Here is a 72,089-nt window from a genome sequence, read left to right on the forward strand (position 1 = left end):
AGCCATGGAAGAAGGGCTAGATTTACCTAAGCCCAAAAGGTCGTGCTTGATGCATTTTGGACAAACTACCCAAATTATTGTCCATATCACCCGACTTGTGGGACACACTATTGAAGATTGTCGGAATTTTCAAGAATCGCTACAAAAGCAAGTTTCCCTGGGAATTTTGAAGTTAACTGATGATTATTTTCAAGTGAGAGGTGTTTGTTGTGCCACAACATGTCCGGAAGGTTCTGATGATGAGTTGAATTTTTTCCAGATGAAGAGGATGAAGTATCCCGCCACGCACATCAAATGCAACTTAGAACCGCAAGTTACTCCAATCAAGACAAGCTTCTACCTTCAATGATAAAAAAATAAAGAGAAGATGATAGAGGAGGAAAAATGTCTTACCAAAGAAACCATTGAAGAAACCAGATTATAATATCCCGGCACACCTAAAGAAAGTCCCGCTCTACTTAGCATGTATGATGCAATCGATGATGTCAACGAGTCGTGGAATCTTTAATACATGCTCTACAAAACCCCGAGGAGTATCAGCTTTATTTTTGTCGAAAATTAATATGATGAAGCTATGCTATGCAACACATACACTTTCAGTATCATTCACCGATGAAGACTTACTACTTGGAACTGCAGAGCATAATAGACCATTGTATGTGACAGGGTCTTGTGACGGCATAAAGATCAATCAAATTCTTGTTGATCCGTGGTCTTCCTTAAACCTAATGACCCTCAATACTCTTTCGGCATTAGCTCGGAAATATGTCATTTATCTCCGTAAAGGATCATTATTCAAGGCTTTAATCAAAGATAGTCGAAAAGCATTGGGATCTATCACTCTCCCGCTCAAGTTTGGAAAGATCATATCCGATGTGAAGTTCCATGTAATTGATGCTCGATGCCTCATACAAAGCTTTGTTGGGTAGGCCATGGATCCATGAAAACCGGATGGTCCCTTCAACCCTTCATCAATGTCATGAAATATATGGTGGATGGAGAAGAACACGTAATTGATGGTGAAATTCAACCTTTTGGCATCCATGAAATACATTATGAGGATGCCAAATACTACCTTGGTATCTCCAAAGGGGGCAAAACACCGAACTTGATGGAAAAAGACTTTGGCAAAAACCATCTAATGCTATGTCAATATCCAAAAAGAAAGAATCAAGCATTGCCTCACTATGGCAGCTGATACTCGAATCTTCAGGAGATGAAAAATGACACAAGTCAAAACCAGAGGGTCCACCTCAAGAAAGTACACATTGCATATCACAAGGGTTCCAGATGGCCTCTGTAAATCCCTAGATGATTTGAAGGTTGACACAGTTGAGCAATTGGAGACATTCTATGTGCCAGCTTGAAATAAGGATGGAAGAGGCATTCTCTTCTACAGAGTTAAAAATAACAAAATTTCAAATGATGACATTATACACATTGAACAAGAAGAGGATAGTGAAATCCAACCTATAAACTTTCCAAGCCCAGCATCCCTAATATAACTCGGGAGGATAGTTGAAGAGTTTGGGGGCAAAAATAAACTAGTCAAAGAAATCATATCAAAAATTTTTCATCAATTATGGAACCATTCCCATCCTGACAAGAGAGGGGTAGGTTATTCGAACCTTCCAGATATTCGTGTTACATGATGGAGTCTCACGAAGAAGAAGATGTTAAGATGAAAAGTGCACCACCCGAATTAGAGGATGGTGGTCAAGCAACAATTGATGAGTTAATTGAAATCAACTTGGGAAGTGATGAAGACCCAAGACCAACTTTCTTAAGTGCACAATCGATAAAAGAACAAAAAAAGAATCCTTCAAAGGCTCTTTTGAAAGAATATATTGACTGTTTTGCCTGGAATTATAATGAGATGCTAGGGTTGGAGAATGAAGTAGTCGTTTCACTGATTAGCTATTGATCCCAATGTTACTCCAAATCAAGCAGCCCCCAAGAAAGATGAAATTTGATTTAGAAGAAAAAGTGATAGAAGAAACAAAAAAAGTTGATAGAAGCAAATTTTTATCGGGGAAGAAAAAAATACCCGATTAGGGTTGCCGAGATAGTACCGTGAAGAAAAAAAGAATGGCCGATAAGGATATGCGTTGATTTCGTAGATTTGAACAAAGCATGTCCCAAAGATGATTTTTCCTTTACCGATCATGGAGATCATGATCGACAACACTTCGAGTATGAAATGTTCTCCTTTATGGATGGATACTGTGGTATAATCAAATCAAGATGCACCCGGATGATGAGAAACATACGCCTTTTTGAACACCCTATGGGCATATATTGTTACTGTGGTAATGCCATTTGGCTTGAAAAAAATGCGGGGCAACATGTCAAAGAGCTATGACCAAAATATTTGACGATTTGATTCATAAGGTCATCGATTGCTTTGTAGATGATCTAGTAGTAAAAATAAATTCAAAAGACAAACATCTTGATGATCTGAGGACAGTTTTCATACGCCTCAAAGAATATAAATTGAAAATGAACCCAATGAAATGCGCCTTTGGAGCCCCTATCGAGAAAGTTTCGGGTTTTTATTGTGAGACATCGAGGATAGAGATAGATCCTTCTAAGATCAAGGCAATCATGGAAATGCCACCTCCACAAACATTGAAGCAATTATGCTCTTTTCAAGGGCGTTTGGCATATATCGGAAGATTCATTTCCAACTTATCGAGAAGATGCAAGCCTTTTTTCTAAGTCTGGGTCAAGAAAAAAATACACCTTTTAATTGGGATTCTGAATGTCAAAAAGCTTTTGAAGATATAAAGCAATATTTGTTGAATCCACCAGTATTAGCGGCCCCACTTGGGAAACCACTAATCCTATATGCTCGCTGCCTTAGAAGGATCATTGGGAGCCATGCTAGCTCAAAAACCATGAAGATGGCAAGGAAAAATGCATTATATTACCTCTGCAGAATGTTGATAGGAGCTCGAGAGTAAATATACACCCATTGAGAAGCATTGTTTAGCCTTGGTGTTTGCAAAAGTGAAGAAATTGAGGCACTACTTGTCGGCACACAAAAATTATCCTCATATCCAAAATTGATCCTCTCAAATATCTTATGACAAGGCCATTACTCACGTGAAGACTTGCAAAAATGGGCACTCGATCTTAATGGAGTTTGATATAACATACACTCCGCAAAAAGCTATTAAGGGGCAAGCACTAGCAGATTTTTTGGCGGCACATCCTCTCCCTGATGATTCACCCCTTAATTATGATCTCCCTGATGAAGAGACGCTTACAGAGAAGAAGCGGAATGGCGATCGTGATTTTGATGGAGCGTCGTCCATAAAAGCCACAGATCGAGGTATGAGCTTCCACAAATTAAAAGCCGGGATAGGACTTGTGTTTGTCACACCTGAAGGAGGAATCCTCAGATATGCATTTTCCCTTACAGAGTCATGCACAAACAATGAAGCGGAATATGAAGCTCTCATAGCTGGTTTGGAATTGGCAATCAAAATGGAAATTCAATGTATCCATATATTTGGAGACTCACAACTCATTATCAAACAAGTCGAAGGAAAATACAAAGTATACAAAGCTGAACTTCTTAAATACTATAAGAAGGTCAAAATGTTAATGAAGAAAATTCCCCAAGTGCAGTTGAGCAGGGTTTCAAGATCAGAAAATGGAGAAGCTGATTCTTTGGCAAGAATAGCGAAAGAGCTTGCAAATCCAGATCATGATGAAGTTCAAATCACTATAAGAAATAGAAGACCCATAAGTACAATTCTCAGTGATGTTGAAGAAGAAAATATTGAAGAAAAGATGGAAGCCTTCACCCTCGAGATACCAGAGGAAGATTGGAGACAACCATTCATGGAATATTTGAAATATGATAAATTGCCAGGGGACAAATCAGAAAGCCTTCAAATAAAGCGAAGAGCTCTAAGACTCACCCTCATTAATGACATGTTGTACCACAGATCATATGATCAGCTACTTCTGCGATGTCTTTCATATGAAGAAGCAAAAGAATTCATGCATGATGTACACTCTGGGATATGTGGTGCACACCAGTCCGGACCCAAGATGCGACTTAAGATTAAGCGCATGGGATATTATTGGCCAACCATGGTCAGAGATTGCATTGAATATGCCAAAAAATGCCATCTTTGTCAAATTCATGGGGATTTTATTCATCAACATCCGAATCCCTTACATCCCACAGTTTCTTCCTGGCCTTTCGAGATATGGGGAACATATGTGATTGGTCCTATTGAGCCTCCATCGTCGTCCGGGCATCGATTCATATTGGCTGCAACAGACTATTTCTCCAGATGGGCAGAGGCTATTCCTTTAAGAGAAGTAAAGACTGAGAACATCATAAAATTCTTCAGAGAAAATATTCTATACTGATTTGGAACCCTGAGAAGAATTATGTCAGATAATGGCCCCACTTTCAGAAGCTTTAAAATTGGGAGATTTGCACAACATCACAAACTAGACTGGAGGTATACATCCATCTATAATACAAGAGCAAATGGGTTAGCGGAAGCATTTAACAAAACTCTCTCAAAATTACTAAAGAAGGCTGTGTCTAAAAATAAAAAAGATTGGCATGGAAGACTTCCTGAGATGCTATGGGCCTATCGTACCACATATAGGACCCCAACATAGTGCGTACCATAATCTTTAGTATTTGGAACTGAAGCAGTCCTACCACTTGAAATTCAAATTCCTTCATTAAGGATGGCGTTGCAGAATGAAATATCAAATGAAGATAATGTTCGACTTCGCCTAGATGAGTTAGACTCTCTTGATGAAAAAAGGGTAGAAGTACAACAGAATCTTGAAGTTTACAAAGCAAAAATGTCTCAAGCTTATAATAAGCTGGCCAGATTTCGTACATTTACAAAAGGAGAAATGGTTCTTGTCCTCAGAAGACCTATCATCACCAACAAGCGGGCTTGGGGCAAATTCAAAAAAAATTGGGAAGGTCCGTATGTCGTGGAGATTGTCTACGAAGGAGGCGCATATCAACTCATTGATGACAAAGGAGAGAGACCCATGCCACCTATTAATGGTCGTTTCCTAAAGAAGTACTATGTATAATGTAGAATGTTTGTCTATGACGGAACGTCTGGTCCCTTAACACCAAAAAAAAAAAAGGTAGACCGGTCATGTACGATTATGCGTACTTCCTGAGGCAAACATTAACTTTTATGTACTTCTGTCTATAATGAAATACATGCCATGTAATTTTAAAGTTTCATTTTCATGAAAAAAAAAAAACATGTTCGGGCATGACATATAAAAGGTTTTGAAGCTCCTACTTCTCTCACTCAATTTCACTAAAATTTCTTCGTGAGAGAAGTATGAAGGGGGCATTTGTTTATATATATAAAAAATAAAAAAATAAAAATAATAATAATAATAATAATAATAATAATAATAATAATAATAATAATAATAATAAATTAAATGTATTTCCTAATTAAAACAAAATTTTCAAAATATTCAAATCTCAAGGCCGGCCGAGAGCACCGATCTCGAGGCAATCTAAAATACTCAAATCTCAGGATCAGCCGAGAGCATTGATTTCGAGGCGATCCAAAATATCCAAAATACACAAATTTCAGAACTAGTCGAGAGCACCGATCTCAAGACGGTCTAAAACACTCAAATTTCAGGATCAGCTGAGAGCACCGATCTCGAGGCGATTCAAAATATTCAAAATGCAAAAAAAAAATCTCAAGATCAGCAGAGAGCAGCGATCTCGAGGCGATCCAAAATATCCAAAACACTCAAATCTCATGATCAGCCGAGAGCACCGATCTCGAGGCAGTCTAAATTACTCAAATCTCAGGATCAGCCGAGAGCACTGATCTCGAGGCTATAAAAAATATCAAAAATATCCAAAATACCCAAATTTCAGGACTAGTCGAGAGCACCGATCTCAAGACGGTCTAAAACACTCAAATCTCAGGATCAGCTGAGAGCACCGATCTCGAGGCGATTCAAAATATTCAAAATGCAAAAAAAAAAAATCTCAAGATCAACCGAGAGCAGCGATCTCGAGTCGATCCAAAATATCCAAAACACTCAAATCTCAGGATCATCCGAGAGCACCGATCTCGAGATAATCCAAAATATCCAAAATGCACAAATCTCAAGATCAGCCGAGAGCACCGATCTCGAGGCGATCCAAAATATCCAAAATACACAAATTTCAGGATCAGCCAAGAGCATTGATCTCGTGGCGATCCAAAATATTCAAAATCTCGACATTACCCATGAATGCAAATCACGAGGCAAAAACAATAATAAAATCGGATAAAAAAATTAATAATACTCGATAAAATAAATAATAATAATAATAATAATTAAAAAAAAAAATATATATAAATATAATAATCAATCAAATCCGATCAAATATATATATAAATATAATAAAATAAAATAAAATAAATCAAATCAAATATAACAATACTAAAAGAAACAAAATTAAATCAAATCAAATAAAATAACATATATATATATATATATATTAAATTAATTCTTTAAAAAATAAAAAATAAATAGAAATAAATAAATAAATATAATAAAATAAATAAAAATTGATAAATAATAAATATAAAAAATATAAAAAAATATAAAAAAATAATAATATATATAAATATAATAAACCAATTAAAACTAAAATAAAATAATATCAAATCAAATAAAAAAATAAATAAGTATATAATAATAAAATCAAATCAGATAAAAAAATATATATCATAAAATTAATATATATATATATATATATATAATAAAATAAAAAAAATCAAACCAAAGTAAGATAAGATAATATATACGTATATATATATATATATAATAAAAAGGAAGAAGAAACAAATAATAATAAAACAAATAAATATATTAAATAAATATATATATATATATATATTAAATAATCAAATAAAAAAATTTAATTAATTAAAAAATAATAAATAAATAAATAAATAAGCATATAACAATAGAACAATACATATATAAAAAAAATAGATAAAAAAATAAAAATAATTATTATTATTATAAAAGAATAATGGAGAAAGTGGGACATGGCGTTTGTCGTGAGTTACCCATTATCAACCGCCCATAAAAAAATAAATAAATAAAAAAATAAATGAGGGGCGATTTTAATGGAGTGACCACGTAACAAACCGATATGGTCGAGGATAAGATACGTGACGTCTAATTTTCCAAGCGCCTCATTTTACAAATAAACATACATGGTTTCATGAGTCAATTGATTAGTTGAGTTGGGACATATGGCAATTGAATTCGATATTATTGATGAAACGGTTTCGCATGACACAACCCACGATTAAGATTACCATTTTCCACGATCAAAGCAACTGCTCTCGGCCACCACGCCCAACTAACTACGACGTGGGAAAAGTTTTTTAAAAAGGCAGAGAATGGAAGATCGGAGGAGGACGGGGAAAAAGAAGAGGCGAGATCGAAAAAGGAAGAGGGAAGGAGAAAGACGATAAAAAGCGTAAGAAGGTTCTCATTCTCCTCCAAACCTATATGCATATATATATACACATGTTAAAAAAGTTGCCGCTTGTCGCCGATTGCCGCTCGCCGTTGTCGCCATTGTTGTGTCCGCCGTTGTTGATTGCTGCCGTCATTGCCATGTTTCATCATCATCACTGAAGGAATACATATATGTATATTGAAGCTGCTTTCTTTGATGAGGAGCCTGTGAAGACAAAGGACTCTAAAAAAAAAAGCTTGATGAGGGGGAAGAACAAGTAGAAGAGCGAAGATCGAAGGAGAAGAAGCTTCAGAGGAAGAAGCTCAAGACTAGGAATCCCTCGTCCAAGGATGTCGCTCAAGAATGGAAGAGCCGAGAAGCTCAAGAAACAATCAAGATGGAGGATTTGTTGCTCGTCATCATCATTGAAGCCGCTGTCGCCGCCTTTATCATAATCGCTCTACTATCACCGATGCCGCCATTATCGCCGCTTCGTTATCGCCACTCACCGCCGCCGCCGCCACTATTGTCACTGCTATCTCCTTACGAGAAGGAAGAGGAAGTCTAAGAGCAGTCATATTCTGTCGCGAGAGTTTGAGAGCATCAATCGAATGGTTCAGGCCGGCGTTTGCTCCACCTTTGTGAAGATCCTCGTCGCTCCTATAAAACCCGTATCCTCGTGACGAGGTGCTAGTGAGATGGTTTCGCTATGGATGGGATAGCTTCCAGGATCCTTTGTTGCGAGAAAGTTGATGGCCAGAGATGGAGCTATGTGCCAAACGTTGAATTGTCGAGGAGCTTCAGACTAGTCATCCGCAAGGCTGCATGCGACTCGTAACCTTGTGTCTCCTATTGACGAACATGCCTCTTTCGTGAGGTCTCACGTAGTACTTGAGGACTTTCCATGATTCGTAGCTCCGACACTATTAGGTGCTCACAAGTTATCACAAAATTCCCATATGTCCTAAACCAAGGAGAGACGCTCACCAAGATTGAAGTCACTGCAAGTTGAGAGAAGAAATTGAGGCTTGAGAGTATCTATGGTGACAAGTACCCCATCGGGACTTTCGGATCCATGACCTAAAGACCAAGACTCTCAAAGACATGGACATCATGCTTGTCATGAAGAAGAAGTTGATGGTTGTCGCTGCGACGTAACATTTGCGGTGTTCGTGGAGACTAGGGTTTACGTTGGTGATAAGGAGCATAAGCCCCGAGAGTTTCTGCACCCGCTTTTGGAGGTGAGGAGGCAAGCTGAGGCTCTTGAACTGTACTCGGAGTAGAGGGGATTGCCTTTGCCAAGAGGAGACGTGATTGGGAAAAGTTTTTGCTTCCAAACTCGCATGCGTGTATGCATATAAGATGGCTAGTGAGCCGTAGATCATTTCTTTTGATGATGGGAGTGATTTTTAAGCCGTAACCCAAGAGTAAAATTTTTAAGTTGGATAAAAAGATGCATTTCATGGAGATTAATCCGTAGGGATGGATTTTTATGGAAAGCTTCATTTTTTTATTCTTAACACTCGCACTCGCAGGGGGAGTTCCCTTTGGATTTAATCAATGGAAGTGATGTAACTGCGAAGGCCACCACACGTAATAACCAAAGAAAGAAGAATCTCATAAAAAAACTCGAGCCAAGTGAGGCCAACATCAGTTAAAAGCTTTGTAATGGTTCATGATTCCTCATGTTATAATGCTAAGATTGAGAATTTTGTATGGAGGATGCATGACTTGTTTTCTCTCATCAATATTTATAGTAAAACTAGTGTCTAATAACCAAACAATAAAATGAGTTCCTGCCTAACAAATGGTGAAGATGAGGTTCTGAAAGCACAAATAAACTTAATGAAGACAATACTTGTTTCCCTGTGTGTTGTTCATTTTAAATAGAGAAGATAAAAAGCATGTCACATCTATTATGCATGCAAAGATGTGCATGTCCATGTGTACTTGAAATTAAATTTCTTTGCATCAAATATATACCCAATCGAATGAGTAGATCATGGAGGTTGTAATGGTACCTTATAGTGATTTGGAAATCACCTGCTCTTAATTCGGTATTGATGTGAAAAAAAATGAAAATTAAAGGAAATTAACTAGTTTCACTATGGTGGAGATCACTGATCGCTAGAAACACGTGTCATCATCCTGGGAATCTATCACAATTGCAAAGACGAGATCAGTTCGCTTGATGCGTTACGTGTGATGAAGCTACAAGGCAGAGCCATATAACGCCACGTGTAGGGTGATAAGGAAAGGTACAATAATTTTCAATGTGATGTTTCATATCTACGTCCATGATGGAAGCAAGGATTTTAAGTTGGTTTCATCTTAAATGCATATGGAAAGAAAAGCCTACGTGAGAAGTTGAATACTTGAATGAAGTACCTCAAATAACCTGCATGAATGCTATTAGATTTTATATATATATATATACATATATATAAAAAGGATTACATGCATGCATGTATGTACCCAACCAATGTAAACATTTGAAAGGCTTTACGGACATACACACTACTCTCAAGCAACACGTTGTCCTTTTGGCGATGACTCTGGTGACTACACAAGACTTGGTTGCTAAGTTTGAAGTGCTGCATAAATCAAGATGTTTGTGTTGATCTAACAAGAACATGCATGGCATATGGAGGGACCCACCATTGTCCATTCATATATATATATAGAACTATGAAAAGCCCATGATTTCAATTATATATATATATATGAAAAAGAGATCAAATGAAATAAACTAAAGGAAAAAAAAGAAAGCATGTCATTTTGTGCATGCATACTTACGTGGATCTCTTATTTGAAGAAGGAAAAGCAACCCAATGTCATCATGTATAAGGGGGACCCACCACTAGCTAACCATGCATGGCATGTATGGCTTTAGATGGCTATTAATGCAAGCATTGTTTGAATGTTTGAAGCTGTGAATTATAAAATAAAATAAAAAAAAAAGAGGTTGCTTCAAAATGATCAAAGGAACGTGGGACCTGCCACTATTCATGCATGCATGGTTTTAGAATCAACTTTAATGTCAAATATATATATATAATATTGAAGAACATGCAGAGAACCATTGTTGGAGAATTGAGAAAGTGACGGCTTGGCTAAAAAATAAAAATAAATAATAAAAAAAAAAAATGGTGGTGAATTTTTTCTTAGCAAAGGATTTCTTGATTCATGCAACATGGTGTATGTTGTTTTCCCAGGAGGCCAAAAAGAGCCATGGCCAGCCCTTCTATTTCAAAACACTTCAATGTAATTGATCCCTTACGAATCAATAATAACCTTGGTCACCAACGTAAACTATATGGCTTAAATACTAATAATAAATGAATTAATAAGTAAGTTGCATGGAATGGACGTGAGCTGATTGCCTCGAACTTACTTCAATCGTATTTCCCGATGATCGAATCAGAACCATTCATCTTAGATTGCCTCGAATTTAAGCTATTTTCGCTTGATGATGATATCACAACCTTCCAATCATATAAACATCTATCTTATGGTGATCAAATCTGAGTCATCCATGTTGCCTCGAACTTAAGCTATTTTCGCTTGATGATGATATCACAACCTTCCAATCATATAAACATCTATCTTATGGTGATCAACTCGAGTCATTTAGATTTCCCTCAACTTAAGCAATTTTTTGCTTGATGATGAAATCACAACCTTCCAATCATACAAACATCTCGAATCACTCATGTTGCTCTCGAACTTAAACATTTCTTCTTGAAATCATAGCCCTCCAAATCATACCTCTTGATTATCAAATCGAACTCGTCCCATCTTACATATTGCCTCGAACATAGGCTATTTCTAATTGATGATGAAATTCTAGCTATCCAACCCTATGACCTTATGCTAAACATAATGATATAATCATGATGATGGTGATGCTATCATGAATGAAAATGATGAGAAGCATGAAATGAGAAGCATGTTATTGTGTGCTAACCATGATAATGATAATGCTATCAATGATGATCCTGATGCTAAACATGATGATATAATCATGATAACGATGATGCTATCATGCATACGTGAACTAAAGAGAAGAATCTAAAGGCGGGTTCCACCATTCAAAAGATGCCCATGGGATGAGCATGGATTAATATATTAAGATGCATGGACCGGACTACATTTAATGTTATATTGTTGCACATGTTTTGCAACTTCGAAGCTTACTAAGTATCAAACCGAGTGAAGATTGGAGTTATCTAGAATTGATGTATCAATCCAATGCAGTGAACTCATCCCAAAGCAATGGCAAGAAAGATTATCTCGAGGCAGCGATGATATCTAAAATAAATATATAAATTTCAAGGCAATAATAAGTTCTATATTTTAAGCAACGACGAGGCATGCAACGTGTCGACAAGGCACAGGCAGCAGCATTGATATAATATATATATATATATATATATACATATAAAAATTTATATGTTGTAGTGAATATATATATATATATATAATAAATAGAAAAATTTATAATTTGCAAATTTTCTCGCTTTTACTTGTACTCGAGCCCTTAATCGGAGGTTCCTAAATTCTCAGTCTGGGGTAATTAATAATGGAGGCTTGCCTCTATTAGGAATGGAAGAGCCTACAAAGATAAAAATAAATAAAATAAAATAACATTTGTGATTCGATATATCACCTGGTGTCTCTTCATCGACACGACGCTAGGGCGGGTATTTTCGATCCCACAAAATGCAACAAGCATAGTTAGTCTGAGCATGCACATGGGGCCAGTTTTGATCATTCAACTATGCACTTTAACATAGTGACACACTGTTTTGGATTGCAAGCCTATACTCAGATTGGGAACTATTCACCACCACATGGATCCAAGTAAATTTGAACTCCGGACACTTTAAAGTCATACATCACAACTTCCATAATGGGGTTAGTGCCACTAGGCTAAGAACTCTTTGGTGTTTAAACTTAAATTCAAGCACACCAATATTAAATCTATTTATTTATTTAATAATTAAAATCGAAGTCTTAATATTTGAGTTTCAAATATATATATAGATACAACAATAAAATAAATATCATTAATAATGTACCTATTATAAAGTTTAAGAACTAGCATATCCATTTTTACATAGGCTTATTTTAATTTTTAAAATGAAAATCAAATAAATAAAAAAAAGAATGGACAAGCCTATAAATGTTGACATATAATAGGATTTATTTTTTAGTGAATTCTTCCTAAATATTCTACTTGAATGGATCAGTTGTTAATACTATACCTATTAACATATCCTCTAAATAACAATTACAAATCAAAGCATTTAGTTTATTTTTTATAATAACCCACTTTAAAATATATTTATTAAAATATATCCACTTTACGTATTAAACCTATTAATAGGTATAATATTAGAACCTATCTACTAATAACATGAATTATCCAACTAATAAGATTAATAGGTATACATGTTAGTTTAAAAGTAATTTGTGTTAAAATTGTCCTTGTGATAATTTAAAATTAAGCAGATTTAAATAATTATAGTGATACATAACATTATCATTTGAATTATGTATTAATCCGAGTTAGTATTTTGGATAATGATCTACTCTAACATAGTATTTGGATCCAAAAATAGAATGAAAAATAATGTTATATTTGAATTGCCCGCTGAGGAGGGAAAGTAAAGGAAAGGGAGGATTATAGAAAGTCAAGGTTAGCCCTCTCCTTGTTTGAACAGATTTTTTAATTTAATGAAGGGAAAGGAAGAGTTAACTCTAACCCTCTGAAACCCTCCAAAACCTCACTTTTTCTGGCCCATTGATTTGGGATACCGGTGAAGGGAGAATGTCCTAAAAATTTTATAATTTTTAAAAGGACTTTAATACCCTCATTTTTTTAATTAGTTACATAACATCAATTTATAAAATTGATTTGATGATTATGGTTGATTTCACATAATTTTCAACTGTTAGAGCTGGAAACTCAAGTTGACATTATTTGACAAGCAAGAAGATGACTTGGGAAAACCATTAGTGACATGGCAAACAAGATGACATGGCAAAGTGAGTAAGCACATGATGATATGGCAAAACCATGTTGAAGCCTATCTTTGGAAGAGTTTATCTTTGGCAAGAAGCATCAAGGTGAAAGGATCTCTCTTGAAGAACAAGTCATGAGGAGTATATCTAAAGTTATGATTTAATCGATCTTTGGTAAGATCCAGGATGATAAAAACTAGCTTTGGTAAGATCCAGGATGATAAAATCTATCTTTGGTTACTTCATTTCTCATGAGAGATTTATTACTATGAGGTCAAGATTTGGAGATCTTTAGTCTGGTGTAAAGATTAATTAAAGGAATAAACTAAGAAAGGCAACATCAAGCTATGAAGATCTTAAGACCATAATTAACAATACAATTGAAGAAAAGATCCAAAGCTAATTATGGGCAAAGTTTCTTGAAGATACAAGGATATTATTAGAAGGAGATCTATGTGAAGACACAAACTATTCAAGGGCACAAGTTATCTTTGGCAGGTGCATAGATTTGGAAGAAGATTGATGACCCAAACTTGGATGAATTAAGATCAAGCTTGAAAGATAATGAAGAGCTAAACTTTGATGAAAGGAGATCAAGTTTAGTAAAGAGATATTAAAGACCAAACTTGGCTGAAATGAAGATCAAGTTTGAAGATTGTGAAGACCAAACTTGGATAAATGGAGGTCAAGTTTGGGAAGAAGTCTATGAAGATCTTTGAAGACTTCTTTAGTGAGATAGATTTGCACATTGGTGGATGCAACCCTTGGGAGAGGGACTTGCTAATAAGATGTGAGGAAGAAGGCTAGTTGCTGGTAGGAAGAGCTCGGGAGGAATTGACTGCATCGATGTGAACTAGAGCAATTGGGAGGGTTCAAGGTGTCATAGGTCATCTTGCAATGGGAGCTGGGACTCAGTTAGGATCAGTAGGTTGGCTGCGTTGTAAGCTCGGTTGCAATAAGAGTTGTAACCTCTAACTTTAGAAGGTGTCCAAGTTTTGAAGCTGTGGAGATTCTAAAAGAGGAAGCTATTTTGGAAAGTAGAGATGTCTATACAAGATACCTTGCTTTGAGATGTAGGATGTGCCATGAGTAAGAGAACCTAGTATGTGGGTTGAGGATAGTGGGCATCTGGCAATTTAGAGAGGGCTATTTTTTTATCATTGTGTGAATGAGAGTGAGTGTTGTGCTCTTCATTCTTTTCCTTTTTTAGTAGATTGTTCTCTCCAGACTCGGCCTCTCTGATGTAGGCAAGTTGTGCTAAACTGGGTAACAAATTCGTGTGTTTCCTTTTCTCTTGGATGCTTGATTGTGTGTGATTGCATTACAGAAAAGGTTGAGCTAAAATATTATCACACTTTTAACCCTCCAGATCTAACAAGTGGTATCAAAGCTTTGGTTACCATTATCCTCTTTGGTTTCAAAGTCAGTGAGATACAAGCTAGTTCTGACGATGCTTGTAAGAGAAGAAGCATCTGTCACATGACCACCTCTACTCAATAGCTCAAATTATCCTTATTGGAAGGCGTGTATGAAGGATTTCATCATGTCCGTTGATGAGAGTGCAAGAACTGTGGTGGAAGAAGGGTGGTCTCCTCCAAGTGAAGAAGATGCTGAGAAGAATGAGATCAAGAAGAAGAAGAGCAATTGGAGTCTAGAAGATACAAACAAAGCTAATGCAAATGGGAAGGCTCTCAATGCTATCTTTGGAGGAGTTAATGAAAATCAATTCAAATATGTTACAACATGTGAATCAGCAAAAAAAGCTTGGGATATATTACAAAGAATCTATGACGGTATAAATCTTGTATGTATCTTAAAGCTTCAGATGTTAACTACTAAGTTCAAGAATTCCAAGATGGAGGAAGATAAGACCATTGTTGTATTCAACACCAAGTTGGTGGATATTACAATCAAGTATTTCAACTAAGAAAGAGATATTCATAAGAGAAACTAGTTCGAAAGACTCTTAGATCCTTACCTAAGAGATTTGAAGCAAAAGTGGCAGCCATAGAAGAAGCACGTGACATTACAACCATGAGACTTGATGTTTTGATGGGTTCACTTCAAGCTTATGAGAAGAATAAGAAGCTAGAAAGAAAAACATAAGATATGGCACTAAAAGTAGATGCTGGAAGGCAAAAGGAATTGCAATAGGGAGATGAAACCAATATAGTGTTATTTCTTCAAGACCTTAACAAATTGCTAAACCAAATCTTATATAGAAGAAGCTACAATAAGAGATACACATGGAAAAACCAAAGGAATCTACAGAAGAAATCCAAAAGAATGCAATGTTGGCAGTGCAGAAAAATTGGTTATCTATAGTATGAATGTAGAAACACTAAAAAGAATAATTCAAACCTCTCCAATAACATAAGTGATGATGGAGCAACTGATCAAAGTGATAATGAAGTTGATAAAAGTGTAACCGTCAACCATATAATCTTCAAGTTAACTACAGAAGGGACTAGAGTGTCGATTTATCAAAGTCATGTAGCAAATAGAGTTACAACATCAGTTGCAACAGCTGGAGAAAGAAGAAAAACTAAAAAATTCTTAGGATTATGTCCTCGAATGCCAGTGAGGATATTTGTATTATACATTCTTATTATTTTTATTATTAATAGCCATTTATTTTGATGTTTATATAAATCTTGTGATGGAATTTATAATTAGTTTTGAATATCATAGTCCATGTGTATTAAGTTAAACCTTCTACTCTTTGTGGGATAAAGGCACTGGAAGGGTTTAGTACTTATGCACTTAAATAGTTCATAAATCAAAGAATCTTTAATTGCCATTAAAGGTTCGTAAGGATTTGTATGACATATACTTTGACAAAGAGTGCTAGTCGAGCGCTATGTTATAGTGGAAGTATATGTCAAAAATACATCACTGGGATTGGTGTATTTGAACATGACTCGTGACAATCCAATCACATGGGTTTTACTCTTTGACGGACAATGATGACTGTAATTCATATCATATTTTCTTACCCTCAATTCATGCTTTTGCTTGCCTTTTGGCACATCTTTGTATACATTTGATGTTATTCTGGGTATGTTTGTTAATGAGGCAAGAATTGAGGAGCTCGATTCAATTAGGAGTGAATCTGGTCACCAAACGAGAGAAAATGAAAGAAATGCTAAGTGTTCAAGCTCAACACGGGCAGAGCATAGTCATGCCCTGTCCCCTAAATATTCAACCCTTGTGCGGATCACGTGAAGAAACTCACAGGGGAGTGGCACCAAGGTGAACACGGTTGAAGCACGCTCGTATCCCTCCCCCTGAAAATCTTAGGCTGGAATTATTTTCTACTCAACAAGGGAAGCACATGTCGGAGGCCCCTAGCACGATCATGTTCAAGGAAGCATGTGTGAAGCACGTCCGCGCTTTCTCCCACTAGAAATTCCAGGAGAATACTTAGCCGATTCACTCAAAATTATTCCATAGAAACATGGGTTGAGCAGGATCGTGCTTAGACCGTGTTGAGCTCAAAGATAGTCCTTTTTAACTCCAGTTTCTAAGGGTTTCCCTTATCTATGTTCGGAGATTCGACTCTCCACCGGGAGGACTTTGAAGAGGGAGAAGATCAGGCTTCACCACACCTAATAAGGTGAACAAGGAAGAGTTAGAGGCACAAGAGAAGTGAGGTTAAGCATATGCAGCTCGACGAGGAAGATTATCTTGAGGAGAAGGGAATCATGTCTTCTTTCTCTAGTTCTTTATCTTTGTTTTCCTCATTGTACCCATCCATGAGGGGCTAACTATTCACGGTGCCCCGGGATGTGAACTATATTGTTTTGTATGCTTTAACTACTTCATTTTTAATGATTACAGAGTTCTTTTTGTTTCTTGTGTTTAATTTTGTGTTTTCATAACTTGATGATTTGATTTGCACAGCTGCTTAGGTAATCTAGTTATCTTGGCATAACTTTGTGTATTTGAGAACCATAGTTGAATCATTGCTTTAGAGCACACACTTGAACCAAAGAATGTACCTGGTAAACATTAGAATCAAGTCAGCATGCTATAACTCATAGAAATCATCCTGGGGCATTGCTCTTATGTTGCTCAAAACACAATCCAAATCCCCGATCAGTACCATCATTCACTGTTTCATTAGTTCTTAATTCAACCTTATTACAATCTTTGTTTAACTGAATATCCGAAGATAGATTAGTACTTTAAATCCACTCCTTGAGGTTCGGCAACTCTACCCCTTACGCGGTACCACTTTACTACTTGTGTGCGACCCGTGCACTTACGGAGAAGACATCAAGTTTTTTGCGCCGTTGCTGGGGATTGGAAACTTTAAGGAAAATTTAGATTTTGGTGATTTAGTTTGTTAATATTGTATATATTTGTGAATACCTGTTTTCTTGTCTATTTTATTCATTATTTTAGTTTTCTTTCCATTTTCATTCTTCTCCAATGGCGAATCTTGATCTGGAAATTGAGAGGAATTTTCGAAGAAGAATCAGATAGATTAACTTGAGAGAAACAGGGTCAGTAGGGATAAGTGTGGAAGTTGGTCAAGACGAAGATATGGCCGGGAACAAACAACAAAGTATTTCAGATTATGCTCGACCAAACTTAGAGGGAGTGGGGTCTAGTATTATTCACCCTCCAGCTGCTGTAAACAATTTTGAATTGAAACCTAATTTTATTCAATTGGTGCAGCAAATGTGTCAGTTCAATGGATTTCAAGATGAAGACCCATATGAGCATTTGAGGATTTTTCTTGAGATTTGTGATACCTTTAAGGCGAATAATGTCTCTGAGGAGGTTGTTTGCCTTAGACTCTTTCCATTCACGTTGCGAGGAAAGGCTGGACAGTGGCTAAATTCCATACCCAAAGGGTCATTAATAACATGGAAGCAAACCTTGGACACCTTTATCACAAAATATTTTCCTCTAGCAAAGATCACTAATTTGATAAATGACATCTCCTCCTTCACCCAGCTAGAGTCTAAATCTTTGTATGACGCTTGGGAAAGGTATAAGGAAATGCAAAGAAAATGCCCACCTCATGGAACTGTAGAATGGATGCAAATCCAGATTTTTTTATAATGGGCTGAACATCTCCACTAAGCAAATGCTCGACGCAGCCTCAGGGGGATCATTGTGCAACAAGCAACCAAGTACAACATACACTTTAATTGAAGAGATGGCAAACAATGGCCACCAATGGAGTTCTGAGAAGAGCATACTGGTCAAGGCGGCCGGAATTTATCAAGTGGATATTGTCACCAAATTGGCAGCACAGGTTGAAGCCATTACGAAGTGATTCGATGCAATACAATCGATCACCTCAGGCAGCGGACCATCTGGAGATAGTTGGGTTCCCCCATGTGAGACCGGTGGCTCTACTGACATGGGTGGGGGATAATTTGAACAAGTGGACTTTATTGCACAGAATCGCCAGTTCCAGAATAACCCATACAGCAATACTTACAATCCGGGGTAAAAAAAATCACCCCAACTTCTCATGGAGCCAATCAGGACAAGGGCAAGGAAAACAACAAAATAGAGCTTTCCCACTGAGCATACAATTGTCACTGGCCTCATCCTCCTCAAATTCAATTGCTGAACTCAATGGGTTGCTTAGTCAATTTATGAAGGATATAGAAAGTCATCTTGTGAGTAATGAAGAGATGATTAGGAACACAAATGCCACAGTGCATAATCTAGAACACCATATGGCTCAAATGTCTAAATTGATTGAGGAAAGGCTTCCGGGGTCACTCCCTAGCAACACTAAGATCAACCCAAAGGAATCCCTTAAGGGTGTTTCATTGAGGAGTGGGAAACAATTCCAAAATTCTATTAAAAATGAGGACGAGATGGGGGTTATTGAACCAACCGGCACTGTTAACCTTGAGGCCCCAGTCGATGTAGGGGACAAAACAATGGAACAGGGTAAGGAGAAGAGTGCTCCACCAGTGTATCAACCTAAGCTTCCCTACCTTGTAAATGTGAAAAAGATATCAACAAGATGAGCAATTTAAGAAATTTCTCAACATGTTCAAGACTTTACACATCAATGCTCCATTTGTTGAAGCTCTTTCTCAGATGCTGAGATACGCCAAAATTTTAAAGGAACTACTCATAAATAAGAGAAAATTGGAAGATGTATTCTCAGTAACACTTAGTGAGGAGTATTCAGCATTGATCACTAACTCACTCCCCAAGAAGGAAAAAGACACTGGGGGATTCATTATCCCTTGCACAATTGGTGGATTAATTGATAAAAAGTCCCTTGCTGATTTTGGGGCAAGCATACTTCTCATGCCCTGCAAAATTTTTCAAAAGCTTGTGCTTGGGGAGCCGAAGTCCACTCCTATAACACTACAACGGGCTGACAGATCCATCAGAAAACCATGTGGGCATTGAAGATGTTTTAGTAAAAATGGAAAATTTTATTTTTACAGTGGATTTTGTCATTTTGGATGTCGATGGAAAGGTTGAGGTGCCGTTAATTTTGGGTAGAAAGTTCTTGGCCACGTCTAAGGCTCTCATTGATGTCAAGGATGGTCGAATGATGCTCCAAGTGGGGAAAGATGAAGTGATATTCAAACTCCATGATTCTAAGAGACACACGATGGATTTTATTGATACTTGTTATTATGTGGATGCTATTGATGATTTGGTTTTTGATTATGTGCAAGACATGTTTATGAAATACGAGTTATCTTAGCTACTTAACGACAACCCTCTTGAGAATGAGGTCATGGAAGAGGGAGTAGGGGACTCACCATGTCTGGAAGCGGCGAGGGTGGAAACAACCGTACCCCCGATGATCCAATGAGGAAAGCCTTCCGAGCAACTCGATGGTGGAAAATAGTGACCACAAAAAAGAAAAATCCACCCATCTTACCAATAGCTCCTACTCAATCAAATTCGTGGACCTTTGCTGAGATCAATTTAATCAATTCATTATTACCATATTCATGAATATGCATTTCAGGTGGTGATGCAAGTTCTGGGTGTCACCACGAGCCTCCTTGAGTGCACAATAGGTATGTAAAGCTCGTGACGTTAAACAAGCACTTCTTGGGAGGTAACCAAAGTTGTTGTGTTGGATCTTTGTTGTTCGTGTTTTTTTTTGTTGTCGTTTTTCTTTTGTTGTCATTTTTTTGTTGGATACTCTCTGTGTGTTTTTGTACTCTTGTTGGAGTTGGGTTTTTACTGATTGATCTTGTGTGTTTTGTTTGCTCGATTTTTAAAAGGAGAACTCTTGCCTGGAATTTTTCAGGGCAAGCACAGGCAGAGCACGCCCTACTTGTACTACTGATTTTCACTGGTTTCAATTTTCAGGGCAAGCACGGGGTGAACAAGAACATGCCAGGAGGGCAAGCACGAACACCACGCACTTAGCACGATCGTGTCCTTCTCCTTTGAGGTTTTTACACTTTTTCTTGAGAGAATCAGTAGGAGGGACACACCTTTAACAAGATCGTGCTTGCCTCGAATTAAATTCTAGCCTTGGTGCCCTGAGCACGCACATGTCTTGTGCATGCTCAATCGTGACTATTCGGCTTCCACCGCTCCACTTTAAAACCTAGCCACCGGTTGCACCCTTTTCATCCCATTTCTCGGCCATTCATCTCCTTTTCTTCGATTGTTGGGTTTCATGAGTTGTATTATGTTCTTGCCAAGTTTTAACACATTCAATCGCCATTTTACTCATGAACTCTGGTAAGTCATCGGCATTGATTTTGATTTCATTCGGAGGTTTTCCATTATCCTTCTTTTTGTTCATCAGATGTCTTGGTTTCTCATGCTGGAGTTTGTATCCAAATTTTTGAGAAAATTTTTGGTGTCGATACCTTGCACCTCACTGTAGGGAACATGACTGTTTTAGGATATGATCGTGTTTAAACCCTTGCATGATCGTGTCCCCTCATTTGTGAAGACAAAGGGAGTGGTTCACTATCGTGTCCTCTATTTGGACACATTTTTTGTGCGCCTTGCAAGATCGTGCTCCATCTATATCCCTATTTTTCTTGTACTGATTGGCCTCTTTTCTTTTATAGGTAATGCCTAGGAAACACACTTTAGCCGAGCCTTCCAAGTGACCCAGAGTGGAGGCATCCACACTTGACACTGATTACACACCTAAGTTTCATACTCTGGCACATTAGGAGTGCTACTGATAAGTGATTGTGTATAAGTATTACTAACTATACTTTTCTTACATTGAGCATCACTTTTATCATATTTTATGGCTTATTCACATGTATTTGTGTTCTTTTGTGCAGTTAGGGTTGTGGAGACAAGTTTCGAAAGAAGGAAGCAAAAATAGATCATGGACGCAATTGTTGAGAAAACTATTGGACCAAGCAAGGATCAAGACACGAGTTTTGATCATAGACATGTGGGTGTGTGCCAACCTCCAAAATGTGCAAGTGAATAAAAAAAGTGGAGGGGCACAAAGGCAGTCACACTCATTTGTTCCAACTTGTGTAACATTGTTAAGAGCTTCATCAATGTGTTTGGAAGAGAGATGTGACATGATCTACCGCATGGATGTGTGCCCAATCATGTGGTCTTGATGAAGAAATTGAAGTAAGGAGCATTGTAGCGAAAGTACTATAGCAGTTACTGTAGTAAATCACTATAGCTATTATTGTTTACAGTGCGCAAGAAAATTGAAGCCTAGAAATCCACATGCCCATGTGGAATTTCCACAGGGGCGTGTGGATGCCCGATTTCAGCCCTTTAAATACCGCTTTGAGAGTTTATTTTGGGGATCTTTTTCCTATCTTTTGCCTATCTTTTGGGGAGAGCGCAGCTAGGGTTTGAAAAAGTTTTTGCTGGGATTTTGGAGCATTCCTATGGCATTCGACATCTATTTATTTTAGAGGAGAGCTATTGGGAGAGCTTTTATGGGTATTGATTCTGCAAGGTGTTCCCTAGGCTTGACGAAGGAGTCATTGGAGAAGACGAGGCGGCTCTTGAAGACCATCAACACGAATGACAAGGGGGTTATCTCTATGGATTGCTTGTACTTATTTTTTATTTCATTTTTGACTTTATATTGCTCCATGGAGAGATAAACCCCTAGTGGGTGCCAGGACTTATAAACCCTAGGATGATTTGGTTTCATTAATGATGTAGGAATTAAGGACCTCGATTCAATTAGGAGTGAATCTGGTCACCAAACGAGAGAAAATGAAAGAAATGCTAAGTGTTCAAGCTCAACACGGGCAGAGCACAGTCGTGCTCTGCCCCTTGAATCTCCTAGCCTTGTGCGGATCAAGTGAAAAAACTCACAGGGGAGTGGCACCAAGGCGAACAAGATTGAAGCATGCTCGTGTCCCTCCCCCTTAAAATCTCAGGCTAAAATTGTTTTCTACTCAACAGTGGAAGCATGTGCCGAAGGCTCCTAGCATGAAGCACGGCTGTGCTTTCTTCCATTGGAAATTCTAGGCAAACACTTAGCTGATTCACTCAAAATCATTCCATGGAAACACAGGTTGAGTACGATCATGCTTAGACCATGTCGAGCTCGAACACAGCCCTTTTTAACTCTAGTTAAGGGTTTGCCCTCATCTTCGTTGGGGGATTCGACTCTCCACCGGGAAGACTTTGAGGAAGGTGAAGATCAAGCTTTACCACACTTTCTAAGGGGATCAAGGAAGAGTTGGAGGCACAAGAGAACTGGGGTTAAGCATACAGAGCTCGACGAGGAAGGTTATCTTGAGTAGAAGGGAGTCATGTCTTCTTTCTCTAGTTCTTTATCTTTGTTTTCCTAATTGTACACATCCATGAGTGCTAACCGTCCACGGTGCCCCGAGATGTGAACTATGTTGTTTTGTATGCTTTGACTGCTTGATTTTTAATGATTACAGAGTTCTTTTGGTTTCTTGTGTTTAATCTTATGTTTGCATAACTTGATGGTTTAATTTGCACAGTTGCTTAGGTAATCTAGTTATCTTGGCATAACTTAGTGCATTTGGGAACCATAGTTGCATCATTGCTTTAGAGCACACACTTGAACCATAGGATGTACCTTGTAAACATTAGAATCAAGTCAGCATGCTATAACTCATAGGAACCATTCCGGGTCATTGCTTTTTTGTTGCTGAAAACACAATCCAAATCCCCCTATCACTACCATCTTTCACTCTTTCATTAGTTCTTAATTCAACATTATTACAATCTTTGTTTTACTGAACATCTGAAGATAGATTAGTACTTTAAGTCCAGTCCCTGCGGTTCGATAACTCTACCCGTTACGGGGTATCACTTTACTACTTATGTGAGACTCGTGCACTTGCGGAGAACACATCAGACAATTATTGAGATTGTTGGTTATGATCATATGAGTGGATCTTAGAACTGAGGTATCATGATTATAATGTGCTTGTGACATCTAGTCTATTACTAAAGTTGTTAGGCTCAATTTAACTTTTAGTAGGGTCGACCTTGGAGTGCGTCTATGTTGGGCAAGTAACATTTGTTCGTGATCACCAAGATGGAATTCATTCTCTCAGAAGTAAATGAGTTAGTATCCTATGTAACTCTAAGAATGTGAGATTAGAAAACCTTGGCCAAGGTAGTCAAACTAATCATATGGGATACGAAGGGTAGTTTTGTAATCTCACTCTACTATAGTTATTTGCATATGATCGAGTTCAGTGAGTTTGACAAATACCATGGCTCTTACTCTGTTGGGATAGAAGAACAAAAGGTTTATACACATATGATAATCATAATTAGAAAGGTTTGTAATGATCTACTCATTCATGTTCAATTGGGTTACAACATGGGGCCACAGGGCTGGCTAAGTGTCACCCGCGTCCTTTGGTATCCTCCCATTATCAATCAGAATAAACCTAGGGAGTCACGCTTAAAGATATAAAGAATTGGTCTCGTTTTGAGTACAGGATAAAATTATCAATTCATAATTTTACTTCATGGGATGAGTGAAATTGTAAATTGGTCTAGGATTTTTGTCTTAAGTTTAAATTTTGATTTAAATTTGATGGAGTCAAATAGTTAACCAAAATATAAGGATTCAAAGACAAAAGTGGTTTTAGTTACATTAGGACTGATATTTCTAATATAATTTCAATGATAATGTTTATCATATTATGAAGGTTTATATTTTGAATAGGACTTCATAATTGAATAATATTTATCATGTTTTATGAAGTCTCTATAAATATAACTCCTCTCTAACCCTGAAGGCAATTAATCAATTCTCTAGTGAGGAAAATCCCCAAGTTCTCTCTTCATCTCTAACCCTAACTGCTATTTGGAGAAGAAGAGGAGATTGTTTCTCAATTCCAGCATGTGATCTAGAGGCGTGAGACTTTTGTTCGGCGCTAAGAGATCTACAACAATCTGAGGGATAAATTCGGCGCATCAAAGGAATGGTTTTCAAACATTAAGAGGTAATTTTATAGATCTTTCAATTAAAATAGAGCGTTCATTAAAACAATTAGATTATATCGCAATTATATTTTTGCTTACACATGCCTATGGTGATATTATACAATTTTGTGACATTATTTAATAGAAATATACTCCTATTTATCACTGTTTTAGGATTAATTGTCACATTCGGCCAAAGTGTTTGAAACTAAAAATAGACTTGAATGAAGGAAGACAAGTGGGGCTATCACAGTACTCCAGAAGAAACTTTCAAAGAAAGAGAAAAATCAAGAGGATGTGGATCAAAAAGTCAGATTTAAAATGTGGAGTAGAATATACATCTGCAAAGAAACCTTCGAAGGATGATTGGTACTTTGATTTTAAATGACAAAGAGCAGCTAGGAAAGTTTGATAAGAAGAGTGACAAGGGAGTATTCATGGGATATTCTACAAATAGTCATGCTTATCGGGTGTTCAATTCAAGAACCAAGAAAATAATGGAGGCAACCAACAGCCTTATTGATGACCTTTTTGATCAATTAGCTAATGTGGAACCTCATAGCCTTTTAAGAGAGTCAGATAATCATAACACACAAAGCAATGCTTTAGTTGATAATAAGCTACATGAAAAACAACATGTTACAACACCTACTACAACACCTGAAACTACTCAAGACGCAGCCAGACAGCCAAATGCAATTGATTTTACAACACAAGATACAACTGAAGATACTATTTGAGAATTTGATGAAGGCAATTAGGAAGACTACACTTATGAGCCATCTTCGACAATAAGGAAAACTCATCCAATACAAGAATATGAAGATAGACTATAGGGAATTGGCCGGATATTTGTGTTACACTTCTCTTATTGAGCCAAAGAATGTGAAGGAAGCCTTGAGTGATGAACATTGGGTTATTGTCATACAGGAAGAATTAAATCAATTTGCTGGAAATGATGTATGGACTTTGGTTCCAACCGAAGGATATGAATGTCATTGGGACCAAGTGGATCTTCAAGAACAAAACTGATGACAAAGGCAACATTACCAAGATCAAAGCAAGACTAGTTGCACAAGGGTACACTCAAGTAGAATGAATTGATTTTGATGAAACATTTGCACCATTTTCCCATCTCGAATCCATCAGATTATTATTAGTTATTGCATGTAGCATGGGTTTCAAGCTATACCAAATGGATGTCAAAAGTGCATTTCATAATGGGATTCTAAATGAAGAAGTATATGTGGAACAACCAAAAGGTTTTGAAGATTCATAGCATTTAGATCATTTGTTCAAGTTGCAAAAGACTCTATATGGATTGAAGCAAGCTCCTTAAGCTTGGTATGAAAGACTTACAAAGTTTCTATTTGAAAAAGGCTACCAAAGAGGGGTAGTAGACATGACATTATTCATCGAGAAGATAAATTCAAACATCATGGTTGCACCAATATATATATTGATGATATAGTATTTGTCTCTACAGTTTAGAAGAAATAGTCGATGAGTTTGTGTTATTTATGTAGCAAGAGTTTGAAATGAGCATGGTGGGAGAATCAAGCTACTTCTTCGGCTTTCAGATTCAATAAAGCAAAAATGGTATTTTTATCTCTCAAAGCAAGTATGCAAGGAATCTAGTGAAAAGATTTAAATTTTAGAATGCAAGACATGTCAGGACACTTATGAGTGTTAACGAATAATTGACAAAAGATAAACATGGGAATGATATGGACCCAAGCCTTTTCAAAAGCATGATTAGTAGCTTGCTCTATCTTATAGCTAGTAGACCAGATTTTTGTTTCAGCATTGGAGTTTGTGCAAGATATCAAGCATCATCAAAGCAATCACACTTGACAGCAGTCAAATGCATCATTCGCTACATCAATTGTACTATAGATTTTGGGATTTGGTATGCTAGAGATACAAATGTGCATTTGGTAGGCTACAATGATGCTGATTGGACCAGCAATATAGATGATCAAAAAAACACTTCAAATGGATGTTTTTATCGAGGCAACAACCTTGTCACATGGTACAGTAAGATGCAAAGTTCTATCTCACTTTCTACTACAGAGGTTGAGTATATAGTAGCAGGAAGTTGTTGTACATAATTTACATCTCCAAGAATCTAGCTCAACATTCGCATACCAAACATATTGCTATTCGACATCATTTCATACGAGATTTAGTTGAAAGTAAGACTATCACCATGGATTATGTTACAACGAAGAAGCAACTGGCTGACATTTTCACCAAACCCCTTGATCCTACAAGATATGAATATTTAAGGGGTTCACTCGGCCTTTTTCAAGTTTAATCTATGTAGGAAAGGGTCCACAAATGACCATGTATCTGTTGATGTTTCTTGATGTCATTTGCAAAGAAATGAAGGTAGGGGGAGTGATGAGTGCATTTTATATAGAAATTTTTATATACCTGACACACTCCTTGTGTGTGACCCACAAGTGCACGGGTTTGTCGAAGTAATAAATCCTAGGTGAGTGGGTATCGTGTCCACAGGGAATCGGGAATAAAAACACCAAGATTTCTACTTAACCAAGCGAAGATGAAATAATGATTGTGTTGATAAGATGTAATGTAGACAAAAATAAAAGAAATAAGAAAGAGAGGCACAAATAAGTGAGAGAAAAGGCAATCGATATGAAGTGGGGTACTCAGATATTGTTCCACCTAGGATTATCGTTTCAAGTGCAAAACCAACTATTATTCTTCCTAACTAATGCTCAATGAGTCATGGACATCATAAGATACACCGTCCCAAACCTAAGGTCAACCGTGACTAACTCTACACTATGCCCCGGTGGAGAAATCGATCAGTCTCAACACCTCACACTGTGCAAAGTTGCAAGACGCTCTAGGGATTCCAAGTGATAAACCCTATTTCTATATGTAGACCTAACACTTTAGTCCAGGAGAAAAGCCCCTAGTCACAATTAAGCCCCAGATACTAAGGATTACTTCAACGCTTCACTCTGTTGCTCTTGCAACTAAGCCCCAGCGGAATTTCTCTCTTAGTACTTCACTCTATTGTGACAGCAAAGAACTATAGAAATGGAGGTAGGATAAATCACACCGGAGGGGAAAGGGGACGCTCTGCTACCTCTCGACTCACCCTCTCGACCCTCTCCAATCTAGCATTGTCTAACCGTCCTGGTGTGTCACTCACTCACAAGGATTACCAATGTGAACTCTCAACCCTAGTGTCAGTCTAAGTGAGAAATCATTCAACAAGCATTCACAAATCCATCCTAGGATTCACAAACATCAATTAAGGAAAGCATAATAAAAGGTTAATGAAATAAATACATCCTAGGATTTACAAATCCAAGTACCCACTAGGGGTTTTAGCTTTCCATGGAGCAAGATATAATCAATAGTAAAATTGAAAGTAAAAGCAAGTAATCCATAGGAAACCCCTCGGTAGTCGTGTCAATAGTCTTATGGAGTAGGCTCGTCCTCTCCAAAGGTCCCCTTGTCAGGCCTAGGGCACACCTCACTGGATCGGTGCCGACGAAAGCTCCCCAATAGCTATCTTCCAAGAGAAACGCGGTGTCAAAGCCGTAGAACAACTCCAAAAGCCTTGCCAATACCTCTCAAAACCCTACCCATAAGCCACTCAAGAGTTGGAGAAAAAATGGAAAGAAGGATCCTCAAATCAGGCTGAATCGTGGCTTAAAATAGGCTGGTATCGGGCATCCACACGGCCCTATGGATTTTTCACATGCCCCTATGAAATTTCCACATGCCCCTGTGGAAATTCCACACGGGGGTGTGGATTCTCTGGAATTCTAATTTTCTGCGGGCTGTGAACAGTAATTGCTATAATGATTTGCTGCAGTAACCTACTACAATACCTGGCCAAAAACACTCCCGATTAACACTTTCATCGAGGCAACATAAACGGGCACACGTTTATGCCGTAGATCACCTTCTTTAATAAAAGGCTTCATTGGTGAAGATCTTAATATCATTGCACAAGTTGAGATACGCAAATGTGACTGCCTTTATGCCCCTCCAACTCATTGTAATTGCTTGAATACATGGAGGTTGGCACACATTCTCATATCTTTGTCTTCACATTTGTTCGTTCCAAGATTTTATCAAATAGTGCATTCACGATCTACATTGGCATCTTTTTTACATATTTGGCTCCACAACCCTACATGCACCAAAGTAACACAACTACAAATGTATTAGCGCTAGAACCTGATAAAAGTAATGCTCAACGTAAGAAAAGAATACTTCGTATTACTAATACACAAGCACTTATCAATACCCTATTGCATGAATTACTTGTCTTTTTGCATTCTTTTATTATAAATTGATCTACTTGGGGTATATTTGTTAAATAATGCAAATAATCAGGTCTTGGAGAGAAAGGAATGAATAGAGATGATTTTGGCATGAAATATAGTTGGAATGCACTTTCAGGATAAGCACGGTTGGGAAACACACCCATACTTACAACCGTGTATTTTTCAAGACTTAGAGAATTTCAGCCCAACTGAGGAGGCACGGGCGTGTTTATGCCTGTGCACTTCACTAGAATTTGCACAAACTGAAGAGCATGGTTTCATTTCCCCTAGCACCATCATGCTTTTAAAGCACGGGCATGCTTACGCCTGTGCACTTTATTGGGATTTTCACGGAGAGAAGAGCACGGCTATCTTGCTCCTAGCATGAACGAGCACAGGTGTGCTTACGACCGTGCACTTTTCAAGTTGGGCTGCAATCAGGTTAAGAACAAGTTCCAAGGCACCTTGACGAAAGCACAATTAAGAGCACGACCAAGAGCATGGTTGTGCTTTAATCAGGAATGGTGTTTTCAAGACCTAAAGTTAGGTTTTAAAGGGGTCTTCTTTCTCTTTTCTGGAGACAATGACTAGGCAGAGCTTAGCACCATTCAAGGCCGGATCTTTGTGGAGAGATCATTGTGGGAAAGGATTAATACCAGCAAGTTCATCATAGATTGCTCTCTAACGAGGATTGTGAAGCAAGAAGGAAGTTTTATGGATAACATTTCTTTCTATTATTATTTTTCATTTATGCATTGTAGAACCATGAGGGGTTAACCGTCATTTGATTATTGATTATTGGTTGTTCATCTTTTTGCTAATTGATGTTTGTATGTTGCAAACTCAATGTGGGAATTGTCACTAGCTGATGAGCATTGATTTGTCATGCATGTTCTCTATAGTTGCAATTGTAGTTAAGAAGCATATTAACCTTAGTTGCTTATTCACTATCTAAATGGTGGTTGATATCCAATTTAGCTAGGCACACAATAGGGAAGGAGTTGAGTTTGCACCGTGCCTTGAGTGAGATTCTATGTTATCAAACTCTTCATAGGTAGTTACACGGTCCAAGGAGATGTACATTTAATCATTGCCTAGTCAATGCATGCGTCGAGGGGTGATAAGTGCTTGTGTGTTAAGAATGCAAAGTGTTCTTTCCTTACGATGAGCATTACTTTTATTAGGTTTAAGCGCTAATACATGTGTATTTGTGTTCTTTTGCGCATTTAGGGTTGTGAAGCTGAGTATTAAGAAAAGAAGCCAAAAGTAGATCGTGAACGCATTATTTAGTGTAATATTGAAAGGAACAAATGTGAAGACACAAGTGGGGATCTACGATACGTGAATGTGTGCCAACCTCCATGTAGTTAAGGCATTACAATGAGTTGGAGGGGAACGAAGGCAGTCACATTTGCGTATCCCAACTTGTGCATTGATAGCAAGATCTTCACCAAAGAGGACTTTGATTAAAGAAAAGTTGTGATCTACAGCATAAACATGTGCCCGTTTATGTTGCCTCGATGAAAAGTGTTGAATTAGGAGTGTTTTGGCGGAGCACTTTAGTATATAATGTAGCAAATCACTGTAGCAATACACTGTAGAAGTTACTGTTTACATCCGGCTGAAAATCAGGTTTCCAGAGAATCCACACAGGCGTGTGAAAATTCCCCATACCCGTGTGAAAATTCCACAGGCCCGTGTGGAGAATCCATAGGGGCGTGTGGATGCCCGATTCCAGCCGTATTTAAGCCGCGATTTAGCCCGATTTTTGGAGAATCTTTTCACCCTTCTCTCCAATTTTTCTCTATCTTTCGGGAGGCCGTCGGCTAGGGTTTTGAGAGGCTTTTGGAAAGTCTTTGGATTGGTTCTACGGATTCGACACCATGCTCCACTTGGAAGAAGGTTATTGGGGGAGCTTTCATCGACATCGATCCGGCGAGGTGTTCCCTAGGCCGGACAAGGGGACCTTTGGAAAAGACGAGCCTACTCCACAAGACCATCGACACAAATACCGAAGGGGTTTTCCTATGGATTACTTGTTTTTACTTTCGATTACATTATTGATTGTATCTTGCTCCATGGAGAGCTAAACCCCCTAGTGGGTACTTAAATTTTGTAAACCCTAAGATGTTATTGTTTCTTTGAACTTTTATTATGATTTCCTTAATTGATGTTTTAATTGAGTTTTAATCTTGAATGCTTGTTGAATGATTTCTCCCTTAGAGAGATACTAGGGTTGAGAGCTCATCTTGGTAACCTTTGTAGATGGGTGACACGTTATAAGGGTTAGACAAAGCTAGATCAGAGAGGGTTGAGAGGGTGAGTGGAGAGGTAGCGGAGCGTCCCCTTTCCCCTCTGGTGTGATTTATCCTACCTCCAATTCCTAGAGTTCTTCGCAGTTACAATCGAGTAAAGAACTAAAGGATGAACTCTGCTGGGGCTTAGTTGCGTGAGTAACAGATTGAAGCGTTGAAGTGACTTTAGTTTCTGGGGCTTAATTGTGACTAGGTGTCTTTTGCCTAGACTAAAGGGTTAGATCTACACATAGGAATAGGGTTTATCACTTGGAATCTTTAGAACTCCTTGCAACTTTACACAGTGTGAGGTGTTGAGACTGAGCTCTTTCTCTGCCGGGACATAGTGTAGAGTCAGTCAAAGTTGACCTTAGGTTTGGGACCGTGTGCTTCACGATTTCCACGACTCATTAAGCATTAGTTAGGAAGTATAATAGTAGGTCTTGCACTTGAAACATTAGTCCTAGGGGGAGCATTGTCCGAGTACCCTACTTCTATCGATTGCCTTTTCTCTTACATATTTGTGCCTCTCATTCTTGTTTCTTTTATTTCTGTTTACATCACATCTTATCAACACAATCATTATTTATCTTCACTTGGTTAAGTAGCAATTTTGGTATTTTTATTCCCTAGCCCTGTGGATACGATACCCCACTCACTTGGGATTTATTACTTTGACAAACCCGTGCACTTGCGGGTTACACGTAAGGTGCGTTGTAAAGTTTTTAGCGCCGTTGCCGGGGTGTAGGCGTTTAGAGATACTTTGCACTTTGTTATCTTAGCTATACATCATTCATTCTATTTTACATCTTCTTATTCTTTCATCGTTCTGATTTGTTTTCTTTATTTTGGTGCAGCTGCATGTTAAGACCCGAGGGAACCCTTCGATATTAATTGAAGGTGATCCTGAACTTAAACATACATTCAAAAGAAAGGATAAAGAACCTGTGCAAGAACCGTCGAATCTAGCTGAAGTGGAAGTTGAAGGATCTGACAACATGGCAGAACAGAATGAACAACACAGAACACTTTCTAATTACGCCAAACCGTCAGTATTTTGGACATAATCTAGCATTGTGCGGCCCCTGATTACAGCTCAGAACTTTAAGCAAAAGCCAGCATTCATCCAAATGATACAGCAGTTGGCGCAATTCAATGGTTTAGCCGATGAGGATCCAAACACCATATTGAAACCTTCTTGAAAGTTTGTGGCATGCTGAAGATGAACGGCGTTATGGATAATGCTATAAGATTGAGGGCTTTCCTATTTTCTCTAAAAGGAAGAGCAAAGTAGTGGCTACATTTTCTACCATGAGCATCCATCATGACATGGAATAAAATGGTCGAAGCCTTTCTTGCAAGGTACTTTCCTCCGGGGAAATCGGAAAAGCTTCGCAATGAGATATCATCGTTTGTTCAGATGGAGCTCGAGTCCTTTTTTGAGACATGGGAGTGAGTCAAGGACCTATTGCGGAAGTGTCCACAACATGCATTCCCCGAGTGGATGATCATTCAGACTTTTTACAACGGGTTGAATCCAAGTACAAGACAGCTTCTAGATGCCGCCGCTGGAGGTACAATGGGGAACATGACCCCTATAGAAGCCCGGCAGTTGGTAGAGGAAATGGCCATGAATAGCTACTAATGGAATGCAAGGGAAAAGAAGAAACTGGCCGGACTCTATGAAATTGATGCGGTTATATCTTTAGCAGCCCAAGTAGAGGTATTGAGCAAAAATTGGATACATTGACTTCACCGAGGGTAGCTGCTATCATGAGTTGTGATGGTTGTAGGGGTTCACATATGCCATCTGATTGTCCAATTTCGATTACTACTTTAGCCCCGACTGAACAAGTCGACTTTGTGGGCAATTCGAGAAGGGTACAAGGTAATCCTTATAGCAACACCTACAACCAAGGGTGGAGGAACCACCCCAATTTCTCATGGAGTAACCAAGGGCAACAAAAGGCCATAGCACCACTGGATTTTCAACAACAACAAGCCCCAACATGGAGAATAGAGTTTTAGGCTTGGAAATCCGAATGACCGACTTAGAGAAAGCCTTGACTAGATTTGTGCAATCATCGGATACACGATTACAATCGGTCGAGGCTACACTTCGCAACCACACCGCGTTATTGCACAATTTAGAAAATCCAGTGGGGCAAATTGCGAAGTCTCTATCGGAGAGACCACAAGAAAGCCTACCAAGTAATACCGAGACTAATCTAAGAGAACATGTGAAGGCGATCACTTTGAGAAGTGATCGTGAGGTTGAGGGTAGGTTTCCAAGTTAGGAGACCAATGTTGAAGCACCTGAGGTCATGTAGGTTGAGGAGAGAGCTAGCAAAGAGAAGGAGGTGGCACCCCCACCTTACAAGCCAGGAATTCCGTATTCTTCAAGATTGAAGAACGACCAAAATGATGAGCAATAAAGGAACTTCTTGGGTCTATTCAAGAAATTGCACATCAACATTCCTTTTGTGGAGGCGTTATCTCAAATGCCTCGGTATGCCAAGTTCTTGAAAGATCTTTTGACCAACAAGAGGAAGTTGAAGGAGAGTGCATCAGTGATTTTAGATGCCTCTTATTCGACAGTGATGCAAAAGAATATGCCGAACAAGAAGAAAGACCACGGAAGCTTTGTGATTCCACGCAACATTGGCAATTTGGGTGAAGAGATGGCATTGGCGGATTCGTGGGCTAGTATCAACTTCATGCCATACTCATTCTTTCAGAAGCTAGGCTTGGGAGAGCCTAGGCCCACTCAGATGACATTGCAATTGGCGCACCGAACAGTGAGACATCTGAGGGACATCATTGAAGACATACTTGTCAAGGTGGACAAGTACATATTTTCTGTAGACTTTGTAGTGTTGGATGTCGATGAGGATGCAGATGTTCCTTTAATACTTGGGAGGCCATTCATGCGCACTTCCAAGGCATTTATCGACATGGATGGCGGGGAGTTGACACTGAGGTTGGAGATGACAAGCTCACATACCGCCTCACCTAAGCCATGCGACATTCTCTCAACTTTGATGATACTCTTTATTTTCTTGACACTACAGATGAGCTAATCGATAAATATGTGCAGGAAATGTTGAATCCGGACCCGTACGAGGGGTTGCTAGACCAGGAAATGGAGAACGAAGATGTGATGATGCTTGATCTAAAGGAGACAGTACCATCTACTCCGGGGATCGTGAAAAATATGCTTCGGAAGATGAAGCGCGCAAGGAGACGCCACAAGAAACACCCCAAGGCTGTTGGGGAAACGTAAAATGAAACAAGGGTGACAAACCCTTAAGTGGTACCAAACTCGACAACTCTCCCTCTACCTTCAAAAGACTATGTTCATCATGCTTTCAAGTTATGGGTAAGAGGAGAACCTTCATCTATAAACCCCCATGAGGTAAGACAAGGTACGGTACGTCAAGCTAAATGACGTTAAACAAGCGCTTCTTGGGAGGCAACCCAAGTTTTTACTATTTTCCTAGTTTTTAGTTAGTGTTTGCATGAATAAGGCTTTAAGTGTTGGTGTCTTGATTTTTAGATGCTATTTCTATGATTTTCTCATGGACATTTTGGTGTTACAATGTGCTTAAATGTGCATGGTGAAGTTTCTGGTCGTTTGAGCATGTTGTGCATTTTTCTCTGGTATAGGTTGCATGATAAAAGCAGGCTCTGAGTGTATTTATATGTTCAGGAATTTTCTTCAAAGCCTGTAGTCTTTCTAACTCATCCAGAGAAAACACACGGGCGTGTGGAATTTCCATATGCCCGTGGGTTTCTACTGAGAAGCTCGACCATAGAAGGCATAGGGGCGTGGACTCACCCTTGTAAGCGACCTAGCGACGGTCACACGCCCGTAGGTAATTTCAGCACGGGCGTGTGTCTTCCTGCAGAGACTTAGAAATTTTTCTCGAGAAGGCACAGAGGCGTGGACTCTCCCCTGTGGATGATCCTAAGCTATACACATGGTCGTGGGTAATTTCCACACGTCCATGTGGATCTCTGCAGAAAAGCTCTCTTCCATCCCGAGAATACACAGGGGTGTGTGAATGCCCCTGTGTACTAGCCCTATGAAGGTCCACACTTGTGTGGAATTTCCGCATGCCCATGTGATTGCATTTAGAAGCTTAGTGTGTTTTCCTGAGAGTACACAGGGGCATGCGTCTACCCCTATGGGTCTCTCCAGTGGAGGCACACGGGCGTGGGTAATTTCCACACGCTCGTGTGAATGTACAGAAACGCAAAGGCCGCAGATTTTCTTTAAAATCCTTTCGTTCTTCTTCATTTTCAACCTCCTAATCACTCAGAGAACACTCCTAATCCCTCTCCCGACCTCGCACCATTGATTTAAGGAGATTTACTCGAGTTTTCCGGCCGAATTCAAAGTTTTTAACTTCATCCCGTCGGTAACCCTTAATTTCTCTCTTTTCTTCATGATATTTGATTTTAATCGATTATAATGGTGAATGTTGCTTTGTTTCTACAATTAGAAGGAGTATTCATGTTTAGAAAGGAATTAGAAGAGATTTGATGATGTATTTTTGAGTTTTTAACTTGTAGCCGTGCGTTTTTCTCACCCCAAAGATCTACACGGGCGTGTGGAAATTCCACACGACCGTGTGGATTTCTGTTGTATTATTTTGTGAACTTCTTTCATCAATTGTTTTTTAATTTTTACAGATATGGCACCTCGGTCGAAGAGGCAAGATGAGAAATGTCCGCGTGAGTCATCACTTGAACGCGAACAAATGGAATTCGTGATTCCCGAGCATCAGGCTCGATTTCAGAGATTGGTAAAGCTAAGGTATGGACAAACACATTTTCCCGACATGGATGCAGTGAGAGAGGTTCAGGGGACAGGTAACATGGTAGAGGAGATAGAGGAGATGCTTGTGGTAGGCGGATGGAGACGGTTGCTTGCCATACAGGATCCTGCGATCTGTATGTTGATGCTTAAGGTGTTATCATAATTCGAGTTCGCCCGCTCTTATTCCAGCTTTGACAGTGTAGACACTATACAATTTAGAGCACTCGGACAACATCAAAGCTTGTCAGTCACCCAGTTCTTCATTAGACTGGGACTTTATGATGTGGCATTCACTAATACGGATGACTACGAGCAGTTGCCTACGGATTACCCCAGTAAGTTGATACCGTAGTGCGCATACAGAGTGCTATGTGGACAGGGGCAGTATAAGCCCGAGGTGTCTAAGGCCACATGTTTCTCCCAGCCGAGTTACAGGTATATACAAGCCGTTCTGAGCAGGTCAGCTAACGATCGTGGTGACAGTACCGGTATGCTAAGCCGACGGGAGCTACTATATCTCTATTCGATGGTACAGAGCACACCGATACACCTGGGACACATCCTGGTAGAGTATATACAACATCAGGGGCAATATATTAGATTTGGAGTGATATTCTCGGGCCCCTACATAACGAGACTAGTTATGGGTATGGGTTTCTTGGGCATGATTCGAGGAGCCGAGAAGGCGAGTATACCTGTCTTCCTGGGCATAGAGATGATAAGGTTGATGGGGATGGTTCACAGGGCTCAGCCGCGAGTGTATGCTTTGATTACACCCACCCCAGAGATAGCCAAGAGTGAGGGTGATGATGCCGAGGGTTCTCAGCCTACCCTCGAGCCTCAGCCTGCACCGATGGAGACCGAGGTACCTCCTGTGGCAGAGGAGCCACCCCAAGTATGCATGTTTTCACCTTCTCGAGCCTATGATCATTTTGAGAGGCTCGAGAGTGTTGTAGGGGTGCTTCGGACAGAGATCCCGAGGTTCGGGCGACAAAGGTTATGCAATACACAGAGTTTATGGCACATTATGATACTTTATAATAGATCCTTGAGCGAGACGTTGCCTCCCCATTTGTTTAGAGGCCGAGGACCCCTCAGGCATCTCTGACACCACCATCACCCGTCCCAGCACCACTTGGTCCACATAGTACATCATCACCAGCAGTAGCAGCAGCGGAGTCCCAGCCAGACACCGACGCTTGATGCGTTTTTCTTTTTCTTTATTTCTTTCTTGTGTCTGTTTTTTATTTTGTATTATTGCAAGACTTGCACTACTCAGAAAGGATTTTCTTTCTGAGTATGTCTTTTACTTTCATTTTGTTATCTTGAGTTCTATACATTACCTTATCTTTTATACACTCGAGCTAATTTTGTTTTTATTGAATTTCACTGAACCCCCTTGTGTATGCATGCAGATGGTCTTGTTAGTATGGAAATTGAGATTTAGTTATGGACACGACCAATGTGGGCCGTGTGTGCTTCACAACCCGTTGGAACTTTACTCCCAAGGATTTCGCTCCATCAAACGCAACATTAGGAGTCAGGGGAGTATTGTTTCAATTGCCTACTCCCACATATTTACTTGATTGCTATACTTTCTATTGTGCTTGCATATATACATTGAGAGCAATGTACATCTTAAGTATGGGGGGAGTTCACTTTGCACATGTCTTTTACACAAGTTTTGATTGACATACATGTTCAGCGTAGCCAATGGCGGTTCACCTTAGTTGCAATGTTTGTATTCTTGAGTTTAGGAGAAATTTTAACATTGAATGTTCTCATGCTCTAGTTTTTACTTGAATCTCTAGGAATTTTTGCCCGATTAATATTTGTGCACCACTCACTTATAAAACTCTTTTGGAAACTCGAGTTTGATGTTTAAGGGACTAATTAGTTTTGTTTCTTGTTCCATTTTGCTAAAAAAAAATGGAAAACAACACAAAAAAAACAGATTGTTTAGTTATGCATTGAGGGTGGAAAGAGCTACCACCTATGAAGTATGAAGCTACTCTCATAAGTCGGATACTAGTTATTCCCTAATGAGAGAAAGAGCTATCTCATGGGATGAGTGAAAGCTACCACCCTGGTAGAAAGAGCTACCACCTCGAAAGTGTGAAAGCCACCTTAGCGGCCGCTTCAGAAAGGGGTACCTTAGAGGATATGTGAAGCTACTACCATCCTTTGGTTTTGTTATGCTTGTAGATAAATAACTCCCTTGTACTTAGAACTTTGAGGAGTATACTTTGGGTTTACTTGAGCGAGTTTACACACACTTACACGATGTTGGGTTTGTTGCCCTTTTTTATTCAAGTTTTTAGCTAGAGCATTGATTTTTCATATTTAGTGTTAAAAGTTCCCTTTCTTATAGAATGCCCTCCTTGCATGCTTTGGTGAACCTAAGGCTAAGAACTTTCAATTTTTTCCTTCTTCTATACTTCAATGTTTTAGTTTTTGCATGAGGACAAGCAAAAGCTTAAGTGTGGGAAAGTTTGATAAGTGCTTGTGTGTTAAGAATGTGAAGTGTTCTTTCCTTACGATGAGCATTACTTTTATCAGGTTTAAGGGCTAATAAATGTGTATTTGTATTCTTTTGCGCATTTAGAGTTGTGAAGCTGAGTATTAAGAAAAGAAGCCAAAAGTAGATCGTGAACGCACTATTTGGTGGAATCTTGGAAGGAACAAACGCGAAGACACAAGTGGGGCTCTAAGATAAGTGAGTTGGAGGGGAAAGAAGGCAGTCACATTTGCATATCCCGACTTGTGCATTAATAGCAAGATCTTCACCAATGAGGACTTTGATTGAAGAATAGTTGCGATCTATGGCATAAACATGTGCCCAATTATGTTGCCTTGATGAAAAGTGTGGAATTGGGAGTGTTTTGGCAGAGCAATGTAGCAGGTACGGTAGCAAATCACTATAACAATACACTATAGAAGTTACTGTTCACAGCCGACCAAAAATCAAGTTTCTAGAGAATCCACACGGGCGTGTGAAAATTCCCCACGCCCGTGTGGAGAATCCACAAGGGCGTGTGGATTCCCAATTCCAGCACTATTTAAGCCGCGATTCAGCTCGATTTTTGGAGAATCTTTTCACCCTTCTATCCAACGTCTCTCTACCTTTCGGGAGGTCATCGGCTAGGTTTTTTAGAGGCTTTTAGCAAGTCTTTGGATTGGTTCTACGGATTCGACACCACGCTCCGCATGAAAGAAGGTTATTGGGGGGAGCTTTCGTCGACATCGATCCGGTGAGGTGTGCCCTAGGCCGGACAAGGGGACCTTTGGAGAAGACAAGGCTACTCCACAAGACCATCGACACGAATACTAAGGTGGTTTTCTATAGATTACTTGTTTTTACTTTTGATTTCATTATTGATTATATCTTGCTCCATGGAGAGCTAAACCCCCTAGTGGGTACTTGGATTTTATAAACCTTAGGATGTTATTGTTTCTTCGACCTTTTATTATGCTTTCCTTAATTGATGTTTTAATTGAGTTTCAATCATGAATACTTGTTGAATGATTTCTCCCTTAGAGTGACACTAGGGTTGAGAGTTCATCTTGGTAACCTTTGTGGATGGGTGACACGCCATGAGGGTTAGACAAAGGTAGATTGGAGAGGGCTGAGAGGGTGAGTCGAGAGGTAGCGGAGCGTCCCCTTTCCCCTCCGGTGTGATTTATCCTACCTCCAATTCCTAGAGTTCTTTGTGGTTACAATAGAGTGAAGAACTAAAGGATGAACTCCGTTGGGGCTTAGTTGCGTGAGCAACAGAGTGAAGCATTGAAGTGACTTTAGTTTATGGGGCCTAACTGTGACTAGGGGTCTTTCGCCTGGACCAAAGGGTTAGATCTACACATAGGAATAGAGTTTACCACATGGAATCCTTAGAACTTCTTGCAACTTTACACATTGTGAGGTGTTGAGACTGAGCGATTTCTCCGCCTGGACATAGTATAAAGTTAGTCACGGTTGACCTTAGGTTTGGCACCTGTGCTTTAGGATTTCTACAACTCATTAAGCATTAGTTAGGAAGTATAATAGTAGGTCTTGCACTTGAAACATTAGTCCTAGGGGGAGCATTGTCCGAGTACCCCACTTCTATCGATTGTCTTTCCTCTCACTTATTTGTGCCTCTCATTCTTGTTTCTTTTATTTCTATTTACATCACATCTTATCAACACAATCGTTATTCATCTTCACTTGCTTAAGTAGCAATTTTGGTATTTTTATTCCCTACTCCCTGTGGATACGATACCCCACTCACTTGGGATTTATTACTTCGACAGACCCATGCACTTGTGGGTCACGCGCAAGGGGCGTTGTCAAGGGGATTAATCCGGGGCACTATCCTTTTCGCTGTTATCTTTTCAGGTCAAACCCTCTCTCTCTTTTCCTTCTCCTTCCGCATTTCTTTAATTGTTTTAAATTAGACTTTATCTAATTTATTGAGTCAGCTAGATATCAGAAATTAAGCAAGTATTGAGAGCTATACCAGTCCCTGAGGATTCAACTACCTGACCTATTTGGGTACACTTTATCACTTATACAACCTGTGCACTACGGTTATGCAAAAGGCATATCAGGGAGTTTGTTCAAATATCCAGTCCTCATGCAGAAGAAAGGGAAAGCTACATCAACCACCAGTTCTGCAATTTAGGGGGAGTTGCAACCAGAATTACAACCTCTTGTGGATCAAGGAAAAGACTTTGCCATCATCTGCCACAATGGGTAGAAATAAAACTGTATACCCTTTTTATTTTCTGTTCATTATTGATTATGTTTGTGTTTTTAGTTATTGAACTTTTTACTTAAAGACTGATATGTTTTGGTTATGTGGTTGTAGTCACTAGTTGTCATTTGATATTTATGTTACATCTATTTTGTATGCAGCAACTATATGATGTTCTATCAAATAAGTTGAGTTGTGTCCAGGTTCCAGTACATGTTGTAGCTTGATGTTTTAACTAATGTTAGTCTGGCAAAAGTCTAGCAGAGAAAGTTGTGTCAAATAATGCTAAAAGGGGAGATTATTAGAGCTAAAAACTCAAGTTGGCATTATTTGACAAGAAAGAGATGACTTGGCAAAAGCATTAGTGACATGAAAAAAGCATGCAGAATTCTATCTTTAGAAGAGTTTATCTTTGGGAAGAAACATCAAGGTGAAAGGATCTCTCTTGAAGAGCAAGTCATGGGGAGCATGTCTAAAATTATGATTTAATCTATCTTTCCTAAGATCCAGGATGATAAAATCTATCTTTGGTAACTTCAATTCTCATGAGAAATTTATTACTAAGAGGTCAAGATTCTGAGATCTTTAGTTTGGTGTAAAAATTAATTGAAAGGAACTGATAAGTGCTTGTGCGATATGAATGCGAAGTGTTCATTCCTTATGTTGAGCATTACTTTTCTCAGGTTTTTACACTAATATGTGTGTTTTTATGTTACTTTTATGCAGGTAGGGTTGTGAGGTCGAGTATGAAGGAAATAGGCCAATATGGATCATAATGCACCTATTTTGGAGAAAATCTTGCTAAGGTTCAAACGCGAAGACATAGGTCAGGTGTGAGCATTCCGATTTGGAGGGGCCAACCTCCTCGCATTCGAGTGAGCACATCCATTTGGAGGGGCACAAAGACAGTCACACTCGAGCATTCCGATTTATGCACATAAGAACAAGAGCTCCACGAACATGTATATCATTGAAGAAGCAAATGATTCACGACGTAAATGTGTGCCCATTTGCGTTACCCCGATGAAAATATGGAATTGGGAAGTTATTTAGGTCGAAGACTGTAGCAGAGCACCACAGCAACACTGTAGCATGTACTGTAGCAGCACTGTTCACAGTCGGCCGAGAAATCAGAGAAACAGATAATCCACACGGGCGTGTGGAAATTATCCACGGCCGTGTGGAAATTCCGCACGGGCGCGTGTACCGTCCACGCCCGTGGAGTCACCCGATTTCAGCCCTATTTAAAGCCGATACAGCCTCGATTTTGGTATTCTTTTCTCCATGTTTTCCCCAACTTACGAGAGGCCTTCGGCTAGGGTTTTGAGGGGTATTGGCTAGGTTTTTGGAGAGGTTCTACGGCTCCGACATAGCGCGTCGTTTGGAAGAAGGTTATTGGGAGAGCTTTCGTCGGCACCAATCCGGCGAGTTGTATCCTAGGCCGGACAAAGGATCCCTTGCGACGAGTAGAGGACTCTCTACAAGACCATCGACACGACCATCGAGGGGGTTTTTTTATGGATTCATTTCTTTTACATTCGATTTCTTTTATTGTACTTAGCTCCATGGAGAGCTAAACCCCTAGTCGGTACTTGGGTGATTGTGAACCCTATAATGTATTCGTTTCTTTGAACTTCTTTATTATGCTTTCAATAAATTGATGTTATTGTGAGTTCCAACCTTGAATGCTTGATTGTATGAACATTTCCCCTAGAGTGACACTAGGGTTGAGAGTTCTTGTTGGTAACCTTATGAGTGAGTGACACACCACGAGCGTTAGACAAAGCTAGGTTGGAGAGGGTTGGAGAGGGTTGAGAGAGTGAGTCGAGAGGTACAGGAGCGTCCCCTTTCCCCTCTGACGTGATAGATTCTACCTCCGTTCCTCGAGTTCTTTGCGGCCATAATAGAGTGAATGGTCTAAGGGATGAATCTCCGCTGGGGCTTAGTTGCGCGTGCAACGGAGTGAAGCGTTGAGGGGATCTTAGTATCTAGGGCTTAATTGTGTTTAGGGACCTTTCGCCTGGACCAAAAGGTTAGGTCTATAATTGGGAAGAGATTTATCACCTGGAATCCCTAGAGTTCATTGCAACTTTATTCGAGTGCGAGGTTGAGAGATTATTTAATCTCTCCTCCGGGACATGAATAGAGTTAGGCATAGTTGACCTTAGATTTGGGACTATGTATGTAAGGATTTCCACGACTCACCATTGCATTGATTAGGAAGCATAATAGAGAGTTCTTGCACTTGAAGCGATTATCCTAGGCGAAGCATCATCCGAGTACCCCATCTTTATCGATTGCCTTACCTCCTCCTTACTTTTGCTCTCTTACTTGTTGCTTTTAATTGTTGAGAATTGAATCATTGTCACACTTATCACTGTTGATATTCCACATAGCTAAGAATCGAATTAAGTGTCTTTACTCCCTACTCCCTGTGGATTCGATACCCGCTCACCCGGGATTATTACTTCGACAAACCCGTGCACTTGCGGGATATACGCAAGGGGACCTTGTCATGAACAAACTAAGAAAGGCAACATCAAGCTATGAAGAACTTAAGACCATAACTAGCTATACAAGTGAAGAAAAGATCCAAAGCTAATTATAGGCAAAGCTTCTTGAAGACATAAGGATATTTTTGGAAGAAGATCTATGTGAAGGTACAAACTATTCAAGGGCGCAAGTTATCTTTGGCAATTGCATAGATTTGGAAGAGGATTGATGACCCAAGCTTGGATGAATGAAGATCATGATTGGAAGATATTTAAGAGGTAAACTTTGATGAAAAAAGATCAGTTTTAGTAACAAGATATTAAAAACCAAACTTGGATGAAATGAGGATCAAGTTTGAAGATTGTGAAGACCAAACTTGGATGAATGGAGATCAAGTTTGGAAAGAAGATTGTAAATGTAATACCTTGAACCTTTGGATACCTGTAAGAAATTATATTCAGGGTATTATCACAGTTGCAGTAAGATTATCCTGTAGAGTAGTTTTGTTGAAAACCCCCAAGTGGAAAGCTGAAGGACTTAAGTGTGAAAGTTTATAGAAAATTTTGGGTTCAAAAGTAAAAAATATGGTTTCATCTGAAGTGTTTCTAGAAACCAAGGACTGAAAGGTAAGTTTACAAGGATCTTTTGCAAATACTAATTCATGATTTAGGGACCATTGGTGACTTTTCAGGGACCTTTTCATAAGAAATTTTATTTTTAGGGACCGATAGTGAATTTTGGCTGAAATTTAAGTCAAGATATAAAGTGTGAAAATGGCTGCCTTTTATGTGGCCTTTCTTCTTCTTCTTCATTGGCTGCAACTATATTTCAAAAAATAAAAAAATAAAAATAAAAGAGAAGAAGGGAAAAATTAGAGGCTTGAGGAGTTTAGGCTTGGAGATCGTCGGAGGGAGCTCGCCGGAAGGATGGTTTGATTTTGGTAAGAATTTTCTTGGTGTATTTTTGATGGATGGGTGTATGTGTGTATGTATGTGTATATGTGGTTGGTTTGATGAAGAAGAAGATGAGATTTGAAGAAGTGTTGATGGAGAGGATGAAGTGGTTTTTTTGAGATGATTTTGTTTGGAAAAATCTTTCTATTTGAATGGGATTTTGCTTGGAATGATAGAGAAATTCTCCATTTTACTGTAGATTACTATAGCATCAGAATTAGGGTTTGGGCTTGGTTAATTAAGTTGATGATGATGATTAAGATGGTGATGATGGTAATGGTTGAAATAGAGTTGGTTGAGTTTAGCCTAATTGAGATGAGATGTTTGGTTGGATCAAATCAAGTGGGAGTGAGTTGGTTGAGTTTAATTGATTTGGTTGAGATTGATTTCGGGCTTGGTTCAGATTTTGGGCTAATGGCTTTGGTGTGACCCAATTCAAAGAGAATTGGGTTCAGTTGAACCAAGATGGTTCAATAGATTTGGTATAACAATTGGAATTGGTTCAAGGCTGGTTGGTTAAATTAAACTTGGTACAGTGAAATTGAGGTTGGTCCAGGTTGGTTCAGAATGGTTTAGCCCAAATTGAGTTGGTTTAAGTGCAACTGGAGGCTAGTTTGATTATGCAAACTCAAGTTTGAACCGATTGGAGTGAGTGGGCCCAATTAGAGAGTCAGTTATTTGTTTGTTATATTTTTCTTTTGGGTTCAATTCGTCATTAGGCTGAATTTTATATATTTTTATTTTTCGTTCTCCTGTTAGGTGTCGTTCATGCTTGGGAGGAAGTTCCAGGTCTAGTAATAAACCCAAGAGAGACCAGATGAGTTGGTAGTGGCTATTATTTTGAAATAATTGGCTAATTGCTATTATTTTGAAACAAGTACTTAATAGCTATTAGTTTGAAATAATTGTTTAATAATTTCATTATATTATGTTTAATAATTTATATTGTTAAAGGATACTTATAATTATTTGCAGTTTCCTATGTCATAGCAATCGTATTAGTATATCGGGTTTCGTACAATTATACATTGTTTCAACTATGGAAAATACATGTGTATATGTTTTAATTATTATTTTCAAGTGTTTATTTTAATGGATATGTGTATCTTGACTTTAAGATTATTTGTGAAACCATGTGTACATATTAAAAATGTTTTTACTATCAATGCTTGTGGATTTGGCTTTCATTCTTGGTACATGAATGGTGTCTTGGATATGGACTTTACATGTATTATTCATGTCTTGTGCTATGGAGATTTCACAGATTTTGATGGTGACTACAGCCTCTAGTCCGACACTACTGTGGAGGTCTCACGGTCCGCCCTGATGGGAGGTGGCGTGGTTAACCCTGAGTTTACCCTGGTCAAGAGGTGCGTAGAGCCATTGATAGGGATTCCTTTATGTGAGAAACCTGGGGTCACCATACGGGAATCTCAATGACCAACATCAAGGTTATGAAGACCTTGATGGCTCTCAATCTAGTCACGATGGCGGCTAAGTCAGGAAGTGTTTTTAGGCCAAGGAATTGAGGACGGTTTTACTTTGCCTGTTATTTTGGATTGTGATGTGAGGGCCAAGCCCAGTTGTCGCTCTTAGGAGGGCAGTCTCTCACAAAAATTGTTTTTTTCTTTGGAAAATTAATTTGATGATGATCCATGATGAGTTTATGTTTTAAAACTCTTAAAGCTTGTATTTTGCCAAAATTCTAGTATTTGTGAAAGTTTGGAAATTATTTGAGAAATTGATCCTAATATACTTTATATACTCTATATTTAATTATTTAAAATTATTGAGCCACTATCAACTAACTGAAATGTGTTACAGTTGTAGGAGAGGACCTTACTAGATTGCCTGTGAGAGTATAGAGGTAGTCATGGTTGAGTTCAGGGTTGCAGTGGGTCCCTTTTTCTTTTCATTTGTTGGTGTTGTGATCTTATAGCGGTTGTACTCGCAAACTGGGGTAATTAGGTTTGTTGTATTCATGTATTTGAACCTGTAGTTGGTGTAAAAGTTATTAATCGTGTTATGTAAGTTTGATTTGGTTTTTCAAGGGTGTCAGTTTTCTAGTTATAATGGATTTTTAACTGATGGGTACCACATTTACCTTGGTAAAAGGGGTGGGTGTGACAGTAAAGATCTTTAAAGACCATCTTTGGTGAGATGGATTCTCGCCTTGGTGGGTGCGACCCTCTAGAGAGAGACCTACTATATGACGTGAGAAAGGAGGCCAGTTGCTGGCAAAAAGAGCTCAGGAGGAGTTGACTGCATCAAAGCGAACTGGAGCAATTGGGAGGATTAAAGGTGTCGTAGGTCGTGTTGTAATAGGAGCTGGAACTCAATTAGGATCAATAGGTGGGCCATGTTGGAAGCTCGGTTGTAATAAGCGTTGCAATGTCTAACTTTGGAAGGTGTCCAAGTTAGAAAGCTGTGGAGATTCTAAAAGAGGAAGATATTTTGGGACATAAAGATGTCTATATAAGATACAATGCTTTGAGATTTAGGATATGCCACGAGTGAAAAACCCTAGTGTGTGAGTTGAGGAGAGTGGGTATTGAGCAATCTAGAGAGGGTTATTCTTTGTTATTGTGTGAATGAGAGTGAGTGTTGCACTCTTCATCCTTTTCCTTTTTTAATGGATTGTTTTGTTCGAGCTCAGCTCCTTAGATGTAAGCAGGTTGTGCCGAACTGGGTAACCAATTCATGTGTCTCCTTTTCTCTTGCATGTTTGATTGTATGTGATTGCATTACATGAGAGGTTGAGCTAAAAAATTATCACACTTCTACCCCTCAGGATCTAACAGCATCGATTTGATCTTGTGTTTTTAATCTTCTAACTCTACTTATCGATGTAGATCACACATCTATATTACCTTGAACTTTGCTATATCACTAGATTTCTTGTTTTTAGATTTCCATTATTATTATTTTTTGTTACTATGTGTCTTTAAATTGTTTATGGTCAGCATCCGGTCATTCTCATATGTTAGGGTTTTTGTTTTACTTGTCAGTGTGCAAAATTTCTTATGGAAAATATACGAAGTCATAGATTTAATGAGTTTATGTGACAAGCATTATAGATCCTCATTACTACATATTTCTTTTTTGTTTGTTTATTTGTTTATTTGCTTGTTTATATTTTTTTAGGTAAAAAAACATTACTTAATTAAATGTCCAACTAATCACCGCATTTATATTATAGATATGCAGTTACAAATAATTGTGCCAAAGTAATAAGAAATAATTCAATTGTTTCGATTTTTTGTTTTGATAAAGTAAAAAAAAAAAAAAGAAGCAAGATCTACCTCTTAATATTAATCTGAATTATTCATGAATTTCAATAATGACAATTGATATAGAAAGAAATCTACAATACCCCAATTCTAGAGTAACAATTTCAATATTTATAAAAAAAAATCTACTTAAAGTGTGAATTTATTTAAGATATTGATAATGCATGTGGTTAAATAGAAATAATTAATTTTTTATTTAACAATAAGGATATAATTGATAAATCATATTAGTACACATTCTTTCTTTTCCTCTCTTCTCTTTAATTAAACAAGGTTTATCAAATAACCTTCCTTTTTTCCCTCCAAAAAACTTGACTATTCAAACAAAGGTTTAACCATTCCTTTACTTTCTCTCCTTTTTCTTTTCTTTACTTTTCTTTCTACTTTTTGATCCAAACAATATGTAAAGGAGGGGAAAGGGAAGGAAATGAAAGGGAAGTAAAAGAAAGGAAAGAATGGGTTAAACCCTTGTTTGGATAGTCAAATTTTATAGAGAAAAAGAAAAAGATGGTTGTTTAATAAACCATATTTTTTTAAGGAGGGGAAAGGAAAGAAAAGAAAGGATGCATAATAATATGATTAACCAATTATACCCTTACTATTAAATAAAAAATTATTTATTTTTATTTAAACACATGTATTATCAATATCTCAAACAAATTCACGCCTTAAGTGCACTCAGCAACACTGTGTCCATTGGCATTCTTAGGACCAAAGAGAAGTTTGTCAAACAAGAGCCACTTGATTAATGGGATTTTTTATGACCGTCGCTAGACACTGCCAGTCAAATAAAAACTTTTACTTTTTTTATAAATATTGAAATTATTAATCTAAAATTGTGGGTATTGTATAATTCTTTCTTGTATCAATTGTTATTATTGATATTCATGAAGAATTTAGATTAATATTTAGAGATAGATCTTACTTCTAGTTTTACCTCCTTAAAACAAAAGAAAACCAAATCATTGCATTTTTCTTATTTGGAATTGTGTTAGGTCTAATTTATATTACTTTAGTAGGATTATTTGTAACTGCATATTTACAACATGATGTGGTGATCAATTGGGGCTTTAATTGAGTAATATTTCTTTGTTTGATTGCCCTATAAAAAAACACAAAAAAGAAAATAAAACCCAAAAAAGAAACACATAATAATGAGAATCTACGATGGGTGTGGTGTAAACTCATTAAATCTATAATAACGTACATTTTCTTTAAGAAATTCTGTGCATTAACAAGCCTAATATATGAGAACGATGAGATGTGGACCATAAATAATTAAAAGCACATATTAATAAAAATAATATAAGAATGAAAGCCTAAAAAGGAGAAGTGTAGTGACATAGTAATGTTCAAGGTAATGTAAATATGTGATCTACATCGATAAGTAAAGAGAGAAAAATCAAAAACACAAGATCAAATCATTGCATGATATGTCGAATTAACAACAATGATCAAATCAATAGTCGAATATAAGTTGCAAGAATCTTACTTTTTAGACAAGATGATTAGTTCTTGTTAAACCCTTTATTAGAATAAAAGTAGATTAAAAAAAAGTGGAAGAAGAACTTTATAAAGTGTTATGTAATTAATTAAAAAATCAGGGGTATTAAGATCTTTTTAAAATTTATAAAATTTTTAGGAGGTTCTCTCTCCCTGCAGCCCAAATCTAGGGGATAGAAAAAGTAAAGTTTCGGAGAGTTTCGAAGGGCAAAGTTAACTCTTCCTCTCCCTTCATTAAATTAAAAAACTTTATCCAAACAAGGGAATGGTTAACTTTGACCCTCCGAAACCCTCTCTTTCCTTAATTTTCCCTCCTTAGCTCTCAATCCAAACATAGTGTAAAAATGGGAGTTAATCCACTGATGGACAAAGTTATATATAGATCAACATTAGCACTAGGAGTCTCCAATCTAAAGTTTTTGTGAATACCCAGCCCCATTGAGAGATAGATTGGAAGAGCCCTTGGTTTCTTCAAGTGCGGCCCATTGTTTTGTTTAATATGCTATGGTTGGAGATAAATGATCCTAGTTTGTGATAAGTGCTTATACGATAAGAATGTGAAGCGTTCTTTTCCTTATGATGAGCATTACTTTTATCTGGTTTTAGCACTAATATGTGTGTATTTATGTACTTTTAATGCAGGTTGGGTTGGGAGGCCGATTATTTATAAAAGAAGCCATTGTAGATCGTTTTACGCATTATTTGGAGGAGATCTTCAGAGGGTTCAAACGCGGAGACATGAGTCGGGTTTAGAATGCTAGAATGTGTGCCAACCTCCTTGTATTAGAGCTAAGGCAATGATTCGGAGGAGCACGAAGGCAGTTACATCCTAGTATTCCGGTTTGTGCATATTTAGCAAGATCTCCACCAACATGGCCGTTTATTGAAAGAACCAAGACGATCTACGACATGAACGTGTGCCCATTTACGTTACTTCGATGAAAGCATGGATTCGGGAGTATTTCGGGCCGTACTGTAGAAGGTATTGTAGCAATTAATGTAGCAAATCACTACAGCAGGTACTGTTCATAGCCGGCAGAAGAAGGAGCAAAACAGAGGAGCCACACAGGCGTGTTCCGATTTCAACATTCTTTTCTCTATCTTTTCCCCAACTTGAGAGAGGGCTGCGGCTAGGGTTTTGAGTGGTATTGGCTAGGGATTTGGAGAGGTTCTACGGCTCCGACATCATCATCTCTTTGGAAGAAGGTTGGTAAGGGAGCCTCCGTCGGATTGATTCAGCGAGGCGTATCTTATACCGGACAAGGGGATCTTGCGACGAGTAGAGGACTCTCCATAAGACCATCGCCACGACTATCGAGCTAGTTTTCCTATGGATTATTTTCTTTTATATTTGATTTCATTATCGTTTGTATTGTGCTCCATGGAGAGCTAAACCCCTAGTGGGTACTTGGGTATTTGTGAACCCTAGGATGTATTAGTTTCATTGAATCTTTTCATTATGCTTTCAATTAATTGATGTTATTGTTAGTTCCAATATTGAATGTTTGATTGTTTGAATACTCCCCTAGAGTGACACTAGGGTTGAGAGTTTATGTGGTAACCCTTGTGAGTGAGTGACACACCACGAGAGTTAGACAAAGCTTGATTGGAGAGGGTTGAGAGGGTGAGTCGAGAGGTATAGGAGCGTCCCCGTTCCCCTCCGGTGTGAAGATTCTACCTCCATTCCTCGAGTTCTTTGCGGCCATAATAGAGCGAATGAGCTAAGTGATGACCCTCCGCTGGGGCTTAGTTGCGAGTGCAACGGAGTGAAGCGTTGAGTTGATTTTAGCATCTAGGGCTTAATTGTGATTAGGGACCTTTCTTCTGGACCAAGGGTTAGGTCTACAATTAGAAAGAGATTTATCACTTGGAATCCTCAGAGCTTGATGCAATCCTTCTTACGAGTGCGAGGTTGAGAGGTTGTCCAACCTCTCATCCGGGACATGTAGAGGATTAGGCTTGGTTAACCCTAGATTCGGGGCCATACATTAAAGGATGTTCCTAACTCACCATTGAATTAGTTAGGAAGCATAATAAATAGTTCTTGCACTTGAAACGATTTTCCTAGGCGGATCAATACCTGGGTACCCCATCTTTATCGATTGCCTTACCTTCTCCTTTACTTTTGCTCTCTTTCGTGTTGTTTTATTTTTGAGAATTAAATCTTGTCACACATATCACTATTCATCTTTCATATAGTTAAGAAACAAATTAAGTGTTTTTATTCCCTTTTCCCTGTGGATACGATACCCCACTCACCTGGGATTTATTACTTCGACAACTCCGTGCACTTGCGGGGAGCCCTGTCATTTTGCTATTGATTAATTGTTTAATTAATACGGCACATTAGATGTTATATTCTAGTTTTATGATATAGCATATTTATACACTTAGACGTCATACATCTGTACTTTGATTATTTCTAATAATACAAGCACATTAATATTATACCTATTAATTATAATAGATTCATTTACTCCATATATTAGTGATATATTACTATTAGTAATCTAAATATCGATAAACTTATATAAAAGTTAATTTATTACAATTAACATACTTATGTGTTTATCAATAGGTTTATTATTTAGTGTATTAGTTCGATATAAAATATTATTTAGTCATCTACACATTTATATAAACCTTTAATCACTGAACAATTCAAAAAATATACCTATTATATGAAACTAATGTGCACATAAATATTGGTTTATAAATAAACGAATAATTTTCATAAATTATTAAAATGGAAGTTTTATATTGGTTAATATAATGATAGGTTTATATGGTTTGTTCAAATTAGGGCCTAGGTGTGTAATCGATCGAGTTCGAGCCAAGTAGTAAGGTGCTCGAGCTCGACTGATAACTCACTACTCGATACTTGGCTCGAACTCAACCGAGTTTTGTTTTTTAAGCTCGAGCTCAATTCAATACATAAATCGAATTACTCGAGCTTACTCGATTAAGCTCGATTTACATTTAATTTGAGTTATTTGACTATAGATATTATTCTGCTCGAACTCGAGCTCAATTGGAGCTCGTCTCGAATTCAAGCTCGAGCTCGAATTCCAGCTTGATAATTTAAGCTTTTTTCCCCCATTATTTTAATCAATTAAGTAAAAACTTTTTTTCATAAAAAACTGATTTCCACATTAATACAGCTAAAATAAATAAAAATAATATTACAATAACATCAATAAATACCAACAACAATACACCAAAACAATGTTCCACTTGACCAATAAAACAATTAAAACAATATTACATACTATCAATATCATAAATTCATTATGATAATACCTACCAACATTACAATAACATCAGTCTCCCTACCAAAGAAAATAATATTCCAACAACAAAACAACAATATTGATTGGTTTTTTTAATAAAAGTTTACAATTACAACAACAAAACAACAATATTGTTTGGTTTTTTTAACTCTACACCACTTGCAAGTGGCAATAAAATATAATACTAAATTTCAAGTAAAAAAGTTCATAACAAACAAGAAATAATAATTAGCAAACACATCTAAAATGCTCTTAAGATCAAAGTGCCTTGATGTGAAGATTTTCCCCCATATTTCTCATTAAACCTACATAAAAGCACAATTAGAGAACAAACCATTTTAATAATTAATGGTAAAGAAAAGTAAAGAAATTTAATAGTAAACATTATTGATATGCAGAAGTAATGTTATTGATTTGCCCCCATTATCTCTAAATAGATTGCTCATAATTTGCAAAGAAATTTGAGAAAGAAAGTGGTTACATCAAAGATGATTACCTCTTGGTTTCAACTAAAAACATAAAAGGATTATGACGTTGAAGATCACAATAAAAAAGTTCAAGCTCAATTGTCTTCCAATTACTAGCATTAAAATACTTAATCAATTGTTCCTATCATTTAAAATTCCACATTCTACATTTCAATTTTCAAAATAACCAAATATGAGTACCCACAAATTAATCATTATAAACATGCTGAAAATTTTACAAAAAGAAATTTAAAAAAAAGGAGAAACATGGGAGAAAAATGAAAACTTGAGTGATGTGTTGGATCAACCAAAGCTTTCACCATGGAAACCCTAACCCCGTTCTCTTGTCCCCTCCACCGCAGAGGTTGCCGAGGTCACCAGCTCACCGATTTGTGGGTACTCAAATTAAAAGTGGATGTAATAAATTGCAGAGGAACCACGCAAAATACCAAATCACAAAAAATCACTTTCAAATTTCATGGTAATTACTAATTACTTCATTTATATAGTTAAAATTCAGAAATAATGAAAGAGAGAAGACAAATGAAAAGGTCCCAGAAAAGCACAAAGAGAAATGGCCAAATAAAGGTGAATAATAGATTGATATGAAAAAAACCACAAATACTACCCTAACCTTCTAATTCCTTATCACAATGGGAAAAGAAAGCGCAAAAATTAGATAAAATAAAGATACAAAAATAAGGAAAAAAATTAACAAGAAGGAATGGGAGGATGGAATACATGTCACCCTGCTCGCTGTAGTCCGTGAAATCGAGATTCCAGTGGATCACATGCTGCATAGCGGCATAGCCACCAATAGTGAAGGCCCGCAAGAGGTTCAGCGTCACCACCTCTTAGCAATACTATGGTTGTCAAAACCGGACCGGCCCAGTTGGTTCGACTGTAAAAATAGGGAACCGGCCATGAGGGTAGTTTGGTTACATCCTTTAACTAAGCCTTATAATAGCTCGGCCAAAAACCCGATGACCCGGCCGGTTTGCCCAAAAACCAGTGACCCGCCTGCATCAAGCGGGTTAAAAAAAACTAAATGGGGAGCTAGAAGCGACGGCAAGAGGGAAAAAAGGGAAAGAATGCCAGTGGTGAAAGGATGTTAAGGAGAAGCTGGTGACGAGAGAAGAAGAAGTGAGGGAGCGGTGGTGAGAGAAAATGAGGTGTGGCCGGAGAAGGTGAGGGACTGAGAGAGAGAGAGAGAGAAGGGGAAATACCAAGATAGTGGGCAATGGGCACATGATATTTTTATTTATTTATTACTTTTTTGAGTCATGAGAAAGAGATAGATGAGAGTCTCGAGAGAATCATTTAGTTTTTTAAAATATTTTATATCTTATAAAAATAATGATATAACATACACATCATTCTTAATATTCAAGGCAATGAAACAAGTTGGTATGCTTACTAATGCAAACCATACCGAAAAGAAAAACATGAATCAACTCATTATCACAATCTGCCTGTGGGCAAAGATATAGTTACAAAATAGATTCATAACCACCGATATAACTAATAGATAATTAAAACTCCTTAATACCTATAGGCGACTTAAGAAATAAAAATTAACCATTATTTTATGCTGATTAATTATGTAAATATAACAAAATCCCTGTGGGGGATCAATATATCAAACATAATTAATCACAACTTGCCACCTGATAAAACTAATAAATAATTAAAACTACTTAATACCTGTGAGCGACTTAAGTAATAAAAATTATTCATTATTTATCCTTATAATTATGAGAAATATAACAAAATCCCTGTGGGGAAAAATCATTATACTAATCATAATTAATTATAATTCATGTCATTTAAGCTAGATGTGATCCATCAATCATAATGTGTAATTTATAATTTTTAAAAATAAAATCATGAATATTGTGGCCACTCTATAATTAAGAAAAAATTCATTCAATCACATGACATACCAATCATATACGTGAACAAATTCAATATAAAATAATTAATTATACAAATTATAATTAATCCACTTAATGCATGAATAGTTCATACAAACAAACACTAAAATTAAATAAATAACAAAACAGGGTTGAACATGCAAAAATATGGGTAAATTTTCTAATAGGGCATCAAACTATGGTCATTTTTCATTTTGGGGTCCAAACTTCAATCTGAATAAAAAATGATTACCCAATTTAAATTATGTTTCAACAGAGAATTATCCGACAGATTTTGGCCTATTTTTGATGATAAAATGTCAGAAATTCTCTGTCAGCCGGTGGGATACAATTATCAGTTGGGTAGATAACGTGTCATATATATAATAGCAAAGAATTTTTGGCTACAATTTCTTAGCTGAGTGCTTAATGAAACAAAATGGAAACTGGATAACCATTTTGATTCAAATTGAAGTTTGGATCCCAAAATGAAAAAGGGGTCATACTTTGGTGACCTATCAAAAAATTTACCCCAAAAATACACTCAAGTAAAGTAATTGCGCCCAGGCCACGCATGCTCCCAAGCTAGCGCACGGGTGGCCCAACTCAACGCTTGCATGCGTGAGCCATCCATGGCCCATCCACGGTCTAAAAAGGGTGTTTGCACACCTTGTCTATGATGGGTTTAGTTTTGGGCCTAACACCTAATTCTTTCAAACCCGAAATTAGCATAATTTATTTCATTATAAAACATGCGTAAACATCAAGGGATTCAGTTCATACAAACCCTAATTCATGCATGTTTGTTATAATCTATATGAAATAATGCACTAAATTTAAACAATATGTAATTTCTAAAAAGCACATACATATTAGAATTTAATCATGCTAGGTAGAGGTATAAAACTTGGCTAGGATGCCAACTAATAGATTTCATGAAACTTAATTACGACATCTATATCGTATATTATATGCGGAAGCAAGATCACTTACCTCTAGCCTTGAGTCCACACATGAAGTAACCAGGGACTCTTCCAATCTATCACATCCTCTTCCACCGATGGAGCTAAGTTTTTGCAAGAACAATAGATAAGGGACCCCTGGTGTTGTCCTATATATAATCCTTACCATTAAATTATTAACTCCACTTAAAACTTAAGTAGATCATTATCCAAAGTGCCAATTAGAGTTAACTTAGAATTCCTATTAGATAAAGTCATGGACCACTTTATACAGTTTGAATTCAAGTTGAATTAATATCATCACGAAGTCAATTCAGAATATAACTCAAACTAACAATTATGGCATGGGATCAGGGTAGTTGAGGAAACATTGTCATGAGTATCAGAGTAATGGTTGACTGGTAACCAGTAGGTGAAATGGGTACTATTGTATGTTGTCAGGCTTTAAAAGGTATCCAATGAATGGAGAAGGGACAACGAATAGCTCTTCTTCTTTTCTTTCCTTCTTTCTTCCCCCTCTTTCTCTCTACCTCTTTCCCATCCCTTCTATTCTCCCCTCTTAACACACCTTTCTACTTAACACTACCAGCCGGATTACATCAACTGGTGCTTTTATTGAGATTGTGCGCCCTCCGTTTATGACAGACGGAGTCAAGACACGATCTCGATCAATAGAGGAATAGCTGACGTTGATCAACGAGTGCCACGACTCTATGGTGAACAAGTTATAGACTCTCTATTCATCCGTGAACCATTATGCAGAGCTCTTTGAAATGATTTAGAAAATCCCTTACAGTTTAGCAATTGATAAGTGCTTTGTGTGTTAAGAATGCAAAGTATTTTTTCCTTATGATGAGCATGACTTTTATCAGGTTTAAGCGCTAATACATGTGTATTTGTGTTCTTTTGTGCATGTAGGGTTGTGAAGCTAAGTATTAAGAAAAGTAGCCAAAAGTAGATCGTGAATGCACTATTTAGTGAAATCTTGGAAGCAACAAACTCGAAGACACAAGTGGGGCTCTAAGATACATGAATGTGTGCCAACCTCCATGTATTCAAGCCATTACAATAAGTTGGAAGAGTACGAAGGCAGTTACATTTGCATATCCTAACTTGTGCAATGATAGCAAGATCTTTACCAATGAACCCGTTTATTGAAGAAGCGACGCGATCTACGGCATAAACGTGTGCTCGTTTATGTTAGCCTCGATGAAAAGTGGATTCATGAATAATTTTGGGAGGAGGGTACCGTAGCAGGTTCTATAGTAAATCATTGTAGCAATTTGCTGTAGCAGTTACTGTTCACAGCCGGCTGAAAATCATAATTCTAGAGAATCCACATGGGCATGTGGAAATTCTACACACACGTGTGGATGCCCGATTCCAACCTATTTAAAGCCGTTTTTAAGCCCGATTTCAGCATACTTTTTCCCATCTTTTCTCCATCTTTTGAGAGGTCGGCGGCTAGGGTTTAGAGGGGTTTTAGCAAGGCTTTTTGAGTGGTTCTCCATCTTTGACAGTGCAATTCTCTTAGAAGATAGTTATTTGGGGAGCTTTTGTTGGCACCGATTCGACGAGGTATGCCCCAGGCTTGACAAGGGGACCTTTGGAGAGGACGAGGCCACTCCACAAGACCATCGACATGAATACTGAGTGGGTTTTTCTATGGATTACATGTTTTTACTTTTGATTTCATTATTGATTGTATCTTGCTCTATGGAGAGTTAAACCCCCTAGTGAGTACTTGGATTTTATAAACCCTAGGATGTTTTTATTTTATTGACCTTTTATTATGCTTCCCTTAATTGATGTTTCTAATTGAGTTCTAATCTTGAATGCTTGTTGAATGATTTCTCCCTTAGAGTAACACTAGGGTTGAGAGACCATCTTAATAACCATTGTGGATGAGTGACACACCATGAGGGTTAGACAAAGCAAGGTTGGAGAGGGTTGAGAGGGTGAGTCGAGAGGTAGCGGAGCGTCCCCTTTCCCCTCCGATGTTATTTATTCTACCTCCACATTCCAAGAGTTCTTTGCAGTCATAGTAGAGTGAATGGGCTAAGGAATGACCTCCGCTTGGGCTTAGTTGCACAGGCAATGGAGTGAAGCGTTGAAGTGACTTTAGCACCTAGGGCTTAATTACGACTAGGGCTCTTTCGCCTTGACCAAAGGGCTAGATCTATACATTGGAATAGGGTTTATCACTTGGAATCCCTAGAGTGTCTTGCAACTCTACACAGTGTGAGGTGTTGAGATTGATCAATTTCTCTGCCGGGACATAGTGTAGAGTTAGTCACGGTTGACCTTAGATTTGGGACCGTGTGTTTAAGGATTTCCACAACTCATTAAGCATCAATTAGGAGACATAATAGTTGGTCTTGTACTTGAAACATTAGTCCTAGGGGGAGCATTGTCCGAGTACCCCACTTCTATCGATTGCCTTTCCTCTCATTTTATCGTGCCTCTCTTTCTTATTTCTTTTAGTCTTTCATATAAATATTATTCACACTATCATTGATTCATTCTCATCCTAGTTAAATAGCAATCGTTGTATTTCTATTCACTATTCCCTATGGATACGATACCCACTTATCTGGGATTTATTACTTCGATAAACCTATGCACTTGCGGGTTACATGCAAGGGGCGTTGTCAGCAATCAATGATGACCCACATAATGGTGAAATTCACTAGGTTAGAAAGGCCAAATCCCTCACCCCCTCACTTACTATCACACCCAAATCCCTCACCACCTCTCTTATTGTCACTCCCAACCACGACGGTTGCCCACCAGCAACAACACCTCAGTGTCACCCAAAGTACGTAGCCAACATCCCCAACTCTGGCATGGCTTCCGAAGCTCAAGGTGCCATTATTTTTTTCGGGAGAAGGAGTGTTGTCTTAGATCTTCCAGATAGAACACTTCTTCATTTTCCACCAGGTTCAGACTGACCAAAAGATAGGCATTGCAGCGTTCTACATGCTTCGAGAAGCACAGCAATAGTACCATTGGTTGCACTCTACACAACAGATGCCATCATGGTAGGATTTCGCTCGGTGAACCAAGCTCCATTTTGGGCCTTCGACCTTTATTAACCATGAAGCTCAGCTTTTTAAACTAAAGCAACAGATGATTGTAGTAGCCTATCTTTCAGAGTTCGAATGCCTCTCCACCCAAATACAGGGCCTCAGTTCTACCAGTCTCCTTAATTGTTTCTTATCAGGTTTATAGGGAGATATACAAGACCACCATCTATCCACGAAGCCATTAGAATAGCTAACCTTATTGAAGATAAATGCAATGCTACAAGAGCATCTCAGCAATAACGGTTCAATTCGCCACGACTATTGCATCAAACACACTAGTGAATGCAAATGTGCCACCCAACCACGTTCTTCTTCTTTTTCAGGGCGCATACCCCATTAAATAGTCAACACCGGCTGAAATGGCAACAAGAAGGGAAAAGGTACTTTGTTCCAACTGTGATTCAAAGTTTACCCATGGCCACCGCTGCACTTCCCCACAGTTCCTTTGTTCATGTCTAACAAAGGTGATGAAATTGGTGGTAAAATCAAGGAGCAAGAACCACTAGATATTGTGCCTGCGCTTGAAAATCCAGATGTAGTCATTGTTGATGGAGCGCACTCCCTACATCTCAATTCATGCATTAAACGGCTTCTTGTTTCCCTCAACATTGAAAATAACTGGTAAGATACATGGGAAGGAAGTTATGGTTCTTATAGATAGTGGATCAACAAACAACTTCATACAAAACCGTTGGGCAAACCATTTAGAACTTGTCTTTGCAACCATCCTCGCACCTTCGTGTGATGGTGAGAAAACGGTGAGGTGCTTACTTGCGGATCGAGGCGAGTGCCAGCAAGTACCACTACAGTTGGGGCAAGTGACATTTCCCGTGGATCTTCTCCTATTGCTAGTCTTCGGAGCAGACATAGTCCTCGGAGTCCATTGGCTGTCTGGTTTAGGCCAAATAGTTTTTTTGATTATCAACAGCTTTGGATGGAGTTCGAGAGTGGAAGCACAATGGTCTATCTTCATGGTCTATAACAACAAAGCATCTAAGATACCACACCTACATCAATGAAGCGAAGTACTCGTAGTCATACAACAAGCCAATTTCTTCATATCTCTATTTCACTGACTGAGTTGGCAAAGGACCAATCTACAAATATTTCAACAAGCATTGAGACCAAATGCATCATCATAATTTGTAGACCAACTGGTGCACCTGTTAACAAGGTATGAAGACATATTCTAATTTTCGGCAAGAGTTCCACCAATTCAAGAGTTCGACCACAAAATTCTTTTATTACCAGGGGTTGCACCAGTCAACGTACATCCTTAATTATAGATACCCACATTTTCAGAAGGTTGAGATCGAACACCTCGTCGGAGACATAATCAAAGAAGGGGTAACACAGCCTAACACAAGTCCTTTTTCATCACCGGTGATCCTGATCAAGAAAAAAAAATGACACATGGAGATTTTGTATGACTATTGAGCCCTTATCGCAGTTATAATGAAGGACCTATGGGATCGAAAATACCCACCCTGGCGTCGTGTCTGTGAAGAGACAATAGGAGATATATCGAATCACAAATGTTGTTTATTTTATTTATTTTATTTTTGTGGACTCTTCCATTCCTAACAAAGGCAAGCCTCTATTATTAATTACCCCATATTAAAATCTTGGGAACTTCTGATTAAGTGCTCAAGTACAAGTAAAGACAAGAAAATGTGCAAATTATAAATCTTATTAATTGGTTATTTCATTTTTTATATATATATATATATATATTCTTATTACATCATTTATTTGTGAACACATAACTTTATACATATATACATATATCATAGATCGCCACATGTGCCTTGTTACCATGTTGCTTGCCTTGCTGCTGCTTTGAAATATATATTCCATTATCACTTTGCAATTTGTATATTTTTCTAACAAATGTTGCCGTTTTGATACATATATATATATATATATATATATATATATATATATATATATATATATATACATCGTTACTGCATTGTATACTTTGTTGCCGTCTTGTGCACCGGAGAATAAATTGGCACTCTTGATGTTACATAGGATGCTTCCGTGTGATAATAATATATTTCTTCATGTAGCCTCCGTCTGAAATGTCCAAATCAACCATTGTCTAATTTCTTCTTTTTTTATTATGGTTAATGGGCCACCACGTCCATATAGCATGCAACCTTTATTACATCAATGGAGGCCCCACTTAATAAAATTTACAAGCTTTCTTTCACGTATCCTTTGCTAACTTTCATTTATTTTGATTAGGGCTCACTTCTCCTTGAATGATATTTGATGCATGGCAAAACTAGTCTTCTTGTCACTTTGAACTCAATCTTGCATAATAATAGGCTAAAAACTCCTATAAATATTTTATATAACTCTTTGCAAATTACGTAAAGCTTCTCTTGTACTTGGCCTTGATGAAGCTCACTAATACCTCAAATCAAAGACCAGTTGATCTGCTTCTCATTGTTGTGAAACACAAATAAAGTTAAATCATTCATGGTAATAATTTGCAATTTTGCATAAATTTCTTTTTTCCTGAGACTATCTCCTTTAACCAATAATTGGTGTATATATATATCTAACGCTTCAGTGGGAAAGTAGTTTCATAACTGGTGATGCTCATAATCTTGAAACATTGGTTCTCAGGGTTACACGTTTCTTGTCTTAAAACACTTGCACAAATTGGTTACAATGAGATCTGCAACACTTATCATATAATCAAACATCACTCCTATTGAAAGGCCAAATGTTATATCATCATCAGGATTTCATCAATCATCCAACCCAAATATTCTTTCCAAACATATCCCATCCATGTGTCTTATCCATTTTATAATCCCATGCACTTGTTCTTTCCATACACTAACATGCTAGCTGTAATCCCATACATGACCATATCACTCTCTGCATGGAAGCATAGTATGCTTCATTTAGGGTGTGTTTGGTTTGGAGGATTTGGTTTTCCAATGTATAACCAAATTCCTTGACTTCAGAAATTTGTTGTTTGTTTCATTGTATTTGCTTTTCAAAGGGATGTGAAAATCCCATGGATGATGGATTTTGTTTTACAGCCATTTTGGCTGTAAAACAAAAATCTCGATCATAAAATCCCTCACGTGATCATCACGTGAGGGATTCACGAGACTGGTTGGGAAAAAGCGGGAAGGTGAGAGGATTCCATATTCTCGTGTTTTTCTCTTTTCCATATCCGGGGTCCCAGTGTTTTCTTCTTCTTAGGAGTAGCATCAGAAGGTGATCTTTGCGAGGATTCAAGGTTTGTATTTTTTCTTTCCCAAATCCGACCTCCCAATTTCGATGTTCTTCTTAGGAGTATGAGATCAACCAAGAGAGGTTGGATTGCAGATCTTGTTTTTTTTGAAATCTTATCTTTTTTCTTCAATCCAACAAATTTTTCAGAAATCTTGTGGTTTGCTTCCAACCGAGAGGGACTTGTTTCACGGTGATCACTTCAAGGTATTTCCTCTTCTCCCATCTATCTCTTGTTTTTTTATATTTTTCCCCCATTTCTTGTCAATTTTGGTAATTTTTGTTAGGTTTTTCTTTCATTAATAATAATCTCCTTAAATTTAGTAATTATTTTTCCTTTTTAAAAGCTTTCATAATTAATGGGATATGTGTCTTATATTAACTCTTAATGTTTCATGGTTTTGGGAAGAGATTTGGAGAGAGAGAGAGAGTGATTTGTGTTTGTTAGGATTTGAGATTGATATCTTTTATTATTATATATATATATACAGATATATTGTGGAGACTTAGTTTTTGGATTTAAAAACATTGGGGGGAATACTTAATTCATATGTCCATTGTGTTGTGCGGAGAATATGGACAATGGAAATTATTTGGTTGCTTAATTTTCTTTTTTCTTTTTTTTTGAATTATTTAATGTTTTGGCCTTGGAAGAATGTATTTCTTAATTTGGGGAGCGAAGTTGTAATCTGTCTTAGGTCATGCTCATATGCTTCTTTTGTTCTTTATCTCCATGTGGTAATTGAAATGGATGTTTTAAGAAAAAAAATATACGTATTAAAGGAAATCTTTTAAGAAAAAAAAAATTGTTGGTTTTATCTTTTTTGAGGACCTGTATGCTCTCAGGTTATTGAAACAAAAACATTATTACAACACCAGTAACACATGAAGTTGATATTGTGCGCCACTTAGCACACATACTCAAGAACTTGCGAAACTCAATTTGTTTAAGGTTTTCTCGCCCACCCACTCTCTTTGTTCAATCTATCTCTCTCTTTCTGTTCCAAACCCTTTTGCTTCAATTACCCTGACAGAATGGGTGCATAAAAAAAATAATAAAAATAATAAAAATTGTACACCATAAAAATATAATAATAAATATAGGTGAACAAGTTGTATATAACATTACTTTCAAATCATGTATATTTATAATTTAGATAAATTTTTTATGGCATATTAAATTTTTTTCATATCAACATCATTCATTATTAATGACCCGATTCACATCAACTTCACATATTCATTGCTTCTCCACTTCATGGCAATAACTTTTCGGATGATCTTTTGCACTTTTTTTACTATGGCATGTTCATGTTTGCATGCATATCATGTTTGCAAATATGTACTTCTTAATATTATTTTAACATCACTATTACTACAAATTCATGTTTGCATGCATATAATGTTCCCTATTTTCATGTTTACATTAGTAGATATAAGTAGAGCATGATATGACAAGTTAAACTTTCTAACACAAAATAGAGTTATTAATGAAATTTCTATGATCATACTGTCTTTACTTTTGTATGCTATTTTCAATTTTTTTTCCATTGCAAAGATTATCATGTATTGCAATAGATGGATCATTTTGAAATATTCCAATAGATGGATTATAATATGAAGTTTACTTATTTTATTTCAAATATTGCAATAGATGGATCATTTTGAAGGAGACGATGACCTATACCTTATGCAAATAACAGTGTTAGCGGTGGCCTATGCTGTTCTATTATTCGTACAGAACAAAAGACATAGAATTTGTAGGGAACCATCCCGTGAAAAATTAGAAATAAGGGAAAATTATTTATCTAGGTTAATAGATGGGAATGATGCCACTAGTATTAATATGGTTCGTATGAACAAATCTACTTTCTTCAACCTATGCTCAATATTACGTGGAAAAGGGCTTCTACGAGATACATTATACATGAGTGTGGAGGAGCAATTGTTAATGTTCTTGCACACCATAGGTCACAACCAACGCAACCGTGTCATTGCACATACTTTTTCTACGATGCGGGAAACCGTTAGTAGGTATTTCAATCATGTCTTATTCGCAATTGGTGAATTACAACATGAATTCGTGAGACCACCAAGTACGCGAACACCACCATATATAGCAACAAGGAACACATTATACCCTTACTTCAAGGTATTGTTATGTTGAATTAAAATAACTACATTTTTGGTGAAATGAATTCTAACAAATAATACTTAACTATAGGATTGCATTGGGGCCTTAGATGGGACACATATTCATGCTTCTGTCCCAGTATCTGAAGTAGCAGCATTTCGAGGAAGAAAACCATACCCAACACAAAATGTCCTTGCTGCTGTAGATTTTGACCTCCGTTTCACTTTTGTATTAGCTGGTTGGGAAGGATCGGCGCATGATTCCTTAGTTCTTCGTGATGCACTCGAAAGACCAAATGGGTTAAAAGTCCCCGAAGGTATCTAAATTTTTCTATCATAAAAAAAAGTTGAAATGAAATTAGTTATAATAATCGAATTCGTTAACATATTTCTATATGTTATTATTAGGAAAGTATTATTTGGTTGATGCCGGCTATGCCACAAGACCTGGGTTTATACCCCCTTACCGGGGTGTTAGATATCACTTGAAAGAGTTTGGCTCTCGAACACCTGCAAATCCTAAGGAGCTTTTTAATCTACGACATTCATCTGCACGCACATCCATTGAACGTGCATTTGGTTCTTTGAAGAACCGCTTTAAAGTCCTCGCATCCAGACCTTTTTTTCCATTTAAGACACAAGCAGAACTTGTTTTGGCATGTTGTACCTTACATAATTACATCCTCAACGGCGGTGAGGATGACTTTATTCCGTCTGAGGAAGATTGGATACCACATCGGTCTTCACAAACCACCTTTAGGGAACAAAGAGAAGAAGCACAAGAGTGGGCTATCCGTCGTGATCAAATTGCAGCCGAGATGTGGGCAAACAAGTAGTTCTATTTCCTGTAATGTTGACAAACCATAGCATTAAATGTTCTTATGTTACATGTTGGCCTGTTATCGTGCTGTTGTTTCCAATATTATTTATCTATGTTTTGCATTAAACACTATTCTATGGCAATGTAGAACTATAACAAATATTTTTTTGTTTGATGTTTATTAATCTTTGAATTCATTCATGCCATTTTTTTAATTTTCATGCTTCTAATATTATTCATGCTTTATACGTATTGCAATTTTTTTTTTTTTTGCATACCTTTCAATGATGCAGAATGGAAGGAGATAGTGCATTTGAAGGTAGCCAGACAGCATCAATTACCAAGAGCAGATTAAGGGCATCAGGAAATAAGAGATGGACACTAACTGAAAGTCGATACTTCATAAGGTTTATGGCTAGCCAAGTTGAGCAAGGCTTAAAAGTAGATAAAGGATTCAAACCACAAGCAATACATGCTGCAGTTCGAGCCATGAATGATACATTCGGGGTGACAGTTACGGAAGCTAATGTAAGTAACCATCTCAGAACAATAAGGAGAAGATGGGTGAGAATAAAAAAATTAAAAGAGATGAGTGGTATGGGATGGGATGATAATCTCAAAATGATTGTCATGGGAGAGGCTGAGTACATAGAGTATATTAAGGTAATAAATTTTGAACAGAAATTTATTTTGTGTTTTCAATTGATCATTTGAAATAATTTAATTGATGCTAAAATGCAGGTCCACACACAAGATGAGCCTTATTTGAATAAGCCCATTGAGGATTATGATCTTCTTGAGGCTATTTGTGGTAATGATCAAGCTACCGGTCATCGTGCCATCCCATCTGGAAGTCGTATTGGAGCACAAATGGATTACAACACTGAACCAGAAGCGTTCCCTCAAGCCCAGCATTTTGATAATATGTCTTTCGAGGAGGCATATGGTTATGGTGATGCCTCTCCACATAGTCAAGGCAATATTTCTGAGCCAGTGTCAACAACAAGTCCGTTGAGGAAAAAGAAAGGGAAAGGTAAGCGCAAAGCAAATGATCCCGATGATGCAATCCGTGAATTGTCAACCACCATCAAAGACGCATTTGCTTCAGTCAGATCCAGTCAATCAGTGAGCTTTGCAGTAGAAATTCAAGATGAGTGCATGAAATTGACACATTATGGATATTCCATAGAACAAGCTCTTATGGTGTATGAACACTTGATGGCTGATGACACACGTGCTAGAACCTTCTTTGGAATGCGTGAGGAATTTCGCAAGGTTTGGGTAAGAAAATTCTTTGATGGTGTCAACCAGGACCTTTGATGTGATGGTAAGAAATTTTTTATCTTCATTGTTCGTAGTTGTTCATTCTTTACATTTTATATCTTTCCTTTTTGTATTAATGTTCTTGTTTTCTTATATTAATTTCAGGAGGAATGACTTTATTTCGCCGATGAAGGATAATTCTACTCTCTATATATAGTGGAAACTTATTTGTGATGGGAGTTCTCATGTGTTATTTTTGTGTGTGTAATATATGGTGAAATGTGGAATATTATGGGTTTTTATATGGAGTACTTATGTGAGGAGGTTCATAACTAGGTTAATATGTATTTATAGTTAAGTTTGATGTGTTGTATGTTGTGAAATTTCATATGTCGTAATATGGAGATAAATACCTATATGGAGTTGTTGGTTGTTTGTTTGTTGTTTTTGTAAGTACCTATAAGTTTTGATGTTTATAAATAATGATTTTTTTATAATATTTGTTAGTGTTCTATAATGATGCTTATTGCAATAATATAGAGAATTTGTTGTGCTTTATAAGTTATGTGGTGTTTGAATGTTCATTATCTTTAGTGTATTAATTTATTTTTTCTATCTCATGATATATATCTTGTCAGGTTATAGAATTTTGAAGTTATATATGTAGAAGTTTGAAGTTTTGAAATTTATAATTTTATATAGTTTTATTTTAATTTTTGATTTTCACATTTCTAGGTTGTGTTATCGAATTTATTATCATTATTTTTAAAATAAGGGTTATTTTATAAAATAAATAAATACAAACATTACGAAAAATTAAAAATATAAATATGATTTTTTTTTCTATCCAATATTATAACAATACAATTTAATGAATTTTTTTATCATTAAAATCTAATAGATTTTGTTTTTGTGATGAATAAAATTTAATCTAATCAACATATTTATCCTTATGGGTGTAACCTCACCATGGTTTTTATATCTTCTAAATCCATCAAAACAAACACATGTTTATCAAATCCGGATTTAAAAATCCTTCCAAACAAACACAAAATTCTGAAATTCAGTATTTTCAAATACAGTTAACCAAACAACAGATTTCATTCTCCTGCATGTTCAAATCCATGGATTTACAAATACACTGTAATTGAAAATCCACTGCATTTTCAACTACATCAAACCAAACACACCCTTATATAAAGAGTTAACACATTTTTTTTTATTATTGCTTTATTATTAACAGCAAAACATATAAGTTGCATTCTTTTGTTGCCATATATATATATATGTTAAAAAAAATGGCATTGCTATAAAGATATATATATATATATATATATATATATATATATATATTTTATGCCTCCGGCCATTTAATGGCTCCAATAATGGATATCTCTCTATGCATCTGACCATATTATTTGTTTCAAAGGCCATCTATGATGGCGTTTCTTCATAATCAGTTATAATTAGATCATCAAGTACTTTATTTTCCTCACTATCATCATCATCGTCGTCACTATCATCATCATTATCAAGAAGATCACATCCTTTTGCATTATCTTCATCATTTTCTTTGCCACATAAAAAAACATCCAATTAAAAAGAAAATAACTGGACAAGCAAGCTTATTAACTCCATGATAGCTTTTAGACTTGAAAATGCAGCAACTGTGTGGATATCAACCATATTTGCACCATGCTTTCTACAAGAAAAGCTCACATTCATGTAGTGAACTGCAAATTGGCTTATCAGGTGCAGTGAATCATCCTCATCATCACCATGCAAATGTTTGAGCTTTTGGATCCAATGAAGCAGTCGTTTCTTATGTTCTTAGCTTGTCATGTTTAGAATGAAAACAAACTCAAATCTAATAAGTCTGCATAAAGAGTCTTCGGTTTCACCATCCCCTGTTGGTCATTAAGATCACGTCCTAATTCAAAGAAAAATGTCCTTCATCAGAATCATGCCCTTTCAGTAGTTCTTTGGACATTACTTAACATGTCCTAAAACTGTTGCCATCTCCTTCATGAATTGGTCAAAACCACGCTCCGCATCTTTTGAGTCTCACTAGTATGCTGAGAAAAGAACCATTGAGAGCTAGTCCTGCACCTTTTTAATCTTAGGACCAGCACCGCCATCGACATCTGCTGAAGGACCACCCTCATCCATTCTCCCGGCCATGTCGACCATGGCATCTTGATACATCTTTGCATTAATGGGGTTGCAATTTTTTTTAGCTCCTTCATCTTGTCATCGAACTCATAGGCTTGGCGAGCTGGTTGCTATCCAAATACTGAATAGCCTCATCAATGGCGTCTTTTAAATTCTTCTTGTCAGTATTGTCGACTTTGGAGGTGATCTTATCATCATTGCTTGTATTCCACATGTTGTAGGCATAGTTTTCCAATGTGTTATTTGACTAGATCTTCTTCTTGTGCTCCTCTAGAACTCTCTGACTGGTTCTCACCTCCTTCTTGGCTTCTTTCACCATGAGTATGTTGGAGACATTGATCAGAACATAACACAAGATGCTCACACTGCTGCAGCTCCAGGAATTCTCCAGAAATTCAGCATTGGTACTTCTCATCTTGGGACTCAAATCAAGATAGGATAGAAAGTTGTTTAACAGGATGCAAGTGTTTGTGCTGCACCTGGGGATGATTAAATTTACCTTTTTACTGTGTTTGTTTGTAATGTTTGGTTGAGATGAATATACTCTATGCATGTACTGTACAACCATGAAGGTTGGTCTGCTAGGTGTTTGTTTAAATGCATGGTGTTTGATTGAATGAAATAAGTTATTCAGTGTGAGAAAAACTCCAGCCTTCTTTCTTTTTCTCTTTGCTCTTGTTGTATGACATTGAAGTGATTATACTTTGTGAGAACTGAGTGAAATTCAGGTGTGATTGTTATACTCCTAGTTACAGAATTCCTGCAGAGCAGAGTGTGTGTTGCTCATCCAGTCACTCAATCCTAACAGAGTAGCAACTCCTGTGAGACTAATTTGCTTCTTCTACTCTGAGCAAGGCTGCTTCAATTTTCTTCTTTGATGCTTCTTCAGCCTCTTCAGCTCTGCACGTCAGAATGATATGCTCTTCAATTGGAAGCGTGACTGCAGAGGAGTTCTGGAGATCTTCAGTTAAGTTATCACAGTTCATCAGTACTTTCATCTCTTCAAGTGTAGAGGCTTCAGTGTTCGGGTTGTTTCATTATGTAATTTTAGCTTGATTGGTGCGTACAACATCGGCAGAGGCTGGGCTCGGACAACTCCGGCGCTTCATATGAAGATGGGACTCAAAAACCACTCATCCGAAGGGAGACAACCATTTCACGATGGAGTGAGAGATGGCGAGCCAAGGAGGAATGGAGCCCATAGCACAGGGGAAAATACAAACATAGGAGAGCCAGATCTTCAGTCAAGATAATGGGAGCGGAGGCCTACCATGCTTTAGCTAAGAAAGGCAGATCGCCATGGATGAATCCTTCATATTCCCCTTATCTTTTGGCTATATGGTGGTCGTTGGCAGCAGCAGCAGTAGTGATGGTTACTGCTATAATTAGGAGACGAGCAATAACAAGCGACGATAAGGGCGAAGGCCACAAATGTTGGCAGTAATGGTGATGGCAGTGACAACGGCTGCGGTGACGGCTACAGCAACGGTAACGGCAGCAGGCAGCAATGGCGACGGCAACGACAACGGCTGCGATGACAGCTACAACAACGGCAGCAGGCAGCAACGGCGACGAAAACTGGCAACAACCTTTCTTCTTTATAAGTATTATATATAGATGTTTGGTAGTGAGAGAATAAAAAAAAGACCTTCTTTCTTCGCCTTCTTCTTTCTGTCTTTCTCTTGCTGGTTCCTTCTTCTTCAGTCTTCTCTCACCCTTTCCTTCATTCTTCTCCTCTTCTCTCCGTCCGTCTTTTTTTTTCTCCCCCAATCCCCTTTTTAAAACCCTTTTTTTTAACTGTTGCCTCCCCATCGTGGTCATCCAACTGCACGTCATGTCATCAACAACTGGGCATCATGTCGATCGTGGGCGACCTCGTCCCCTACATCCCTAAATATTATTATTATTTATTTTTTAAAATTATAATATCTATGTATATTTTATAATTATTATTTTCTTATTTTTATTATTTTTATTATTTTTATTTTTATTTTTATTATTTTTTTCTTGTTATTATTATATACACATATTTGATTTGATTTGATTATATATATATTATTTAATTTATTATTATCATCATATAGATACCTAATATATATTTTTATTATTATTATTTATTTTTTATCATATTTTTTATTAGTTATTTTTAATTTGTTTTATTATTGTTTTATTATACATATTTCTTATTTGATGATTTTTTTAATTTTTTTATTTTATTTTATTCGTCCAATTTGATTGCTTTATTTTATTTTATTTTATTATTTTATGATTATTTTATTTGATCATATATATATATATTATCGGATTTTTTTATTTTAATTTATTTTATTATATAATTTTTTTATCTGATTTGGTATATTTTATTGTATATATTATTTTTATCTGATTTCATTTATTTTAGCTGTTCTGTTTTATTTTATCTTTTATCCTATATTTTTTTTATCTAAATTTAATTTAATTAATATTTTTATTTTAATTTATTATATTTATTATATATATATATGTATATATTTGACTCGTGATTTGTATTCATGGCATATTTCGGGATTGAGATCTCCTCCAGATCGGTGCTCTGGATATTTTAGATCAGTTTTGAGATCTATACTCTCAGCTGATCTTGAGATTTTGGATCGCCTCAAGATCGGTGCTCTTAGTTGATCCGGAGATTTGAATCTTTTAGATCATCTCGAGATCGGTGCTCTTAGCTGATCCAAAGATTTATGTATTTTGAATATTTTGGATCACCTCGAGATAGTGCTCTTAGCTGATCCAAAGATTTGTGTATTTTAAATATTTCTGATCACCTCGAGATCGGTGCTCTTAGCTGATCTGGAGACTTGTGTATTTTAAATATTTTGGATCACCTCGAGATCAGTGCTCTTAGCTGATCCAGAGATTTCAATATTTTAAATCGCCTCGAGATCGATGCTCTTAACTGATTCAGAGATTTGTGTATTTTGAATATTTTAGATCGCCTCGAGATCAGTGCTCTTAGCTGATCCGGAGATTTGTGTATTTTGAATATTTTGGATCACCTCGAGATCGGTGCTCCTAGCTGATCTGGAGATTTGAATATGTTAGATTGTCTCGAGATCGGTTCTCTTTGTTGATCCAGAGACTTGTGTATTTTGAATATTTTGGATCGCCTCGAGATCGGTGCTCTTAGCTAATCCAAAGATTTGTGTATTTTGAATATTTTGGATCGCCTCGAGATCTGTGCTTTTGGTTGATGCTGATATTTGGGTATTTTAGACCGTTTTGAGATCTGTGCTCTCGGCTGATCTTGAGATTTGTGTATTTTGAATATTTTGGATTGCCTCGAGATCAGTGCTCTTAGCTGATCTGGAGATTTGAATATTTTAGATTGCCTCGAGATCGGTGCTCTAAACTGATACAAAGATTTGTGTATTT

General features: G+C 37.4%; 1 protein-coding gene and 2 non-coding genes across 3 annotated transcripts; 1 reads left to right on the forward strand and 2 right to left on the reverse strand.

Moving 5' to 3' along the window:
- Positions 1 to 18,457: 18,457 nt before the first annotated feature.
- Positions 18,458 to 18,564, reverse strand: LOC120257780. Its single transcript, XR_005535865.1, has one exon. It is a non-coding gene; the product is annotated as a small nucleolar RNA R71 (small nucleolar RNA).
- Positions 18,565 to 32,907: 14,343 nt separating this feature from the next.
- LOC120257738 lies at positions 32,908 to 33,013 on the reverse strand. The gene has a single exon (XR_005535827.1). It is a non-coding gene; the product is annotated as a small nucleolar RNA R71 (small nucleolar RNA).
- Positions 33,014 to 64,304: 31,291 nt separating this feature from the next.
- On the forward strand, positions 64,305 to 66,258 carry LOC120250326. The gene is made up of 6 exons (XM_039259135.1): positions 64,305 to 64,442; positions 64,515 to 64,740; positions 64,832 to 65,255; positions 65,537 to 65,906; positions 65,985 to 66,195; positions 66,251 to 66,258. Exons 1-6 carry the CDS (start codon positions 64,305 to 64,307, stop codon positions 66,256 to 66,258), a joined length of 1,377 nt encoding a protein of 458 aa, XP_039115069.1.
- The last annotated feature ends 5,831 nt before the right edge of the window (positions 66,259 to 72,089 follow it).

The sequence above is a fragment of the Dioscorea cayenensis genome, chromosome 3 (genome assembly GCF_009730915.1).
Source record: "Dioscorea cayenensis subsp. rotundata cultivar TDr96_F1 chromosome 3, TDr96_F1_v2_PseudoChromosome.rev07_lg8_w22 25.fasta, whole genome shotgun sequence".
NCBI lineage: Eukaryota > Viridiplantae > Streptophyta > Magnoliopsida > Dioscoreales > Dioscoreaceae > Dioscorea > Dioscorea cayenensis.

What these genes read in the sequence shown, in the direction of transcription:
- LOC120250326 (XM_039259135.1), top strand. Translation starts at nt 64,305, where the DNA reads ATGCGGGAAACCGTTAGTAGGTATTTCAATCATGTCTTATTCGCAATT. An exon ending in CATTATACCCTTACTTCAAG is followed by an intron (nt 64,443 to 64,514) that starts GTATTGTTATGT and finishes ACTTAACTATAG; the next exon opens with GATTGCATTGGGGCCTTAGA. An exon ending in AGTACATAGAGTATATTAAG is followed by an intron (nt 65,907 to 65,984) that starts GTAATAAATTTT and finishes GCTAAAATGCAG; the next exon opens with GTCCACACACAAGATGAGCC.